The following is a 72,089-nucleotide window of genomic DNA, read 5'->3' on the forward strand; positions in this document are numbered from 1 at the left end:
GGAACTCAAATTCCAGGGCAGATCCCAGCACTCCCACTGGCAGCCTCTGAGTCTGACAGATCTTAGCAGCAGAGAGGGATCTGCCCATTCAGCTGTCTTAGCTGATCCAGGGTGTATCAGTCCTCATTTACAAACATCACAATTTGTAAGCTGCCTGCCAATAGTACCACAAATGTGTTCTCCCATGGGAATTTCAATAATGAATACATTATAGAATTTAAAGGTAAATTTATATTGACATTTAGAATCATTTCAAAGGCTGCCCAGCCCAGGCTGAGCTGTGTGAACAGCTCCTGTTCTATTATCACCCTGCAAATTGTTTTAAATCCAGGAGTAAAATATGCAATATCAAAGTATTGACATTTAGAGAAGATAAGGTCTGCTCAAACTTATAGGACACAATTTTTGTAACAAACAAACAAAAATCAGGGATACAAAATACATCTAGAAGCAGCCAGAAGCTTAGCATACAGAATAAAGAAAAGAACTTGGGAAAGGCTTTCCTCAGGCAAGCGTTCTCCAATGCTATTTGACTTCTCTGACATTTTTATGACCATATCTGACATGAGGGAGAGGATAAGCCTGTGTGAGTCCAAATGAAAAATTAGAACAGAATCTTAGGTTCAGTTTTAAAATTGTTTCTCCTTTTTGCAGCTGAAACAAGTCACAGAGGGTGTAAAAAAGCAGCTTACGAGAGATCTCTGGTTTATGATTCTTTGCTGGAGCTTTTCTGTGCCTGGAATCAAACAGGAAAGTCTCCTTTGCTCCCATATTACACTGCAGCTCACACGCTTGGGACTCATTTTCTCCTGGCCCATCTGTCAATCAGACATTGCTGTGCACGACTACAGGACACATTTAGCCACCAACTACACAGTCTCTCCTGCTTATTCCACATTGTTTTGCTTTCTCTGATTCTATAATTTCCTGAATTCAGGTAAGTGTAAGAACCTAACCACAGGCTAACCTGTATGCTGCTCATTTAAGCATCTGCAGAAATGGTCCAGCATTTATTGTCAATGTGAGCTCTTGTCCCCATGCACATAACAAGTTTTCCAGATGCTCCTGCCTGCCTGGCTGTAGCACTGCTCAGTGATTATTCAAACTCTAGCTGACTTTAGGAACAGGTAGGTGAGTCAGCTATCTTTGATAACAGACAAGCAATGATAGACATCTCTTTTATGTGATTGAATGATTTCCTCAGTCCCAGTGAGAGCTGGGGGTGAGCATGCTGCTTCATGTCTAGCTCAGCCTTTGTCCAGTCAGTACCTGTGTCCTACCCCCGAAGGTGGAAGTGTGTTTATTTTAGACATAGCAGAATAAAGGGAGAGAAGCAGAGGGTAATCATACTCCTTTCATCTCACCTTCCCTAGATGGCAATGAAGTGTTTTCTAGAAGACCCAGTGCATTCCAGTTGCTTTGTTTTCATCCTCTTTGTGGCAAAGTTCAGTTTTGCCTCTATCACTGGAGAGACCTTGAGTCACACTGCAGGGAGTCTGCTGTCTGTTGCTTGCTCGTAACCACCATGTAACAGTCTCTGCGTAACACACTGGCCAACTTTCCCAGAGTTCAGTAAAGACAAAGCTTATTAGATCACAAAAGCACAGAATATATCCAGTCCAACCTTCTAGCCAGCGCTGAAGGGTCAACAGTAAACCACGGCTGTAAGAACCAGGTCCACATACTGTTTGAACACACCTAGGGATGGTGACTCCACCACTGCCCTGGGCAGATCATTCCAATGTTTGATAACCCTTTCAGTGAAGTAGTATTTCCTAATATCCAGCCTAAACCTCCCCTGGTGCAGCTTGCAACCATTTTCTGTAGCCTTGTAGCTTGTTATCAAGGAGAAGAGGCTGGGCCTCTCCCTGCCTCCCCCTTCAGGCAGTTGTAGAGAGCAGTAAAGTCTCCCCTCAGCCTCCCCTAGACTGACAACCCCAGCTCCCTCAGACATTCCTCACAGGCCGTATTCTCCAGGTCCTTCATGAGCCTCATTGCCCTTCTCTGGACATGGCTCCAACACCTCAATGTCCTTCCTATAGTGGGGGGCCCAGAACTGAACACAATACTCAAGGTGCATCCTCACCAGTGCTGAGTACAGGGGGATGATTGCTCCCTGTTCTTGATGGCCACGGTGTTTCTAATACAAGTCAGGATGCCATTGGCTTTCTTGGCCACTTGGGCACACTGCTGACTTCTATTCAGCTGACTATCAACCAATATTCCCAATATTCCCTCTCCAAGTTGCAGATCTCCAACCATCCATCCATCCCCAAGTTTACCATGAGGTTGTTGTGACCCTAGTGCAAGACCTGGCAGTTGGCCTTGAACTTCATACAATTAGCCTCAGCCCACTGATCTAACATGTCCAGATCCCACTGTAAAGCTTCCTTACCCTTTAGCAGATTGACACAGCTACCCAGCTTGGTGTCATCTGCAAACTTACTGAGGGTCCTACCCTAGTCAAATATAACATTAAGAATAAAACACAAAGTAAATGTAATACAGACTTTTAAAATCATAATCCTGTCAAAGGCAGTGAGATTCAGCAGATGTCTAGCACACCCTGGGATGTTCTGTTTTATGGTCTACAGATTCCCTTCACAGGCTTATACATCCAGCTTTTGAGCATTGCAGCTCTGAGAGGCATATCTCCTGAGATCTTTTGAATTTGCCCCAAGAAATGGCTGATAATGAAATACCTCATTGCTTAGATACCTCATACCTAAGTTCCTTCATTCCCATTCCCACAGTCACAAACTTTGCCATTGCCTGTGACTACTATGTAGATGTTACACATCCCGTGGAAAAGAAGTAGCATATTAGTTATATATATCCTTAAGACTTTGGCTTTTGAAGTTAGAAATACTACTTTTAATTGTTTGATAACAGATCAATGCAAATCAGTTGCCAGAAAGTCAATACCCAGATATGTAATCCTCTATCACAGATAACACACGGAACAAATTGGACCTAATAATTCTGCTGGACAAAGATAGAAGAAAAGCAAAGACTCAGTTTATGATTGCAGAGAATAGTCTCATGGGGAAATAATAGAAAAAATATTATTTAGAATAGAATAAAATAGGAATAGGAATAGGAATAGGAATAGGAATAGAATTAACCAGGTTGGAAAAGACCCTCAAGATCATCGTGTCCAACCTATCATCCAACACTATCTAATCAACTAAACCATGGTAACAAGTGCCACATCCAATCCCCTCCTGTAGACCTCCAGGGATGGTGACTCCACCATCTCCCTGGGCATCACATTCCAATGGCAAATCACTCTTTCTATGCAGAACTTCTTCCTGACATTCAGCCTAAACCTCCCCTGGCACAGCTTGAGACTATGTCCTCTTGTTCTGGTGCTGGTTGCCTGGGAGAAGAGACCAACCCCCTCCTGGCTACAACCTCCCTTCAGGTAGTAGTAGACAGCAATAGGTCTCCCCTGAGCCTCCTCTTCTCCAGGCTAAGCAACCCCAGCTCCCTCAGCCTCTCCTCACAGGGCTTGTGCATCAGCATTTTAGTTCTTATGCATAATTAAACTAGTCACTCTTGTTGTTCTTGTAGTGTCTACCATAAATCATTGATAAGCAATTGCAATATAAAACAACTTTTTGAAAGTATTAAGCTAACATAAAACTATTCATTTGTGACATTAAATGAATATTTATCCAAGTACTACAACACATTACTGTGCCCTCTAGCTATGTATAACATTTTGATGCCTCTGAGAGATTATTCTGTCCTGACAAACTTCAAAATAGCTTAAGAATAAAAATTACACATTTTTGTGCGTCTCATGAGAAATGATCTCATCAAAAGCTCCAGTTACAATCAGACTGTTCACACATAACTTGGGAAACAGTTCTCTTTTTGGCTAGCCACACCACTGGGGTTTCTGATTTTTTGAAGGCCTTTGTCAGGGTACCTGGTTTTTAAGGTCTTTTGGGTGCTTGGTTGCATGGTTTAGTTGATTAGGTGGTGTTGGATGATGGGTTGGACTTGATGATCTTGAAGGTCTCTTCCAACCTGGTCTATTCTATTCTATTCTATTCTATTCTATTCTATTCTATTCTATTCTATTCTATTCTATCCTCAGCTATCTCAGTGAGAAGGCATAACTCTTGTATGTGATTTCACTATTCCCATCAAGCTGCTAATCTGAACTTATTTTTTTTCCAACTGATTTCATAGAATCACAAAAGCAATAAGGTAAAGGAAAAGACCTTTGAGTTCATCAAGTCCAACCTGTCACCCAACACCTCCTGACTACTAAACCATGGCACCAGGTGCCACGTCCAATCCCTTTTTGAACACCTCCAGGGACAGTGACTCCACCACCACCTTGGGCAGCACATTCCAATGGCTAACAAGTCTTTCTGGGAAGAACTTTCTCCTCACCTCGAAGCTAAACCTCCCCTGGTGCATCTTGAGACTGTGTCCTCTAATATTTGTCCATGTTTGGACACATCCCTCCATCCCCCTGAAAGGTTCCTTTAAGTTGTATTGCCCTGACATTTTGCCTCTTCTGACTAGCTAGCAGCCACCACTGTCTTGTTGAGTCATCATCTGATGGACAAGTGGTGGAGTTGCAACCTTCAGTTCTCAACTGAATAACTATTTATACATTCCTAATTGGGTTTAAATTGTTACTCTACCAGTGTATGGGCAATATTCTTATGCCCATGCAGTAGAATCTGCATATCAATAATGATAAACAGTTATTAATAACTTTTGAATACTACTAAACATTTTCATATATTCATAAATCAGAATTAATAACCCTCTTCATTACGTCCACACAACACAAACCCACACACTTTTCTTATTACAATATCAGGTCCTGCCTCACAATGATACTGCAAAGAGTTTTAATGAGCCAAAGCAGACAAATAACCCTACTATGACTCTCCTGTTCAAAAAAGAGTGGACATGATCTCTGAAGAACCTGGATGAGTGTACTCCTGCCTGAGAAGAGGGTTATACAGTAGGTTGAGCCCATCTAACTGGAGGCACCCTCCCCATGCCTGTAGCTAGCACATGGCAGCACGAGATCTAAAGGCTATGTAGGAGGACAGAACAATCTGGGAAGTAAAATGGGGATTTTTCTATCAGGAAAATTAGAAGGGACTTTAGATAGGAGAAGAGGAAAGTGGACTAGGAGAAAAAAAAAAAAGGATAAGTAGAAAAGGGGAATGATCTAAGTGGGGGAAAACATACAGAGACTCACATTGTGGGAATTCAATCACACTACAGAAAAATGTGAATCCATTGCACGAGAGGCTTTGCAGACACTGAAAGAGGGACTCAGACTCAGTCCCCATACAGAAAAATTAAACTGAAAGGGGTAAAAAACATGAACAGGAGGCAGAGAGTGCTGGAAGAGTGTTCTGTATTGTACAGTATTTGTGATCTGGCTTTGGATGTAATCAGCGTTACAAGAGACCTTAGTCTGCAGAAGATAAAAATACCTGGCCAAGAAGTTGTAGATTAAGCAGGAGAGCATGGTAAAGCAGAGGCCATATACACTAAGCACAACTGAATTATCTTTTAGTTCATACATACACTGGCATTTAATGAAGTTATGATATTGTTTAGCCTTTGGCATACTGCCTGCTGTATAAACATTACTGGCAGAGATATTCTGTAATTCTATTACAGACTTATTCATTCAAATGGAATAGCAGGCAGAAGACAGCTAGAGATTTCAACTGAAACCCACCAATCACTTAGACAAACACAGCATGCCAGTGTGGAAGAGTCCAACATCAACATCTCCGCTCACAGGAGCCACCCAAGGTCTATGCCCATTTCTTCAGTGCATTAGCATTCAAACAGCCAAGTGTGTCTTCTGTTAGCACAGTAACTCATGATCATTCCCCATGCAGAAGAACAGCATTGTCTGAGTCTGAAGGAGCTGCTGTTGGATTATTAGGTTTGTCATTGGTGGGATTCAATTATTCCTGCATCATTTGTGTAAGAGTAATGCAAAGAGGCTCCAGCTCAGACCAGGCCTCCATTTTACGAAGTACTGGGAGACAGTTTCTTGCTCCAAAGGAGCTTGCAGGTTCAGCTGATGATACGCAGACAGAGGGGAAACAGAGGCATCAAGAAGTGATTTTATTATGGTTTCACTGAAATACAGCCAACAGGCAGAGATAAATTCTAACTGACACTTTTCTATTAGGGAGTATCCAATTAAAACATAACCCCATGGCCTTGACTAAAATAGAAACAAGGCCATTGCAGACCTGTAACATAAAGTCATATACAAAATTACAAGAAAATGTATGTTAGAGAGACAGAAATGTTGAAAGATGGAGGAAAGGAGAAAAACATTTTACCACAAGAATTGGAAGATTCCTTAATTCCTACCTCACAGCTGCGACATTGTCCTGTACCATTTCTAATTGAAAGTGCACGCTTGATTTTTATTAAGGAAAATAAAAGAGGCAGACTGGAGTCTTACTTTAGAATCTATAAACCTTACAACAATGGTCTTCATCATAAAAATCACACTAGAAGCTGATCTACATAGAATCAGGTTTTAGCTTCCCTTGTACTTACCTTAAGAAGGAAAGCTGCTTCTTCCAAAGTCTTGTTTTATGCCACCTCAAGTGCTGGACAAGTTTGTCATTCTTGGTCTGCCTTGACTTTCTTACCAATTTTCCATGGCTAATCAGAGCTCTCAGAGACTCCAGGATGGAAGCCCTATGTACTGTAATCAATGGACATCTGACTCAGCATCCTGTGGTTGAAATAACACTCCTTAGATCCAGGGAATCATCTCAAGCAGGTGGATAAAAGCTAACAGCACATTGTACAACCAGCTGAGACACAGGTTGACAATACTGTGTCCAGTTCTGGGCCCCTCAGTTTAGGAAAGATGTTGAGTTGCTGGAATATGTCCAGAGAAAGGCTACATAACTGGCGAGGGGTTTCGAGCACAAGCCCTGTGAGGAGAGGCTGAGGGCGCTGGGGTTGCTTAGCCTGGAGAAGAGAAGGCTCAGAGACCTTATGCTCGGGGTCTCTTCTCCCAGGCAACCAGCACCAGAACAAGAGGACACAGTCTCAAGCTGTGCCAGGGGAGGTTTAGGCTGGATGTTAGGAAGAAGTTCTTCACACAGAGAGTTGTTGGCCATTGGAACGGGCTGCCCAGGGAGGTGGTGGAGCCTTCCATAGCTTTGGAAGGCTATGGAGATTTGCCTTTGTTCAAATTATAGAAGGCTATGTTGAGTCTTTGACTCAGAAAAGAATGTAAACATCCTGTAACTGAAGGAGAGAAATTAGGCAGAATTTGGTTGGATGTGTTAAAATGTTGTTGTGTTATTTTGACCTGTGGTATGCCTTAGTTGCACACATGCCAGTAGAAAATAACCAATTAAGATGTGACACATGTGCCTTCTGATATACTATATAACTTTGCTGTATAACGTAATAAACATCTTCACCTGCTTACTTTTTGTCCTGGAAGCTGTGCTCAGGGTGAATAGAACAACTATTCAACAACTATTACAACACATGCTTTGTACTGTTATATGCAATTTGTAAATAGCATTTCCATTTAAACTTTCTAATCCTCTCCAACCCTTTGTGTGAGGATTTTCCTTTTCCTCCTTTTGGAAGAGGTAAAAGAGCAATCTTGTCTCGCTCATTAAACTATGACAATTACTCTTTTTCACATTGTGAATTCATGTATTTCTAATAGAAGCTTCCAACAGATTAAAAACCCAAAAAGTATGCTTTAATCTCCTCCTCCTGTTTGTTCAAGGCACTGATTTTAATTTCCCCACTGCACGTCTTAATTGTCTCTTGCATCACACAAATGTATTTGTACCATGTGTGTTACTTGCTCTTAAAGCTCTTTCCTTCCAGTTCCCAGTTACTGAGTGTGATGGGTTAACGTCCATCCTGAAAGCAGGGCCGACGGTGGGGAGGGCTTATAAGAGCATTGCTCTCCCTGCAGGGGGTTTTCCCCCTGGGGAACAAAATTACCCTCCCTGCCCAGCATGGCTATAAAAAGAAGGATACCGCAGCCATTAGCTCCCTTGGCCCTGCCTTTTGCCTGGACGAGGACTGCCGCTGGTTCCCCTGCTTCTCTGCCACGTGGTCCTCCCTGCTGCACCCCATGCCTTTGCAAAGGACTGGGTTTGTATTTCATATTTCTTTTTTCACATTCATCCTTGTTCCTTACCCTTGTGAACCCTGCCTGTTATTGTTACATGTATATATACACACACACATATACTTTTTAAAGAAAATTCTTTACCTCTCTACTTCCAAGCTGAATCCAAATTATTTCTTGGTGGATTTGCTCCTTTCCTTTCTTTTTCTCTCCATTGGGAAAGAGGAGGGGGGCGTGGGGAAGGAATTCTCAACCTGGCCCCCATCTGGGCTCTTAAGGCCCAAACCACCACACTGAGTTAATAAAGGTAGGTCTGGTTTCTCTTCATTTCAAAGATCATTATGGATATATGATATATATATGTGATATATATATATGATATATATATATCATATATATATATATGATATATATCTCATATATATCTCATATATATATATGAGAGATATATATATATATGATATACCCATAAAATTGTGTACAGGCATGCATGTGTGTTTCTATGCTTCATAGCTGTAGCAACTCTCAGATACATCCACCAGTGATGAACACACTGTAGACTGAGAATGAATTAAAACACATTGTATGGCTGAAACATTTGCACTAACACATGGACATTTCACTGCAACTGCATTTTTGTTTCCTTTTTAAAGGCCTGTTTACACAAACTCAACAACTCAAGCAATGCTGCACTCAAACTTCTGTCATGTCCAAAAAAAAAAAAGGCAACAGAAAAAACCCAAACCAACCCCACAAATTCCATCTTACCACATTGTTTCAGAAGTCCTCACATTGACTTTTGTGACCAAATCTGATGCATTTTAAAATTCCTGGCACACACAAGGCTTCCTCAGTGTTTCAGAAGCCCTTTATTCTCAGACAAATTATTGCCTTCATCTACCATTACTTTCTTCCCTCTATTAATCTTCTGATCTCAGAAGATAAACTTATTTTCTGACTACTGAAAGCCATTTACATGACCAACGCTACATAAGCTTTCTGGGCAGCATACCCACGCCAACTGAAAAGAGAAAGCTTCTTCTGCAATGAGCAGTTTGCTGCTCAATCTTTTGATCTTGAAAGGTGACCGGGAGATAATGATTTCTGCAAGCAGGAGCTTCATGACTGCCCCAGTTTAAATGCAAATAAATATTGTGCTGTGCTTTAGTAAAAAAAAAAACATTCTAAATTAGTAAGGTCAACCATCTAAAGATCCTAACAAGCAATTAGGCAGAAACAATGGTATCAGAAAGCTTAGTCTTTTTGCAATATGCTGTTTTCACTCACAGGAGAATTTTAATTATGGTATAAGCAAGCACACAACTGAAGGGCATTTACCCACACAATTGTACTACACAAAACTATTCCAATGCATTTTCCTAATGCTGTACAGATTGCTAATTAGTTGTAGATCATGTTAACTCGTCACAAGATTAACAAAATGTTTTTATGTAGGTAGCAAACACTGCTTGCTATCACTCTATCCAGTAGGCAATGTTTGAACTTTATACAAGCTGGGAAATTCAGTTTCACTTACAAAGGCCAGTCACCTCACTGAATAAGTAGTTTACTGTACCTTTCACAAAAGCCCTCCATGAGCATGAGCACATTGTGCAACCAGCTGAGACACAGATTGACAATACTGTGTCCAGTTCTAGGCCCCTCAGTTCAGGAAAGATGTTGACTTGCTGGAATGTGTCCAGAGTAGGGCAACAAAGCTGGGGAGAGGTCTCGACCACAAACCCTATGGAGGAGGGGTTCAGGGAGCTGGGGTTGCTTAGCCTGGAGAAGAGGAGGCTCAGGGGAGACCTTATTGCTGTCTACAACTATCTGAAGGGAGGTTGTAGCCAGGTGGGGGTTGGTCTCTTCTCCCAGGCAACCAGCACCAGAACAAGAGGACACAGTCTCAAGCTGCACCAGGGGAGGTTTAGGCTGGATGTTAGGAAGAAGTTCTTCACAGAGTGATTGACCATAGGAATGGGCTGCCCAGGGAGGTGGTGGAGTCACCATCCCTGGAGGTGTTTAGGAAGAGACTGGATGGGGTGCTTGGTGCCATGGTTTAGTTGATTAGATGGTGTTGGATGATGGGTTGGATTCAAAGATCTCGAACATCTCTTCCAACCTGGTTTATTATTCTATTCTATTCTATTCTATTCTATTCTATTCTATTCTATTCTATTCTATTCTATTCTATTCTATTCTATTCTATTCTCACTCAGTGACAAATTACAGAAAATGATGCTGCTAAACCTGAGAAAATACAGCATGCTGACTTCAAGGCAAAATATTTCCTAGACAGTATTTTCAGACTTTAACCTGTGTGCTGTTTCATATGCAAAGTCAAAGTAATTTTAAGAGGCAGCCATTTAAACATTTCAAACACCACTCTACAATGAAGAGTAATGCAGTGTGTATATATATATGTGTTCCTGTGCATAAATACACAAGGCATTTATAAAGTTGCCCTGGAATATTTTTAACACATTTCATATACAATATGTATTATGCAATCAGATATTAAACCTACAATCACATTTATAATGATAATTTATATCGTGGTTAGGGTTTTTTGCACATTCCTTCTGTACTGGTATCTTAGTTTAAAGGAGTGGACAGAAATAATTTTGCTCCCAGAAGAAATAAAATAAAGATGCTCCCATTGAATTTGAGAGAAATACAGAGTTATGCTCACAAAAATATACAGGAAAATACAGAATACATGAATCCTTAACACCTAATACATAGACAGGATATATGAACCCCCCAAAAAATCTTCCCCCAACCAGACTAAATCATAACTTGTTTTTTCTCCCCCTGCTTCCTTTGCCTTAACAGGTCAAAATTGCACAGTAAAAATTGGTCAGGCCTTCAGCAGCACCCTGTCAAGCTCTTGCTTTGATTCATGTATTTTTATGAAAACACCTGAGACACATCATCCAACTCCAGCCTCTGCCATCCCTTAGCACTGCTGCACTGATGGAAACGGCTACAAACACATCCTGCCTTTGGCAGCCAACTGCTCCTGCAGGCACAGAAGCTCCTGGATGCACAAGGGCATGTCTGAGCAGGAGAATGGGCAAGTGGTTAAGCAATATGTGAACTCAGGGGTAGGGCAAGCTCTTGCTTTCTGCTTCTGGTCAGAGATTCTGACAAAATGGATGTGACTGGCTACTCGATTGCACTTCAGCCTATTTCAAGATTAATGGAAAGCAATTTTTTAGGACACCGAACCAAGGCTGGAAATACTAAACTACTGTGGCAAGAGAAGATAGCTGGAAAACCTCAAGAGGAACTTTGACAATGTGTGATATGGATACTATTATTTAACCTTGAAGGGAAAAAACAAACAAGCCCCAAACCCACAAATTAAAGGATTGAAATCATTTCAGCTGCTTTGAGACCTTATAGCAAAGCAGAACCAAGAATTTCTCTTTGGAGTTGAAATCCAGCATTAACAGACTTTCAGCTTGTTTTTTATATTTATTTTCCTTTGTTATTTGCAGTGCAGTGTTGAATTCTTAACATATAACTACTTTACTAGGGGAAAAAATGCACCATGTTTTGGTAATGATGCCAAAACATTTTCTTTTGTTGTCTCAGGGACAATATGCCAGCAGAAATCTTCGGCACACTGCGACTAGCCCATTACAAGCTGTTGCAGCAGAAATTGTGTCAGGCAGGAGTGTTAGAGGGCTTGTGCTACTGAGGGCACAACAGAAACCATACAGGCACACGCAGAAACAGGATGGAATTAATGCATCAGCTTTACAAAAAAGGCAAATTTGCCAACAGCAATCACACTGAGCTAAGCCCTCAAATCCTAACACAATCAAAATCTCAGTGCCCTTGTGGAATACCTGACTGCATTTGAATGTCTGAATAAATTAATGGGGTAATAATAAAATCCTAAGCAAGACATTTATGCTTCTCCAACTTAATTATCAAACCCTGAGAGTATGAAACTTGAAATACCACCCCCAACTCCTTTAGAGCTTTGTTATTCATAGGAACATTGCCATTTACCAAACCTCCATCACTCTTTCCAAGTTCTGGAATTGTATATTGGTCTGGCGTTGCAGCTCGCTCATGCTGGGAACCTTGGTGCTAGCTTTCAGCCCCAAGCCTGCACAGAATATTCAATAGGCACCTCTAAATCCCTAGGACATTCCTGAAAAGCAGTCTAGCAAACCTTTTAAGTATACAACACACAGCATTTCTAAGCCTGGAACTTAAAAAAGCACCCTTGCCTCCAGTAGGACCTATGCCATTTTTTTTCAGAATAGAATAGAATAGAATAGAATAGAATAGACCAGGTTGGAAGAGACCTTCAAGATCATCGTGTCCAACCTATCATCCAACACCACCTAATCAACTAAACCATGCAACCAAGCACCCTATCAAGTCTCCTCCTGAACACCTCCAGTGATGGTGACTCCACCACCTCCCCAGGCAGCCCATTCCAATGGACAGTCACTCTCTCTGTGTAGAACTTCCTCCTAACCTCCAGCCTAAACCTCCCCTGACGCAGCCTGAGACTGTGTCCTCTTGTTCTGGTGGTCGCCTGGCAGAAGAGACCAACCTCTGCCTGTCTACAACCTCCCTTAAGGTAGTTGTAGACAGCAATAAGGTCACCCCTGAGTCTCCTCTTCTCCAGGCTAAGCAACCCCAGCTACCTCAGTCTCTCCTCATAGGGCTTGTGTTCCAAGCCCCTCCCCAGCTTTGTTGTCCTTCTCTGGAGACGCTCCAGTAAGTCAACATCTTTCCTAAACTGAGGGGCCCAGAACTGGACACAGGACTCAAGGTGTGGCCTAACCAGTGCAGTGTACAGGGGCAGAATGACCTCCCTGCTCCTGCTGGCCATACTGTTCCTGATGCAGGCCAGGATGCCATTGGCCCTCCTGGCTGCCTGGGCACACTGCAGGCTCATGTTCATCCTACCATCAACCAGCACCCCCAGGTCCCTCTCTGCCTGGCCGCTCTGCAGCCACTCTGACCCCAGCCTGTAACTCTGCATGGGGTTGCTGTGGCCAATGTGCAGAACCCGGCACTTGGATGTGTTAAATCTCATGCCGTTGGACTCTGCCCATCTGCCCAGCCTGTCGAGGTCCCTCTGCAGAGCCTCTCTACCCTCCAGCAGATCAACTCCTGCCCCCAGCTTGGTGTTGTCCGCAAATTCACTGATGGACTCAATGCCCTCATCCAGATCATCAATAAAGATGTTAAAGAGCATGGGGCCCAGCACTGATCCCTGGGGCACACCACTACTGACCTCATGAGGTTGTCTTGTGCCCACCCCTCCAGCCTGTCAAGGTCCCTCTGCATGGATCCATTCCCTCCAGCGTGTCTGCTGCACCACACAGCTTGGTGTCATCAGCAAACTTGGTGAGGGTGCACTCAATGCCACTGTCTACGTCAGCGACAAAGATATCCCATGTCTGGATCCAAAAAATAATGAGATTTTAAAAAAGAGCCATAAATAAGACAACACAAAAATCAGAGCACAATCCCAAAATAACTTTTTATTTCAATGAAGAAATTAAACCAGGCAGAAACTGGAATCATACATTGCCTCTGATCATAAAACGCAGCATGTACAGCAGAAGAAAATAACATATCACAAAAAGTGACTTCTTGAGAAAACAAACAAACAAACAAAGACAAACCCCACCACCAGCCAAAGAAACAAACAACCAAAAAACCCCAAACCAAATCACCAACACCCAAAAAAACACCAACCCCAGCCCCAACCTACAAACCAAACAAAAAAAAACCACCCCCCCAAAAAAAACCCCCAACAAACAACCCAACCTCACCCAACCCCACAACCAAGCCCCACAACATTTTAGATGTTGGCTCTCTTGAGAAAAATAGTAATAATCATAAAAAAATCAGATTTGATTTCCCTGCTTACATTTGCTACACAGTATAGAGCAATCCAAATATCAATATTCTGGAAGAAAATCAAGAGCAACTTAGCATGCCCAGCCACCTGCAGAACTAGGCAGCAGTGAAGGAGGGAAGTCTGAATCACTGTTTTAGGTTATATTCATTCAGCCCAAGCAGTGCTTTTCTTCTTTGTAAAATGTAGCACTACCCTCCTGTACAGCTGCAGCAAAGAGTTTACGCTTCCTTGAATAGCTATCTTTTCCTTCCAATTTTAATTTTCTTTGAAGATCATGGCTTCACAGTAATGTCTTTGGTAAAGATGATTGTTTAAAGGCAAGCTGTTGCCTGAATGTTTCCATGAACATGAGCCAGCAGTGTGTCAAGGTGGCCAAGAAAGCCAATGGCATCCCGGTCTGCATCAAGAACAGTGTGGCCAGCAGGAGCAGGGAAGTTGTTGTGCCCCTGTACTCTGCACTGGTTAGGCCACACCTGGAGTCCTGTGTCCAGTTCTGGGCCCCTCAGTTTAAGAAGGACATTGAGACTCTTGAACGTGTCCAGAGAAGGGCAACAAAGCTGGTGAGGGGTTTGGAGCACAAGCCCTATGAGGAGAGGCTGAGGGAGCTGGGGTTGCTTAGCCTGGAGAAGAGGAGGCTCAGGGGAGACCTTATTGCTCTCTACAACTACCTGAAGGGAGGTTGTAGACAGGAGGGAGTTGGTCTCTTCTCCCAGGCAACCAGCACCAGAACAAGAGGACACAGTCTCAAACTGTACCAGGGGAGGTTTAGGCTGGATGTTAAGAAGAAGTTCTTCACAGAGAGAGTTGTTAGGCATTGGAATGGGCTGCCCAGGGAGGTGGTGAAGTCACCATCACTGGAGGTGTTTAGGAAGAGACTGGATGGGGTGCTTGGTGCCATGGTTAGTTGGTTAGATAGTGCTGGATGATAGGTTGGGCTCGATGATCTCAAAGGTCTCATCCAACCTGGTTAGTTCTGTTCTATTCTAAAACACATGGCCTTCTCTGTATGCAATAAGGGATGGCTTCAATGGTTACACTACACAGACTCTCCTTTGGTGAGAATATAGGGTGCAGCCAAGTTGGACTGAAACACAAATTCACTGAAGATCTGTTTATATGTAGGACACAAATGAACTCTTTTTAGGTGTAAACAAATCTCCTGTTCAGCATGATTCACTCTGCTCAGTATGTTTCCTTATGTATAAACAGACCATAATGTATCTATGACTTCTTGAAAGGAAAGTGAGAGGTGATGGTAAAGATCAGGGTTTGTTTTGGGAAGGAGTATGAAACATTCCACAGGTGCACTCAAGCTCTAAAGCAAATTCAAATTCCTGCAGATCTGCAAGACAATAAAATAGAATCTGTCTTTAGATATTGTGTGAGTATTTGGAAAAATGTAAATAGGGTCTCTTTTTGCTTTGTTTTGTTTCCTCTCCCTGCCCCTGACATGCCTTTCTGTCTAGGAGAGTACAGATGAAATGCAAGTCTAGGAAGTCTGAACTGCTGTTTAGCTCCTATCTTTTTGTATGTTTTTCCCCTCAGCAACAAAGCTGCTAAAATTCAAATCCCAAGTTACAGAGAGGAAGCTTTAACTCACACAGATTGTAAACAAAAAGACGATGCTACAGGCTTGGGGGACAGCGGCTAGAAAGCTGCCCATAAGAAAAGGGGTGCTGACAGTCACACAGAATCACCAAGGTTGGAAGAGACCTCAAGGATCATCAAGTCCAAGCTGCCATCACAGACCTCATGACTAAACCATGGCAGCAATGCACACATGTGGTCAATAAGGCCAACAGCATCCTGGTCTGTGGCCAGCAGGAGTAGACAAGAGATCATGTCCCTGTACTTGGCCCTGGTGAGGCTGCCCCTCAAATACTGCATTCAGTTTTGGGCCCCTCACTACAAAAAGGACATTGAGGTGCTGGAGCACATCCAGACAAGGGCAGTGAAGCTGGTAAGGGGTCTCTGGAGAACAAATCTTATGGGGGAACTGGGAATGTTTAGTCTGGAAAAGAGGAAGCTGATGGGAGACTTCATTGCTCTCTACAACTACCTGAAAGGAGGCAGTATTGAGGTTGGTCTTTACTCCCTAATACCATGACAGAACGAGAGGAAATGGCCTCAAATTGTACCAGGTTAACTCCCTGCCACAACTAAGTTTTGCACAGATATAGTTCCAAGACTATTAAGATTCAGCCTGCCATTACACAAAATACTGTACAAACACTTACATCATTTAGCAACAGCAAAAGGATTTTGACCAATTATTCCAGCTCCATTCATCCATCTGAAAATAAAACTATCATCCTTGTAGGAGAAAAGGCAGTTTCATAATTTAAACTTCAGCACAAGTGAAGTATGGAAACAGATTTTTACACATTAAACACTTGTTGATTAATCAACAGTATTATTGTAGCACTGCTCCCTGTTCCTAGTATGGGCAATTATTAAAAGTGCAGGAACCACAAGTGTGGAGGAGCAAAAAAAGCAAGAGTCCAGCTTAGAGACTGTTCACTGAGAGTTCCTTCAGTGAGGAAACATGCAACTTCCTTAAGATATTGATAAAGAATGTCAATTTAAAAAGGGTGAAGATCAGATTGTTAAACAAGGAAAAACATGGTTCAATTTACACACTTACTCCCACACTCTGAATTGCATACAGTAACAGCATAAAAATTTTGACAATTTCCTTATAAGCATTTTGATCTTAACTGTGACTTCTGTTTCATTGGACTCTCCTGCTTAGAAGAAAAATTATCCCAGTATGTAGGATCCTCAGGTGCAATTGGAATGCCAGATGCAACTAAGTCTTCAAAAGTCAGTACTGTAAACTGTGGTTGGTTAGGCTCCATGGAACATACCTAGGGAAAACACATACTAGTATTACATGAATCAATAAATCAGTTTTCCTCCTGTCGTATATTCTGTCTGCTCTGAGCTACATATTGCTTACTGAAGAACAAAGTAAATCTCCCAGTTGACACCAGTATAGACTGTCCCCAGTTTAGACTATACAATAACCAACAGAAGTATGTACAGAAAAAACAAACAAAGCAAAACAAAACAAACAAACCAACCCCCACCAAAACAAGAAGTTTATCTTTGGTATTCAGTTAAGAAAACTGGAAGAATCAGTGCCAGAGAATGCTGCAGATACCCCAGAATGAGTGGTTAATCCCAGAGAAAGGCAAGTAAAAAGAAATTTTAAAACAGTGTAATAAAACCCACCACTAAACTGTAATTTATTCTCCAGCAGACATGATTATCTGAAATGATAGTGTGAGGATTTATTACTCTAGAAGCGTGCCTATTCATACTCTTTTTAACACCAGTGATCGTGGAAGTTGTGCTTCCCTCAGGCTCATGCTATTTAAGGACAAAAGTGATCACAATCAACCTACAATTCCCTAGTTTAATCCAGATTAAGTGCAGCCTGGGATATGGGAAATTAGAGTGTCCTGGTCTCTGCATTAGTTGCACCACTTCCAGAAAAGAAAAAAGAAAAAACCACACTTCTAAGAAGAGGTTTGGGTTGTTCAGCATGCTGCTGTGCAAGCTGCTACGTGCTATCTGCAAGGGTAATACTTCCCAAAGAGCAGCACAAAAACTACAGTTGCATGAATCGAACAGGAATGTGACGGACTCCTCCTACACATGGCATTTACACAAGCAACACATTCTTTACCTGTAGTATTTGATGGAATTCAGCAGGGCTGCACTGGGTTACTCTGCATCAGACAAACTGGCACGTTTTTGATGTAGGTAAAGGTACTGTTAACTTACTGGGAGCCATTACTAATGTCTGGTAACCACAGAATATCTGAGATCAGAAGGAAGCCCTGGAGGTCATCTAGTCTCACCGCTCTGCTCTAGCAAGGCCACCCAGAGCCAGCTGCCCAGGAACAGCTTACCTTGACCTGTTCTCTCTTGAATCCTAATTCATAAACTCTCAGCTGGTTCCTCATCTATCCCAAGGCAAACTTGATGCAGTCCAGCAGCTGACTCATATAAACTCCCATTCTGTACCCTCCCAGGATATCTTCCCCAAAGAATCTGTACCCTTTGATCAAAACACTCCAGTTATGGAAGCCAGTCCTCCATGTCTCCATGATCCCAACAAAATTGTAGCCTTGCAACTGGACACAGACCTCCAACTCCTTGTGTTTATTCCCCATATTGCATGCAGTAGTGTAACAGGCACTTCAGAAAGGTGTCCAGAGTGTTGAGACCCTTGAGACCATTTGGGGAATTTGTCCATAACAATGCCTTGTGGGTATCTGCTTGCTTAAATGCAAGTACTGGAGGTGACACTACCTAATGCCCATCTTACTGGGTTTTTTTAATCCCTTCCTATAACCTTAATGAATGTAGGTCAGTAAACAGGTAAAAGAGCAAAAATGTCTATTCTCTGCTTCAGTCTTGGAGCAGCAATATTGGAATAAATGGAGAGACAACAAAAGATTGTAAGAGCACAGCAAAGTCGTCCAATGCAGACTGGAAGTACCAGTTAATTGAGCTGCCTGTTACTTTATGTTCTCACACAAGTGACATGGTATTGAGACATTCCTGTTCATCTGGCCTTTTGGGGTTGAGGTAAAGCTCCAGGAACTGTGCCTGGAGCCATGCAAGCAACATCACAGGTGCATGCCAAATATGAACTGAGCCTGGGAGCTGAGTGGATTGTTAATAGACCTAGTCTGAACTTCAGCACGTGCTTACCTGAAGGCAAGCGAGCTCTGACTGAATTCACCACAAGTTCTGAGAAAGGTAGCAAGTGACAGACAGAAAGATTTTACAGACTGTACAGGAATTATAAAGAATTATAAACTCTGCCACCTTTTTTTGAGACCTAGATGTAGGTTAAGAGTGCAGACAAATGTTCTGTCCCTTCAAGCCTACAGCTCCCACTAGCAGGCATTTTAAGATCCTTGACAGTAGTGAATTTACACTGTAAAGAACTGTAAAGTACTGTAAAGAAATAATTGGTTCTTGCTGTGAATTGCAAGTCCCTGCTATCAGGTTGTGAAGCAAGCTCACTGAAAGTAGGTTTTCTGCAAACAGGACATAAAACAAATTACTTCTGTGACAGAGAGGGAAGAGAAGCAAGCACTGACATCCCAAAGCAATTGCATAATGTCTACATACTCAATTTTTTCAAACCAAGAATACCTTTTCCTCTCAATACCCCTAGCAGTATATAGAATCCTTTCTTACAGCTCTGCTTGAAAGAGAAGGCCCTTTTCATTTCCTCCACACTACAGTCAGAAAGTCCTGAAAAGGCACACCACAATAGTACAGACATTTTGTTTCCATATTGGGGAGTCAGATTGCTCACCTGTCCTACTTAAAATGACCTTTTTTTAGTGAACCGAGCTAATGAAATTTAGGTCATCAAATTTAGTCAGTGGGCAAGTATTCCTTTGAGACTCTCGATTCCAAGGCTTTCATCTTAACTCTTGATGCCATGCCTATTCTTTCTATGGTAATTTTAAGGTAAGTGACAATGATGGAGAAGGCAAATACTTAAAAACCCTGTGCTTTTTCTAGTGTAACTAGGTAATTGCCTTTGGAAATAATAGCAGCCTTCCTTTTCACCTCAGACTGACATTTATCAGTACTACTGTAGGATGAATGATATGCAGCCTCAATAGGAACTTAACTGTGTCCTGTCAAACTGAATGCACGTATTTTCTTAAGAGTATTTGAGCACTGATTTACTACAGTAAATCCTCAAGAATACCTCTTTTTCCAATCTAATTCTTAGTTAAAAGCTCTGCTTCCCCATGTAATCCATTTACTCATGACCATGATAGATGTGTGCACGACCTATCTGCATCCTTTCATCCATTCATATACTAGTTATCTCTTGTTAGAGCTCCTGGCAGAATTTTTGTATCTGAATAACTGGAAATAACTAATACATTTTTTTCTGAGCAACCAAACCACCACAGACAAACCTGGCAGTTTGCTACACTTTCCTCTGCTGATTGATATTATTTTGGCTACAACTTGCCAGTCTGCTTCAGATTTGACAGTAATTTGCTATTTGAAAACGCTGCTTATTTTCATGAGCCAGGTGTTTGTTAAATTACACAGAAAGCCCCCAAAAGCTTTTAAATAGCTTTGTTGCTTCTCTCAAGAGAGGTAATGCATTCAACAAGTCCAAGTGCCGGGTGCTGCACTTTGGCCATGGCAACCCCATGCAGAGCTACAGGCTGGGGTTGGAGTGGCTGGAGAGCTCCCAAACAGAGAGGGACCTGGGAATACTGATTGACAGCTGCCTAAACATGAGCCAGCAGTGTGCCCAGGTGGCCAAGAAGGCCGACAGCATCCTGGCTTGCATTAGGAATAGTGTGGTCAGCAGGAGCAGGGAAGTCATTCTGCCCCTGTACTCTGCATTGCTTATGCCACACCTTGAGTACTGTGTCCAGTTCTGGGCCCCTCAGTTTAGGAAGCACATCGAGACACTTGAATGTGTCCAGAGAAGGGCAACAAGGCTGGTGAGAGGCCTTGAGCACAAGCCCTATGAGGAGAGGCTGAGGGAGCTGGGATTGTTTAGCCTGGAGAAGAGGAGGCTCAGGGCGACCTCATTGCTCTCTACAACTACCTGAAAGGTGGTTGTAGCCAGGAAGGCGTTGGTCTCTTCTCTCTAGCAACCAGCACCAGAACAAGGGGACACAGTCTCAAGCTGCACCAGGGGAAGTTTAGGCTCAAGGTGAGGAGGAAGTTCTTCACCGAGAGAGTCATTTGTCATTGGAATGTGCTGCCCAGGGAGGTGGTGGAGTCACTGTCCCTGGAGGTGTTCAAGAGGGGATTAGACGTGGCACTTGGTGCCATGGTCTAGTCATGAGGTCTGTGGTGACAGGTTGGACTCAATGATCTTTGATGTCTCTTCCAACCTTGGTGATACTGTGAATGCATGGAATGAAGTCTAAAACTGCTGTTCTTCCCACATGTTGGTGGTTGTTGCTTATCTTGTCACAGTGGTGTTTGGATCTGCTCTGGAACACACACACTGACAGTTCATCATTAAAATTAACTTGGTGAGGTGTCCTACTAGTTTAGCAGTCCAGTCTGGTTCACTGTCTCCACTTCCCTTTATGGAAACCACCTTTCCCAATTGTGTACTAGGCAGCTGTGACAATCATCACTTAATCTTCTCTCAAATGAACACACTGAACACTCTAACACATTCCAGATTTGAGAGGATCTGTGGGCATCCTTTAAATTATTTCTCCTTTCCAGACCTTTCCTGATGTAGGCACAACACAACTAGAGGTAACAGCTGAGTGAAAATTTCTCCTTGGCCCTACATCTGAGATGACAGAGTTGTAGCTACACTATCAAAGTTTATGTTGAAGTGATTAGTATCAAGATAAGAAAATGTTTCAGAATTTCTTACATGAGAGTGCTTCTGTCCAAATCCCTCCTGCTTCCCAAGAGCCACTGCAACATGATGATGGTCATCTAGTCGGGTTTCCTAGTAAAGATGAGAAACGGCAATGTAAATGTATTCTCTTCGGTGCTTCCATCAAAGACTTCATAAACATTTAGGATATGGTCCAGAAAACCAGCAGAACATTACTTACAATAATTTAAAATAGGGGCATCCAAGAAGCAATAGTACTTTTTAGTGGTTTTGTTGAAGAGTTCAAGGATGTAGATACATTAGAAACACAGCGGGGATTAACTGACTACTACAGGCTACCATCACCTCATTCATTTGCAGATAGAATAGAACAGAACAGAACTACCACACCTACTAAAACTGACAAGATAGTGTTGTAGTGATTAAGTCTCAATAATTTGCAAGAAGGCTAAACAAAGATTGAGCCTAAATGAATGTTCCAATGAAGCAAAGGCAAGTTTCTTGCATGTCTCCATTGCCACAGACAGCAGCCAGTCAGCACACTGTGACTCCAAATTGACAAAACCATTTCAAGCAGTTTGCATGTCAAGAAGAAACAACCCAAAGAAGATGAAGGCATCTCCCCCATTAGAAACATTTAATATGACCAATCACTAATGGAATTAGTAATTCACTAGTCCCATTCTTGACCAACCAGCTCTTGATGAAGCTCTTGATGAAGAGCTTTAAAATCACTGTTCAGACACTGTTCAGAAGTCAAGTCTTATACTTCAGTGAACTTCCTACATAGCATAGGATGAATTTCACATAGCACAAGCAATATACTCCAGGAAAAAAAATAAATACATTAGAAGTCATTATAATGAATCTCTCTCTGAGGTGTTTTTGCAAACATCAGAAACACTTTTAAATGCTGCAGATCTGTATCCTAAATTTTGATTGACATAAATTTGCAATGTGGGTATACAGCATGAAGGGGTGAATTTGCAATTCAAAAAATAATTAAAGGTGCAATGAAGCCTTAGATTGTTGACACTGTTTAGCATTACTGACAAAAAACCACATTTGAATATTTTAGCACTGAAAAAATTACATTTGAATATTTCTTACCTCAAATGTCCACTCTTCTTCTTTATCTCCATCCAGAAGCATTTTGGTTTCCTTGTACACCTTCCCTACTTCCAGTTGCAATGGGGACACATTAAATTCAATTCTTTGCAAATTAAAACCAATTCCAACCCCAACAGCCTTTAAGAAGCTCTCCTTCAAGGCCTAAAACACAGAATAAGTACATTTTATTCACATTAGCCGTTTTCAAATTGTTCTATAAATATTACTTCTGAGCAGACACTGTAGATCAAATAAATTTAAGACTTGTAGTACTATAAATGTGAAGGCAGACTGATAAAATTACCAAGAGAAAAAGTTATGAGGGTTGTTAATACCTATCTTAAATTTGTGGCAGTACAATGAACATACAACTGGAATTTCTGAGTGGCACATATGGATAGGGACGCTTGACTTTGTTCTGGTTACGTGTTTAAAACCAGTCATACCCCAGGTGGCCAAGAAGACCAACGGCATCCTGGCCTGCATCAGAAATAGTGTGGCCAGCAGGAGCAGGGAAGTTTTTGTGCCCCTGTATTCAGCACTGGTTAGGCCACACCTTGAGTACTGTGTCCAGTTCTGGGCCCCTCAATTTAAAGAAGGATATGGAAATGTGTCCAGAGAAGGGCAACAAAGCTGGGGAGAAGTCTTGAGCACAAGCCCTATGAGGAGAGGCTGAGGGAGCTGGGGTTGTTTAACCTGGAGAAGAGGAAGCTTGGGGGAGACCTTACTGCTCTCTACAACTACCTGAAAGGAGGTTGTAGGCAGGTGGGGGTTGGTCTCTTCTCCCAGGAAACCAGCACCAGAACAAGAGGACACAGTCTCAAGCTGTGCCAGGGGAAGTTTAGGCTTGAGGTGAGGAGAAAGTTCTTCACAGAAAGAGTGATTGGCCATTGGAATGTGCTGCCCAGGGAGGTGGTAGAGTCACCATCCCTGGAGGTGTTCAAAAAAGGATTGGACGTGGCACTTGAAGCCATGGTTTAGTTAGTCATGAGGTGTTGGGTGATAGGTTGGACTTGATGATCTCTGAGGTCTTTTCCAACCATATTAATTGTATGATTCTATGATACATCTTTCTAGCAATGTGAGCCGACATGAAAAAAAATCCCCAAACAACTGAACACAAACAAAACTCAAATATGAATCTCATTAAAATATCACCTCCACATCAACATCTAAGTATAAAAAAGTATCTAATTTGACCATCATGAAAATAATAACAAAAGAGGTAAAAAGAGCACATGTAGGTTCTAGCACTGCAGTCTTCAAATAATGAAAGAAATAATAATGTATTACCCAGTGTCGATGAAACATATCCAGCTGCATCCATTCGTTCCCCACAGACTTGATGACACCCCACTCTGTTTCAGTGAACTGTCTCTTCATGATGCGAAAGAAATTTGGGATTGAGCTACTACCTATAAATTAGAAAGATATATTTACAGAGATTTCAATAGAGTTGTAACAAGAAAATGGATTTCCTCATGGCATCGCTTCAGCAAAAAACGCACGAGAAACAAAAGGTATGAAGCGACTCTGCAATCTTGTGATAGTTTCAGGCTGTGCCTTTCAGGAAAGGAAAAGCAAAGATTGTTCTAAATGAATTTCATTGGTCAGATGCGAGATGTACCATAGCAATATCTCACATTCTTCTCTCATTCCATTCTCTTCCTTCCGGCTGCTGGCATGTCTGCTTTGCAAAGGAGGAGTTATCTAAGGACCTTGAGATAAGCATTGCTAACTTTCTAGTGACACTTTTGAACTAACTGAAATTTCCCTAACATCTCTCCTTTTCTCTTTTAATAATAATAATCATCATCATCACCATCATCAACCAGGTTGGAAGAGACCTTCAAGATCATTACATCCAACCTATCAACCAACCCAACCCACCTAAACAACTAAACCATGGCACCAAGCACCCCATCAAGTCTCCTCCTGAACACCTCCAATGATGGTGACTCCACCACCTCCCCAGGCAGCCCATTCCAATGGGCAATCACTCTCTCTGTATAGAACTTCTTCCTAACATCCAGCCTAAACCTCCCCTGGCACTGCCTGAGACTGTGTCCTCTTGTTCTGGTGCTGGCTGCCCGGGAGATGAGACCAAAATTTCTTCTAACCAGAAGGAAAAGGGAGGGAGAAGTTGGGGGGAAGCGGGGCAGTGTCGTGCTGCCCAAGAAGGATTTCTGCACTGTCTTCTCTTTGTAAATGCCTGTATAATATTGTAAATACTGTACACTCTGTACATATTCATTGCATTCCATTATTGCTTGTAAAATAGACCTTTCCATTTTGCTCCCAGACTGAGTTCAGCCAAGCTTCTGTTGATGTGGTTGGGTTAAACCATCACAAATCTGAATGTATATTAGCCTTGAAGCAGTCATGTTGCTGATTGTTCAGAACATAGTGTGAAAAACTCTCATTCCCACAGAAGAATAACTGCATTAAAATTGTGCAAGTCATATAGAAAGAATCATTGGCCATTGGAATGGGCTGTCCAGGGAGGTGGTGGAGTCACCATCGCTGGAGGTGTTTAGGAAGAGACTGAAGGGGGTGCTCAGTGCCATGGTTTAGTTGATTAGTATTGGATGATAGGTTAGACTCGATGATCTCAAAGGGCTCTTCCAACCTGGCCTGGTCTGGTCTATTCTACTCTATTCTAAACATGTATTTTTAGCATTCTCTAAAAAGGAAAGTATTTAACCAGTGCTGATTTTACAGTTAAAGAAACCAACCAACCAACACCAAAAACCCACAAAAACCCCACCATATGTATAGCTATCCATATATGTATGTACATATATACACACCCTATTACAAAAGTAGCTGTCCTGGTTTTGCTGGGACAGAATCCCATGCCAGCCATGGGATGTTGGCTATTAGCACTTTCATGTCAGCCAGGGCAGCATACCTGAGTTGACTCCCAGGCGTACCCCCATATAGCAAATGTAATGCTTGTTATAAAGGAGGAAGTTTGCAGAGGGACAGGGGCTCCTCCTTCTCTATTCTATCCCTGGAGGAGCTTACACATCATTCTGCTCCTGAGGCCTCCCTCACTTTAATTGAGACCACTGTACATTCACTGCACTGAGTGCAACTTTTGTACTTTATATTGGTGTCAGTTTTGCTGTTTCATTAAATTAGTTTTCTTTTCAACCCAGGGTATCCTCTCTTATTCCTAAAGCCCCCATCTCAGCTGGGAAGAGTCAATGGGTAATAGAGCATCTGTTATAGTTTAGCCTCACATACAAGCTAAATGTAGACAGCAGCATATACAGTTTTTGACATTTGACAGCTTGACCTAGTAACATTTATAAAACAGCATGCTCTTTGTCAGAATTCATCAAGTTATTCTGCCTCCTGCTCTTGGATGCTGGGATACAAAAGTAATGCTTTAAGCCCATGTGAAAATACAATCTCCCTAATTTATCGCATACATGGTAAATCTTCTGGATTTATTCTGTAAGAAAAATGAGGGTAGGGAGAGGCCCATAGTCACGCTAAGAAAGGTGTCAAGGAGACAAAAAACCCACAAGGAGTAAGTCTCCAGATCCTTAGATTACTTTTAAGCCTCCTCTAAAAATAAGCACAGCTGCTCAGCACTGCAGCAGCTCTTCAGGGGCTACACTGCTTTCCCCTACTCATCTAAATTTACTTTGCAGAAGACTAAAGACTGTGTTGTTATATTGATCAATAGCATTTCTATAATACACTGGAAACTATGGACCTCATTACATGCTTGGCTAATCACCCACAGTCTGTATCATTAATCAGCATACCATGCAATCTGCCCAATAGGGCTCACAGCTGGCTAAACAGACAATGGCAGAAAGCAATCCATTTTCTTGTAGGGATAATAAAAATGGGCATAGAGACAACTCCACATACAGAGAATTTTTCATAAAGTTATTCAATGCTCTTATAAGAAAGAAAATATTAGTTGCATTTAATCCAAATCCCCTCCCAATACCATGCCCCTGGAGGTGTTCAAAAAGGGACTGGACGTGGCAATTGGTGCCATGGTTTAGTAGTCATGAGGTCTTGGGTGACAGGTTGGACTTGATGATCTCTGAGGTCTTTTCCAACCTTATTGGTTCTATGATTCTATGCTACTCCTAAGAGCTCATCTCTAATAACTGCTTAACAAATACACAGATTCTAACCATAGCTTTGTCCCTGATTCTGTGAGTGACAAGCAAGGAACTTTCCTTCTCTAAACTAATGCTCCCCATCTTAAATTAGAGAGAAGAGTATTAACCCATTGCTATAAAGCAGTTGTCTGCTATCTAAGCACTATATAAAAACAGGAACTGGAAGTGCTAACAATTGAACTGAACAAACTAAAGCACAAATTCAGGTTTTCTGACAATGTCCAGATCATGCTGCAAACTGTAAATTTGACATGCACATTACACAAGACACAGCACTGACTTTTCAGACATGGCCTCAATTAATTTTCAGACTGAAGTGAAGAAAACATCTTAAGACAGAAATTTTATTGACAGATGCAGTAGTCAGCTAATGGAGTGACCCAGAACAATCTAAGGACAGAACAAACTGCACAAAAAAAACCCCCACTAACAAACAAAAACCCACCACAATGTACATTTTGATGAATTACCAAGGCAAATGAAATACCCATCTACCTAGAAAATCTAACTTCCCTGAAGCAGGGCCTTATTAAGTAAAGTTTTTCACCCTTCTTCTGGGTAACTTATTGCAGTGTTCTACTGTTCTCATGGTATAGAATTCTTCTGTTGAGACAGAATTACTCCTGAAGAATAAAATAGAATAGAATTAACCAGGTTGGAAAAGGCCTTGAGATCATCGAGCCCAACCTATCATCCAACACTATCTAATCAACTAAACCATGGCAACAGGCACCCCATCCAGTCTCTTCCTAAACACCTCCACTGATGGTGACTCCACCATCTCTCTGGGCAGCCCATTGCAATGGCAAATCACTCTTTCTATGAAGAACTACTTCCTAACATCCAGCCTAAACAACCAAACCTGCTGCATTTGTCCTGGTCCTGTGCACCCTCATGAAGACAGCCACCTACATCTTCTCTACAGTGCCCTAGGAGGATGATTAAGAGACTGGGACATCTGTATTATGAGGAAAGGCTGAGACCTGGGGCTGTTTAGTCTAGAAAAGAGAAGACTGAGATCTTATTAGTGTTTGCAAATGTCTGAAGGTTGGGTGTCAAGAAGAAGGTAAAAGTCTCTTTTCAGTGGTGTCCTATGATAGGACAAGAGGCGATGGATAAGGGGCAACGGATACAAACCAGAACAAAGGAAGTTCCACCTCAACATAATGAAAAGCTTCTTTACAATAAGGGTAATAGAGCGCTTGAACAGGCTGTCCAGAGAGGTCGTATAGTTTCCTTCTCTGGAGACTTTCAAGACCTGTCTGGATGTGTTTCTGTGCAACCTTCCTTAGGTGATCCTGCTTTGGCAGGGGAGCTGGACTCAATCCTCAGAGCTCCTTTCCAGCCTTACCATTCCATGATTCCCCTCCTCAGAACATTCCCTTCTTCAGGTTAAACAAACCCAGTCCTGCCAACATTTCTACACAGGTAATCTCCCCCACCTGCTAATCACCTTGCTGGTCCTTTACTAAACCCTCTACAGTGTTCCCATCTCTCATCCCCTGGCTCATGAGAAGGGAACCAAACTGGAAGCAGCAGAAAGTTCTATTTTTAATGATACCTTTTTTGTTTCTCAGAAGGCAAAACAAAACAACAACAAAGCCTGAAACATAGTTACCACCATGTACAAAAAAATTCCTTTCAAAGAATGGGAACAAATCCCATACAGCAATTACTTGGTTGAAAATTTGCCTTTCTAAATTACCTCCCATTTGCCAACTTGTTTCAGGAATAAACTTATCAACAATTGTACAAACACTTGGACTTATTTCTGTGACCATTTCCATTCATTAGTAATCCAAGTTGTAGTTTACAAAATAATTCAATTTCATTAAAAAAAATACAACAAAATGCTTTCATGACAATTATTCCATTATGTTTCCAAAATAGCTGTTAGCTCCAATGTTTACAATTTTGAATTAGACACAGTATAGTCTACAGATAATCATTTCAGCCACTGGGAAAGACAGAGTACCAGAGTCCTTCACTGAACAACTGAGCTTCCTGTTCTGCTGGTAATTTTTGAAGTATTTTTCCTCCTGTGTTTATTGCCTATAGGGCAAAGTGCTAAATATTTTTGTTAATCTCAAAGCCTACACTGTAAAATAGAAGCAAAGAAAGAAATAAAATGCTTCAATATTTTATGAAGCCACAATGTTTTCTGCAAGGAAAATACAAAGATCACGTAACAGAATACAAAAAAGAGAAGAGAAGAGAAGAGAAGGGAAGAGAAGAGGAAGAGAAGAGGAAGAGAAGAGGAAGAGAAGAGAAGAGAAGAGAAGAGAAGAGAAGAGAAGAGAAGAGAAGAGAAGAGAAGAGAAGAGAAGAGAAGAGAAGAGAAGAGAAGAGAAGAGAAGAGAAGAGAAGAGAAGAGAAGAGAAGAGAAGAGAAGAGAAGAGAACGAGACGAGAAGAGAACGAGACAAGACGAGGTTGGAAAAGACCTTTGAGATCATCAAGTCCAACCTATCAACCAACACCATCTAATCAACTAAACCATGGCACTAAGTGCCACATCCAGTGACTCCACCACCTCCCTGGGCAGCCCATTCCAATGGCCAATCCTCCTTCTGTGAAGAATTTCTTCCTAACATCCAGCCTAAACCTCCCCTGGCATAGCTTGAGACTGTGTCCTCTTGTTCTGGTGCTGGTTGCCTGGGAGAAGAGACCAACCCCCACCTGGCTATAACCTCCCTTCAGGTAGCTGTAGAGAGCAATAAGGTGTCCTCTGAGCCTCCTCTTCTGCAGGCTAAGCAACCCCAGCTCCCTCAGCCTCTCCTCCTAGGGCTTGTGCTCCAAACCCCTCCCCAGCTTTGTGGCCCTTAAATGCCCTGGAATGCAGGTTGGAAATGTAATAGGCAATAAAGGAAAGACAAAGAAGTATTTATAAGGGTTATCAACAAGAAATACTAAATCATTCTTAAAAGTATATTTAAAAGTTTCAGAATATATCCCCTCAGACTTGCAAAGTATTCATTACAAAAATGACATTATAAACATTCTCATAAATGTAGTCACATTTTGGCTTTACCTTCAGACTTTTACAACCTATCAATGTGAATTTAGTATCTCCACTGTGCACTGGCTGCTCTTTCTCTGCAAGATGAAACTAATTTTCTAAGAGAAATGTGGCTGCAGTGTGCATGTATGTATTTATGCAGATGAAATTCAAGTACACAGATACTCTAAAATCCTGAATGCATGCAAACTTTAGTACTTTTCCAAGAGTAAATTCTAAGAAATGGCAAGAAAATTTTCTAAAAGAGACCTAGGAACTGGAGAAGCATGGTAAAAATGAATCAACAGTAAAAAGTTGAGGAAAAGAAAACATTCTCTGAATGAACAAATGCCTTCACTGCAAGGCATTCATATCATACAAGTTATTTCCAGAAATATTGTGTCTTAATATCACCAAGAATTAATAATAAGGGCAGACCTCACTAAGACTTATCCAATTGTACTACCATTTGTTATTTAAGTTCCAGCAGTAAGGAAAGAAAAGATTCCCTTAAGATCTGCTCATTCAGGTTGTAGAAAACTGCACACTTTCTGTGCTTCTAAACATCCATATGTGAACAATCTCAAGAGCAGATGCTACACAGCTGGGTTTGCACAGTACTGAGCCTTTGCTCATACAAACCAGCGCTCTTCCCTGCATTCTGAGTTATTAAAAAACACCACTTACAAACCTTGAGCCAAAAAGTTACCTGGGGATACAACTATGCTGAAAAATTTAATTGAAATACTCAAAACTGCATTTCAAATTTTTCTTTCTTGTAAATCCTATTTGCAGCTTCTGAAGAACTGGAATTTAGAGTCCAATAAATCCAATGTACTCATGGTAATTTTGCCCATTTCAGTGGCAAAGTGAGATTCCTGTAACAGACAATGTGTGCACTTCAGAAGAAAATATTTATATATGTAAATTATTTGAATTGGTGAGCATCAGGAAACTGCACAATACTCATTGGTCAAGCATCTGACTAGGTGGGGTGGTCATCACTGAAATGGAATAAACTCAATGATGTGATTTTTAAATATATAAAGGAGAGAAGATGTGTTCTCATTAACAGGAAAATATGTATATCCCCATCCAACTACTAAAACACCTTGGAAGACTAGTCTTTCACATATTGCTGGTTTTCTTTAAGAGAATAAAAAACTGTGATAGAAGCAGATCTATGAAAAGACTGGATAAAAGGTTTCACAAAAAAAGAGAAAAATGCTGATTTAGAGTCTGGGAAATTGAGAAAATGCATTTCAGCACAAAGGAGAACTGAAACAATGACATGAAAAGCACTAACATGACAAGGGGATGGAAGGGTAGGGATGAGATTTTTTTTTCACAATTAAACATGAAACCAAACTTGCCTGAGCAGAGGGGATGAACAAAAACAAGCTTCACTGTGAGTCAGTTTTCTTGCTTTGAAATTTATCTTATTAGCTACTGCAAGTATTCCATTAAAAACATAACAATGTAACAATTACCTTCTATACTAGTAGCTTTAAAATATTATTTTTACCATAGAAGCACAATCATTAAAATGTTATTAAGGTGCTTTTTCTTTTCAGAAATTCCTTTCTGTTCAGTCCTCAACCAAATAACTGCACCATAAGCCTTATGCAAACCTAAGTTAGCAGCTTTAAATTGTGAATGTGGTAATTCCTCACAACAAACTTTAAAACTATTTCCAGTGTTTTGTATAGACACTGCTTACTCCAGTTCTGGGCCCCTCAATTTAAGGAGGACGTTGAGACTCTTAAACATGTCCAGAGAAGGGCAAGGAGGCTGGGGAGAGGCCTCGAGCACAAGCCCTATGAGGAGAGGCTGAGGGAGCTGGGATTGTTTAGCCTGGAGAAGTGGAGGTTCAGGGGAGACCTTATTGCTGTCTACAACTACCTGAAGAGCGGTTGTAGCCAGGAGGGGGTTGGTCTCTTCTCCCAGGCAACCAGCACCAGAACAAGAGGACACAATCTCAAGCTGCGCCAGGGGAAATTTAGGCTTGAGGTGAGGAGAAAGAGTTGTTAGCCATTGGAATGTGCTGCCCAGGGAGGTGGTGGAGTGACCATCCCTGGAGGTGTTTAAGAGGGGATTGGACGTGGCACTTGGTGCCATGGTCTAGCAGTCACGAGGTGTTGGGTGACAGGTTGGACTTGATGATCTTTGAGGTCTCTTCCAACCTTATTGATTCTATGATTCTATGAAAACACCAGATCTCTCAAAAAAAAAAGTTATTACATTTTATGAAATAACGTCCTAGAGGAGGGTCTTTCTACACATGCAGAAAGATTATACTGATTGAAACCTTTGACAATTAAACCTTTGCTTAAAAAAATACTCTGAAGAAAACACACTATCTCCTATTTCCAGAAAACTGATAATCAAAAAACTGCTGCTGTGAGGACAGTCACTCAATGTCAAAACTGATTTTCACACTTACAACAACCCCATTTCTGTGTATACACTGCCCTTCTTCTTTTCCCCCCCTTCCTCCCTATCAATACACAAATCAACTTCTCCACATTTCCAGACCAGCCATTGCAAAGCCATCTTCTATCCAGCCATCAGGCTATAGAAGGAAAGACACAAGATGTATTGCAGCATGGCAAAAACTGAATATGGCTCAGAACTGCAAAGCTGGTAACTTCAGTGGTCCATTCCCCATAACAGCTGTATCTACTCTTGTAGATTCCATCTCCAAGTGTTTGCTATGTTTTCAGTTAGTTTTGTGCTAGGATAAAAGGCAAGAAAACAGCAACTTACAGAAGCAGCCAAAGTCTCCTGATCATAAACTTTCCTGAACACCTGACATTACAATAGCAACCTGTCACTTTTCCTGAGGAAACAGAAAAACAGTTGCCTTGTTAAAAATCAAAATTTTGCTCAGAAAGGAAACATGTCAGGGCAATCTAGCTGAGGTGGTTGTTTTGGTTTGGTTCTTTTGTTATTGAGGGGACACATTAAATATTTGAGATACATTTATACTATTTCTTATGTCAGTCTAAAAATTCTACAAATCTATCTCTAAAAACATCATGTACCAACCTTGAAACTATTACGAGCTCCAAACTGTCATTTTTGCACAGACAACATCCAAACGCGTTTTGTGACAGGACAGAAGAGACTGCTCCTATTTTCTAACTTTTGCAACAAATCCAAGTATTTGCAGAGCTGAAGCTAATGAAAATGGGCAATGTAGGAAAGAAACAACCCAAAAAAGCAAATTCTTAATACCTACATAGCAATCACTTAACCTTGTTCTTCCTCCTGTCTTATCTTTCTGATAGACATGCTTAATTTGGAGAGCCAAAGCTAACTGCTAAGTGTGGACTCAAATGTACTTTCAGCTCTGTTACAATAAATAAGTACCTAAATAACTAAATAATTTCTCTTTAGCCCCTCACTTTGAATGCATAATTTCATTTCCCAAAAGACCAATTTAGGAATAGAATAGAATAGAATAGAATAGAATAGAATAGAATAGAATAGAATAGAATAGAATAGAATAGAATAGGACTAGACCAGGTTGGAAGAGACCTTCAAGATCATCACATCCAACCCATCATTCAACACCACCTGATCAACTAACCCATGGCACCAAGCACCCTATCAATTCTCCTCCTGAACACCTCCAATGATGGTGACTCTACCACCTCCCTGGGCAGCCCATATAGATTGAGATTATTGTAAATTCAGTGTCCAGAAAGCTATCTAACAAAACCAAACCCATCACACAACTCAAAATCAGAGAAATATTCTTATAGTTTCTCTTTGTTTCACCTCTTACTATCCCTAAAAGCCCCTGGCTTTATGGTTTTTTTCTTTCTTAACTGCCAATTTATCCCTCAATTTAAACATATCTGTTGTCTACAAGTTCATTTTACTGTCAGTTTCTATTTGAATCCAAATGTGTTTATGTTTTCTGATTAAAAAAATCGTAAGTGATTATTTCATAGAATCATAGAATCAGTAAGGTTGGAAGAGACCTCAAGGATCATCAAGTCCAACCTGTCACCCAAGACCTCATGACTACTAAACCACTGCACCAAGTGCCATGTCCAATCCCCTCTTGAACACCTCCAGGGATGGTGATTCCACCACCTCCCTGGGCAGCACATTTGAATGGCTAACATCTCTCCCTGTGAAGAACGTTCTCCCCCCAGGGAAGTTTTCACTGAAGAAATTCGAATTTCTCTCTCAAAAAGCAATTTTCTTTATATCAATATCAAATTTTCCTTTCACAGTTTATCAGACATTGGTGCTTAATCAATTACCAAAATGTTCAAGGTTGGTTGTTGTGGTTTTTTGTACAAACATGTGATTCAAGGTTAAAACAGTGTTTCAAATGTGACTAAACAAAGCTGAGTAATGAAAGCTGCTACATAACATGTATTCTGTAAGAGTATGCTTAAGATGACTCCTCACATTTTCAAACAGAGGAACAAAAACTCATTGATCTTTACTCAGTGTAAGGGCATATGACCACTAAGATTTGTTAGTTCAACTAGGATATTAGTTATCTTTTTGGATGTTGCTTTACATCTAAAAATGATGTGTTTTCATATTTATAAATTATGATTTCTTTAATTAGAAGTAACATTTAACCTAAACCACTTTGTTAATTACTTCATCACAAACAGCACGTTTATGTATCTATAGCTGTGCCATTAGCTAGTAATTTTGCAATTATGTCTTGTTGTTAAATATTGGATGCTGATTGCTGCTATGAGATTAACTGAAATACCATAAAAAACATAAACAAATCAAACTTTGCTTAAGGTGAAGTCAAGGCACAGGAAGGCCAGAAGCACTTCAGAGAACAATCTGTTTCAGCATTTTCACTCTCCATCAAGAAATCCTTACTGCAATGCCTGAAAAGCAGCAATTAAAAGGGCATTACAAGTTGAAAAATATGAACACAGCTGCGGCATAAAATATATGCCAAATATCTTAAACCATGATGTGTGTGTGCCTAGCTCTCAAATGGCTAGCAAAAGAAATGGCAAAAAGTTTATGACCAGCACGAGAAGGAGTCTTCTTCCACTAGCTGGACTGAAGCCTGGTATTTAGTTTCTTAGCATGGGAATTAAGATACCCTGATTCACGTGTGACATAGCTCTGTTTTGAAGATCTCCATCATCTCTATCATGTCAATAATGAAATAATGAGTGTAAGAATAGAAAAATTAATTAAGTTCTGTTTGCAGTTCTCTGCCTCAGAGGAACAGTTTCAACAACCAGGTGTTTGAACATAACAGCCCAGTTTCTTTAAAAAAGGATTTCAGGAAGTATTTTTAGATCAAATCACTTACACGTAAAATTTACACACAAAAAAGTTATCATCTTGTGTCTTTTTAATAACCAAACCTAGCATCAAGCTGCGAGACTAATGAAAAAAACCACCCCTGATTTTATTGCACGTGAAACACTCATTTCTGGAATTACATTTACATTGGATGTCTACAATCTCACTTTAATGCAATAGGTAAGAAAGACTGCGGGCTGATTATGAAAGGTCAAGATGAATTGTTCATTCAGGTTTGCAATTCCATCTAAACTGAAAAATTGCATTACTGCAATGCAATTCACTTGCACAGCAGGAAAACTCTTAAACCTAAGATCTAAACATTTTTTTTAATGCTCAAAGCAACCTGCATTAAGCAACAATCATTGGAACACAAGCCCTATGAGGAGAGGCTGAGGGAGCTGGGGTTGCTTAGCCTGGAGAAGAGGAGACTCAGGGGAGACCTTATTGCTCTCTACAACTACCTGAAGGGAGGTTGTAGACAGGTGGATGTTGGTCTCTTCATCCAGGCAGCCAGCACCAGAACAAGAGGACACAGTCTCAGGCTGCGCCAGGGGAGGTTTAGGCTGGATGTTATGAAGAAGTTCTATATAGAGAAAGTGATTGCCTATTGGAATGGGCTGCCTGGGGCAGGTGGTGGAGTCACCATCATTGGATGTGTTCAGGAGGAGACTTGATGGGGTGCTTGGTGCCATGGTTTAGTTGTTCAGGTGGGTTGGATTGGTTGATGGGTTGGACATGATGATCTTGAAGGTCTCTTCCAACCTGGTTTATTCTATCCTATTCTATTCTAAAATGTTCTATTTCACAAAGTTTAAGCAACTGGTGAATCACCACTTGTTGCAAAATTTCTTCTCCATATGTTTAATAATCAAATACATTACAACAAGCAGGGTTTCTCCACAGGAGTTCGTAGTACTGTGGGAATCCTTCTGATTTTGAGTCACCATCCCTGGAGGTGTTGAAGAGCAGACTGGACGTGGCACTTGGTGCCATGGTTTAGCAGTCATGAGGTGTTGGGTGACAGGCTGGACTTCATCTTTCAGGTCTTTTCCAACCTTATCAGCTCTATGATTCTAATTTCAGATGTATTACCTCTCTTGGCAAATAATATCCTCAATTAATTCCATTAATAGGCTTATAGTACAGTGTGCATTTTCCTGACTGACTCAAGAGTTCAACTGATCAATAAGAGAAGAAAAAAAAAACAATTTACCTTGGTAAATCTTCAAACTCCAATAAAGTAAATTGAGACCCTGATTTAAACCTACAATGACAACCTGCCAGACAATTAAAAGGCAACAGCACACAATAGCTGAAGAGGACATTTCCCTTTTCTACCAGCTCTATGTTACTTAGTTCAGTATGCGACTACTGGAAAAATGGTGAACTGCTGCATACCTGTGGAACTTTTGTAGAACTGCCTCTATTTGCACTGGTAATAATAGCTTCTGCCTTCACCTTCAAAGAAAGCTGTATCTTGAAGGGATTTAATTTTTCAGGTTTTAATAATGCATCAAGAGTACTATGGCAAGAGGCAGCTTCCTATCGCTCGTAAGTAAAACAGAAACACATAGCACAGATCAGTAAGTGACACAAAATGCTTATGTGCACCAGGTCTCCTTGTTATACACTGCCACACAATTTGACACTGCATTTCTCAAAAGCTGCAGCAGCATAATATTCTTGTATATTTGTATGGCATTTCTTGTTCACTGGCCAAACAATAAAGGAATACAAGAGTTAGAATATTGGAGGCCTCAGTCAAGATTCCGTTGGATAACATCACAAGATGAAGTACTTTGTATTTAAACAAGTATTTGGAAAAAACCCCACACCTACAGTAATATACTTTGTACACAGGGAACTCTTTGTCCTTGCAGCTGTTTCAGAGAAAAACATTTCTAGTGGCTTCACTCTCACAAAGACTATGTTCTCAGCAAATGCAGAGCAAGAGCACCACTCAGTGGAACTATCAGATAAAACAGTGCTGGTAAAAGTCAAAATATTCATATCACAGCAGTAAAAACATTTCCAGGTAACTCTACCAAGAGAAAAAGTTTCTCAGAAAAAATTTAGGTGAAAAGGCTGCTAGCTTTAGTTCATATTACAGTGGCTACAATTTAAAAGTCTATCCCCAATATTGCTTATTTGCTGGCTCACTTTCCCACACAGTTACTGCATTTTCATTACTACCTTATTTATTTTTCCAACAATACAAATTATAATTCCAAAAAAGGAAGACATATGGCCCCCAAGCCACCCCCTCCTTTAAATTTGGAGCCTGAGATTTTTTTAATTTAATTCACAAACATGTATATAAAGTTACATAATTCAGAAAACAATTGCATTATCAGCTGCTGACACACAACACATTTCTTTATGCATAATAATGACAAGAATTGAAGTTTCTCTTTTTATCAAAAGAGAGAAAAGCTGCATCCAAGCTTAATTACTTCAGCACAGACTATGCTAGCTGTGGCACTTCAGATCTTCAGGAAGGAAAACCAGAAAATTTGTAGAGATGCATTTTGTACTCCTCTATATATACTGTGAAGCTTGACACCATGAATTCAGATTGCAGATAGGGTGAAGAGCCCTAATAGCACCCTTTTCTGCTAATATACCCTAGATCTCTGACAAGAGGAAGAGACAGATGAAGGACCCATGTTCAGGAATCCTAGCAAGATTGCTCCACAGTGGTTACCCAAGATGCATAGTTCTTTAGTACCACTTTATTACAAAATCATCAACTGAATTCCATTACTTAGGCTTTGGAACCATGAACATCTCCAAAATAACCACCATTTTTGTCTTTATGGGCAAACCCCCTGAAGCCTGTTTGTATCAGATTTCAAGGTGTTATTTAGTCTCACTCATTCACATTCACAAATTAAACCTACACAAACAGCGAGTGCTGCGGCCCAGGGGAATGTGGCAAAATCCACTTTGTGGTGAGAGGTCATGCATCAACAATTCTAGGACACATTGGCAGGAGGAGCACCTCTCACTACTGAAGAAGTTAAGTGAATGCTGTATCTAAATTCTCCTCCTAATTAACTAAAAAATGGAGTTTGGTTTCATCACTCTTCCTGCATTTCTGCTGGGATTAAACTCCTGAAACCAAACCCTCCTCTGAGCGTCAGTTTCATGGTGTTATTTGGAAATCCTAGGATAAGCAATCAAAAAGCTACATGACAGAAGAAGAATAGAAACCAAAATATCACCACTAGGAAGAACTCCAGATAATTTTTTCCTATATTTAGACTGCTAAAAATCAACATAACTAAGAGTAAGTGACAATATATACTGACAGCTACATCACTTATGACAGCACTGACTAGGCACACTGAATGAAAAATACCCAAAAGTCTTGAATTGTTCTGATGCTGCCTGTGAAATGAGCACTAGATCAACAGACATTGATTTATCCATTATTTCAGTGATATACCACGAGGAGAAGAAGTGAGTAAGTAAGTAAAAAACTGAAGAGAAAGAAGTGATGAGATATTTTTTAATAAAGCCAGCTTTTTCCTAGTGACTGGAAAAGAACTAACAATATATTCCCTTACAAAGTTGGATATATTCTGTTCCAGAATGTAGTAGTAATATAAATAGAGGTTTCTAAACCTAAATGCAAAATTAAGCCTCTACTTTTCACAACTGTTTCCTGCTTTCAGAAGGAGAGTTGAACACTGTATCCAGGTCTGGGCCCCTCAGTTTAAGAAGGACATTGAGACACTTGAATGTGTCCAGAGAAGGGCAACAAGGCTGGGGAGAGGCCTTGAGCACAAGCCCTATGAGGAGAGGCTGAGGGAGCTGGGATTGTTTAGCCTGGAGAAGAGATGGATCAGGGGTGACCTCATTGCCCTCTACAACTACCTGAAAGGTGGTTGTAGACAGGAAGGGGTTGGTCTCTTCTCCCAGGCAACCAGCACCAGAACAAGGGGACACAGTCTCAAGCTGTGCCAGGGGAGGTTTAGACTCAAAGTGAGGAGAAAGTTCTTCACTGAGCGAGTCATTCATCATTGGAATGTGCTGCCCAGGGAGGTGGTGGAGGCACCGTCCCTGGAGGTGTTCAAGAGGAGATTGGACGTGGCACTTGGTGCCATGGTCTAGTCATGAGGTCTGTCGAGACAGGTTGGACTTGATGATCCTTGGGGTCTCTTCCAACCTTAGTGATACTGTGATACTGTGAAATTTCATAAGACTTGTCAGCTTTAAAAGATCAGCTATATTTCCAGCTGTGTAAAATGACAAAGGATGCAAGACATCCCTATCTCCATATATGTCAGCTGTGAGTAACTTGCAATTTTCCATTTCACAAGAAAATGATAAAATGTAAATAGTGAAATTAAAAATGTTCATGTATTTAACTGCTGAAACAGAAAAACTGCTTAAAACGAGTATCACAGAGCAAGGCCTGTAGCACAGCCGATCAAAACGGTTCTAAGAGTACTGGGTCTGGGGGTTATTTTTCTTTCACAGCAGCCTTTAGAGCACTGTTTTAGATCTATGCCTAAACAGTGTTGATACTACACCAATATCAGCACTGTTCACACAGCATAAAGGTCTTCTCTGTCTCTCTGCCCCCCCCCGGAAATAGAACAAGGGTGTGTGAGACATTGGGAGGGCCTGTAGGCTGGGAGAGGTATGATAAAAGCACTATCTTCTATCTTGACAGAAGTCCCTTCAGGGACTACCATGAGGGTACTGGAACACTGCAACAGGTTGCCCAGGGAGGTAGCTGAGGTCCCATTGGAGGCTCAGGGGAGATCTTATTGCTGTCTACTACTATCTGAAGGGAAGCTGTAGCCAGGTGGGGGTTGGTCACTTCTACCAGGCAACCAGCACCAGAACAAGAAGACACAGTTTCAAGCTGTGCCAGGGGAGGTTCAGGCTGCATGTTAGGAAGAAGTTCTTCACAGAAAGAGTGATTGGCCATTGGAATGGGCTGCCCAGGGAGGTGGTGGAGTCACCATTACTGCAGGTGTTTAGGAAGAGACTTGATGGGGTGCTTAGTGCCATTGTTTAGTTGATTAGACAGTGTTGGATGATAGGTTGGACTCGATCTCAAAGGTCTTTTCCAACCTGGTTAATTCTATTGCATTCTATATTCAAGGTCAGGCTCGACAGGGCTGTGGGCAACCTCATCTAGTTGTGCACATTCCTGCATACTGCAGAGTGGGTTGGATTAGATGACCTTTGGAGGTCCCTATGGTTCCATGTACCTGTTCTTATGTAGCCCTCCCCACGGGCCACAAGTCCCATCATGAAATATAAAACTGCTCTGGTGTGGGGTTCTCCATGGACTGGACAGTGGCCTCATATGCTGACCACCATCTTTAGAGTTAGGGTCTGGAGTAGATGCAAGTGTATGAAAGAAAACTGCACTTTAGATTGCAACAAAGTTTCTGATCATCTTAGCTAAACATGACAATCCAAAACCATGCACTTATAATAAATCATTAAAAAGGTGGAAAGTCATCAAGAATAAAGTTATCCCATCGGTGTTTATTTGAATCTTTACCAATTATTTTGTATCACAAATGCTGGACAAAATGAAGATTGTGAAGAGGTACTAAGAACTTGGCTATTACTTGTTGTGTCTGGTTAAACTGCTGAGGAACTTTCTCAAAACCAAAAATTCCAGTAATTCCTAAATCCCAGTAAGTTTCTCCTTTAACCCAGTCACACACTGAGGAACATTTATGAACAAAATGAACTGCACAAAAACATATTTAAAAATACACTTTGCTAGAATTCTTACTTATAATTTGGGTTCTAAAGTTCACTAAGACAGTCGTGCCAGTGCAGTATTTCATACAAATAAATAGGCCAACAACTAAGGTTTTTAAAGCTTAGGGTTTCACCAGAGACACCTCAGATGTTCCCCCCTTACAGTCCCTTCTCACTGAGGATTACTGCACACTCAGTGAATCTCTGATGCCACCTTGCTACAGTATTGGCCTGGTGCTGACACATGCAACATCCAGGCTTAAGTGATGAAGGAGTAATGCTTACGGTCTATGAAGTTCTCACGAGGATGGATCCCACTGTCCCCAGCTGAAAAGTTGCCCTTGATTCTACCTAGCAGGCAGCAAACCCTCAAGAAATATATCTGCAGGTGCCATTTCTGACAATATCATAGTAGAATCCATGACCTTATTTCTCCAGGGTTTTGCCTTTCTAAACTGGAACTATACCCATGTATGGCACAACAGCAAAATCAAATTAAACAATGAGGACTGCAGTTAACAATTAAAAAAAAAGGCAAGTACACAATACATTCACATACTCCCTCCTAAGTACACTTAATTTTGAAGACATAGATTGGTTCTTTGGAAAACATTAATATGTTCAGCACTTAGTACACCACAAAATCATCACACTGCATTACCTGGTAAAGCAGTCTTCATAATATCAATGCCAACTTGAAGCTCAGGCTCAGCAGCAAGAACTGCATAATCTCCTTGATGAGAGACGTTGAAGTTGTAATTAGGATAGATACTGACTATATCATTTGCTAGGAAAGGTTTTCCTTTGGATGTCCTTTGCAAGCTTATTTCATTCCAAGGTATGCACAACTTTTCTGCAATTAATTTCCGCATCAGTAGGCGGCCAGCCTATGAAATAAAACAGAAGTGATTCATCGATTACTATGTGCAAGGTATCTGTGGTTGCTAGCACTTGCCTAAAAAAATAGAATAGAATAGAATAGAATAGAATAGAATAGAATAGAATAGAATAGAATAGAATAGAAAATAGGAATTAACCAGGTTGGAAAAGACCTTTCTAGGTTTATTGTTGCCAATATAAAGGAAAAGCTTATTTTAGCCAAACCTCTCCCTTTTACAAAGGTCTCTGTCAAGCAAATTTAAGCAAGAGTTCACCAAAGCATACTGTATGTTTGTTATAGCTATTTGCATGAAGACCAAATAAAAAGCAGTCTCATGCTGGAAGAATCACATAGCTCTTTCTCTTTTACTTGTGGTACTTTATTGCACACCTTTTGCACCACATAGAGCAGTAAAACTGTCTCAAGAGCTCAGTATATTTATTCAGTCACTTAGGCATCAAATGAAACAGTGAACAACTAAAGAGATGAGTAATTTCTTACAGATTCATTAGTATTACTACCACAGTGTTATGTGAGATTTGAAAGCATTAAAAACAGAATGACACACAACAGCTTTGTTTTCTTACATCTACTACTGTCTTCATGCATAATCTCCTAATACACATTGATTTTTGTCTCCTAAATGGACAACACCTGCGAAGCCTTTCAAAGCAAACGCTGCTAGCAGACTGCCAACGTCTTTTTCCTCCAAAGCGAAAATGTAAATAGAGCTGGCAATAAATACTTTGAAATGCCCCTGATGTGCCTGTGCGTGGCGTATTTTCCTAAACGGAGAACGAAATCTGGGCAATAGAGAATGTATACAGAGACGATCGCGTCCCCACGGGAAGCAGCGTGTCCCAGGTCCGCGAGTGGTGCCAGAGGCAGCTCCTCGGCAGAGCGGCCTCCACCCGCGGCACCGCGGAGAGGCAGGGCCCCTCCCGCAACGCCCACACTCGTCCGCAACGGCGGAGGAGACAGAGGGCTCCAGGCAAGGCGGTCGTTTGAGTCCCTCTAGACTCTGGGGGAGGGGAAGCCTCCGCTGCCGTGCCCGCCCCCCGTCAGCATGTACCAGGGCAGCTTTGGCATCGTGGGCAAAAACAAAGCGGCCGATGCGTTCCTTCTCCTCAGGCTGCACCAACCGCGCCGCTAGCAACCACTCTTGGCGGCAGGGACGCCAGGCGGCACAGGGGAAGGCCCAGCGCACGCTCCCCATCGGCCCAGCGACACGCTGCAGGACCCACACGCGTCCACCGCCTCCGCCCTGCCGCAACCCAGCAGCACAACCCGTGCGTGCGCCTATTGGTAAGTAGGCGGGAAAGATGCACTGTGGAGGCACAGTGACCAGTCAGGTATCAGAACGCCATGTGATTGACAAAGGAATGCGCCAGGTACTGACTTATCAGGGGAAGGGCGGTGCCTGCGGCTGAGCTACACCCGTGGTGTCGTCAGAGGGCCGACAGAGGAACCCGCTCGGGAGGATAGGCGGGCTTTCGTCTGGATTGACGGCCGCTAGAACCACTCAGAGTGCAAGAAGTAGGAGAATGACACCGGAAGGAGCCAATATGCTGGCGTTGCTGCTGCAGAGGGTGGGCCAGACTGGTCGGTGAGCTGCTGGTGTTGGCTGCAGGTGGGTGCGCGCTGTTCGGAGGGAGCGCTAAGGTGGGGAGTAGCTCTTTGTTGGTTGCGGAAAGGCAGCAGCGCTGGAGCCTGCCACATCCCGCGGCCGGGCCCTGCGGTCGCCCTGTGAGAGGAGGGGAAGCCCGTTAGCCTTATCCTGCCGGTCTCTTGGAATTAGTCCTCCCTTAGAATGAACGGAGCCGGCACACGGCGCACGCGCGAACCGTCTGGGCATGCTCAGTAGCGGTGCTGCCGGCGCTGCCCTCCCTCTGGCGGGCGGAGCGAGGGGCGGAGGCCGGCGTTTTTGAGGCTGGTGCCTGTACCGCTACCGCTATCGGTCGGCTTCGGGGTTGTATTGCGTTGGTGAGGTTAGGGGGTGGCTGATAATTCTAGCAATGGCAAAAGGAACGTAGTTTCCCTGTAACGTCTGTCTGCTTTCAGCTTTCAGCTTTGTTTGAGACGGGACCGGGTGTATCCGGTTGAGAACAATGTCCTTTGTGGGGTTTTTCGCTATCAATTAATAGCAGGTGGTAACCCCTGGCCCCCCGTTGCCATTAGTACATCCCTGCTCCAGCTGAGCCGTCCCGCTGTCTGGTGGAGCTTACACATGCCGGTAGCTGTAGCAGCGAGGGTGTCCCCTGCCTGCCCTGGGCTTGCTGCTTTTCGCTGACTAGAAAAGGGGAGACAATTGTTCACACGCCAGATGGAAAGTACTGCCTCACCCTAGTTTGTTTCTAGCCTCTAAAGAATATACCCAAACGAAAGCTTTTTATGTCCTGTGCTCATTGTTCTCGTAAGAACTGTGAGGGTTGTCAGGACTGTGTTCCATTGTACCCTCAGTTAGAGGCCATCTGTTTGTTTACCCTCTGGTTTCAGAGTTGGGCCGTGGCTGAAAATTTAGGTTCTGTTTGAAAATCTACTACCCACTTTTCCATTGCTTGTCTTTAGAAATATTTATGCTTTTTAGCTGTTGAATATTGTGCTGTTGCACAAACAATGCAGAAATAGTGAAAATAAAATCATTTCATGCATTTCTTAGAATCTTTCTTCTTTTGGCGGGGGTGGTGTTGTTTTGATTTGGTTTTGGTTTGTTTGGTGGTGGCTGTTGTTTGGATTTTGTTTGTTTGGCTATTGTTTAGCATTCCCAGCTCCCTGTTAATGTGAAAAAGTGCTGTCTACACAGCCTAGATGAACTGCTGTCTTCCTGCCTAAAATCAGTCATAGCTGAGCATAGGTCTTTGAAAAGTATTTTAAACACAGAAGTTAACATTGTGGAAAAAGAGACAAAGTTAACTGACAGCAGTGTAGGATTTAATATAGTAAAAAACCAAAACCAAACAACAACCAAGAAAATGCCATTCAACAATATCATGTGCACTGTATTTTGAAGAGAAAATTGTGGTCATATCAATACTTAGTTACTGATAATATGTACATATGATAATATGTACATATGTAATATGTTATAATGGAATTTAGATCTTCATTAATTCAAAAGAAACCTCAGATTTGATGAATAGGTTTGACTTGTCCCTGCTTTCTACTTTGAGAGCTTTAAACATGTAGCATTTTCTTCACTAGTAGATTTATTGGTTGAAAAAAAACCCAACAGAACAAACACAACACAAAAAACCCCCAATAAATACCATGGGTAAGTGCAAACTGCAATTCAAGATGCACTGTATAATATGTAATGTAATTATGAACATGTTCAGTGTAGACCCACATTTTTTGAATGAGTAAAACATGCTAATAATTTGTGATATTTTATAAGTATGCTCAATATTTTCAGGTATGCTTTGAAAACCACATTTTAGACAGAAACAGAAAGGATAGACTACAGAATTCAGTAAAAGCAGGGATTTCTGATGTGCAGTTGTTACTGGGTTTGACAGAATTAGAAGTACAGTGTGGCATAGTACTACCTTTTTTTTCTTTCCTGAAAATGGAAATTGCAGTTCTTGAACATTTTTACCTAAGAAAATAACTTCCAAAGGTGCTTGGTGAATTTGAGAAACTTAGGATAAAATCCAGTCAGTCTAAGTTCTTCTGAGTGATTATTTTCTTTGATGGATCAATGTGTTTGTGAGAGGCTGTGCAATTAAAGATCACTGCTTAGAAGAAAGGGTATCCTCCAATTTTGGAATGTCCCCAGGAATCAGTGCAGTTTCACTGCTTCCTCCTGGTACCATGCTGGGTTTTTTTCTGCACTAGGGTTTTGGGCTTTTTTAAGTCACTTCTAAAGCACCCAAAGCTTTAAAGCCTGTGTCGCCTTTCCTTCTTAGAATACCGTCTCAATGTGTATTATTAATAAATGCCACTTTTGTGGATTGAATGTCTCAGAATGTCACACATACCTTTTTTATTGTCTAAAAATGATTGACTGAATATTAATTTTCTTTGAAGTTCAGTTATTTATTAAAAGGCTAGGAGACTCGGTTGCATTGAAATTTCCAGACAGGAACGTGAAATTCTGTTACTGTCTGTTTTCTATCTCAGACAGTCAATGACAGTCAAAAAACTAATACAGTGTAAAAGTACAGAACTTTGTACTTATTATTTACAATTTAGTTTCAATCACTCTTGTGATTTTGGTCAGCAATGTCACCAAATCCTTCAGATACCTGTTCCGTGCTTAGGTGCTGTTAAATTAGATGTGTAGTGGGGAGTGATGTCTTTAAAATTTGTTAGCAAAGTACTGATTGCTATCTAGTAAGACATGCTATCCAAGTTGGGAGAAGGCTAAGTGACAAAGGTAATGTTCTCTTCAAGGTAAATTTGTTTCTCATATGATATCTGTGAAGAAGCATTAAGAAATAATTGGTGTGGATTGTTTTAAATTGATGAGAGAGCTCTGTAGCACAGCTATATTATACTTTGAGATAAAGCAGATAGTTTTACAATTGTTTGTAAATAGTGAAGTACCAAACAAAGGTTTGAGTTGAGACTGGTTTTGCCAGCTGTGTTGGTAGGAAAGGAGAATATTATTTGTACTGTCTGAATGTTGTCATGCCTCATATACGATTGGTGTCCCTTGTGCTGGGAACAGTCTTGGGCTTCAGTCATATTTATTGTTGGGCAGACATGGCCCTAACTTCCTTTTTCTGGCAAGCTACTAACATGTATGCTTGATATTTTCACAAAATAACATCTCCATGGCTATTATAGTCATTTTTATATAATTTTCTCTTACTATTATAAATTAATCAAAGCATTTTGGTGTAAATCTTCTCCAGAGTCATTCAGAACCCTGTGTCCTCATCTGGGGACACATCTGCTCCATTCTTACTACACAGGCCCTTGACTTCCCTTGTTCAATGAGCTTTCTTCTGTTACTCAGAATTAGAATTAATGGCACATCTTATACCATTCTTAACTTCATTAGCACATTTAAACTTCTGCAATGATTTTATCCTTCAGTTGGAGCATCTAAGGCTATTTTGACTTTTGTTTTAGCAAAATCTTTTCAGCATGTTTATGAATACTTTATACTAATAATAGTACTAATGTGTGTGTGTATCTCATATTTTGACCATGGGCCTATCAGACTTCTCAGTATAGTTACCTGGAATCTGGGTCAATGAGCTCATTCTGTTCTAGGCTGCTCCAACCATCCTTCCATCTTGGGAAAAGGGACAGTGTTAACACAGAGGAATCTTGTGAACAGTAGATCTAATGACCTCAGTGGGCTTCATGGAATCATAGAATGGTTTAGGTTGGAAGGGACCTCCAAAGGTCATCTAGTCCAGCCCCTCTGCAGTGATCAGGGGCATCCTTCATCGGATCAGGTTGCTCAGAGCCTTGTTGAGCCTGACATTGAATATCTCCCAAGGATGGGGCCTCAACTACCTCCCTGGGCAACCTGTTCCAGTGTTCCACCACCTTCATGATAAAGAACTTGTTCCTAACATCCAATCTCTTCTCTAGTTTGAAGCCATTGCCCCTCATCCTATCACCACAGGCCTTTGTAAACAGTCCCTCTCCATCCTTTCTGTAGGCCCCCTTCAGGTCCTGGAAGGCTGCTATTAGGTCTCCCTGGACCCTTCCCCAGGCTAAGCAACCCCAGCTGTTCCACACAGGAGAGATGTTCCAGTCCCCTGATCATCTTTGTGGCCCTCCTCTGGACTCACTCCATCAGGTCCATGTTGAGGGCTCCAGGCCTGGATGCAGTACTCCAGGTGAGGTCTCACCAGAGCAGAGTAAAGTGGCATAATCACCTCTCTGTATCTGCTGGCCACACATTTTTTGATGCAACCCAGGATGTGATTTGCCTTCTGGGCTGCAAGCTTACACTGCTTGTTCATGTCCAGCTTCTCATCGATCAGCACCCCCAAGTCCTCGTCTGCAGGGCTGCTTTCTAACACCTTGTACCTCAGTCTGTATTGATAGTGAGGATTGTTCCAGCCTAGGTGCCAGACACTGCACTTGCTCTTGTTGAACCTCATGAGGTTCACCTGGACCCATCTCTCCAGCTTCTCCAGGTCCCTCTGGATGACATCCCGTCCCTCTGGTGTATTGACAGCACGACTCAGCTTGGTGTCATCTGCAAACTTGCTGATGGGATGCTCAGTCCCACTGTTTATATCATTACGACTGACCATAAAAATGTTTTTATCCTCAGACCAAAATTAGCGTACCATACTCGGCCTCCCATCCAACTGCTAGCTGCTTTGTGACTGTTCATCAGCATGCCAGTCTTTGCCACTTAACTGTCAGGTGTGCAGAATGCCTTGCCCCTCAACTGAACATTTGTACAGATGGCTTTGAGAGATATATGTATCTTCCTAAGCATGTATTATGTGGCATTGACCTTAGTAACTTAGAGGTCTATCAAACTTCACTGTAATGGCCAGCAGGCCACTTGTGCAATGTGACTTCCATGCAGACAAACAGGGCAAATGTTTAAGGGCATTTTGGTTTGGAGGGTTTCTTCTTCTTGTTGTTTTGTTTTTATAAAACCAGGCTAATAGCTAACTAGGCATTTGTCAGTCTAAATGTGAAAAGGTTCAATGTGTGAGCAGAGAAGTTTTATCAAGTGGTAGTTTGAATTTGGTCACATCAGAGAACACATACGACCTCACTACAGGCAATACCCACTCATGTATGCCAGTACCTGGGGTCTGATGGATTATGTTACAGGAGATGCTGGAAGACTGTTGTGCAACAAGTACCTGGTGGGTCAGATGATGGAAGAGGGCTTGAGTATATAGCCTTTGTCTGCCATGGTAAGAAGCTTAATGGCACACAGCCATATGTTAAGAAACAGAGGTAGGAGAGAGCTCTGATGAACCGTCAGCTGGGGTTTGGTTCTTGGGAATCTGCATAAAGACAGACTTCGTAGTTGGAATCTTGTGGGAGTAAAAAGAGCAAAACCATGGAGGCTTGCTGTCCAGATTTCCTGAACTCTAGATTCACCCAGTGCATCTGCACCCACTGTGCTTCCTATCTTTTTGTCGGTAACTTGATCAAATATTTATAAATGTAACTATTGATTAATTCATATAGCTTTGTAGAATAATGCATGAAATAATTCCAAATGCTAGCTGCCCTTGTTTAACATAGTAAGTTTTAGCTGAATTGTAATTTTGGACAGCTCTGAAATCATCAACAAATCCAGTGAAGTGGTAAATTAGTACCCAAATTATCAAATAAAGCAGGAATTGGCTGCAAGGGAGATAGGAATTAGAATTTTATAATATTTATTTTTCTAATGGAGTGCAGGGTGAATTAGGGTAAGCCATAATACAGTTTTCATTAGTATCATCTTTAATGATGGACAAAACCATCAGAGGTACACTGCTGAAATATGTTTTTAATAAAAAATAAGGAGACACTGCTGTTGTAGATCAGGGTGCACTGGATGAACTGCAAATTGCAGTAGTGAGACACTGATGAGATCTTAACCATAATGCTGTATGACAAATCTGACATCGGTGAAAGAAATACGAGAACAGATTGGAATGGATAAAGAGAAAACTGCAAGAAATAGTAAGGGAAACAGAAAATCAGTCTTGTAAGTGGGCCTTGGAAAGTTTGACAATTGTTTGCTCTAATAAACTGAGAGAGGCTATCAACAGTCTTGATAATTGTAAGAGTGAATGAATATAAATCAAATGACAATTCTGACAGAAGAGCAAATAGATGTAATTATTAATACATTGATTTGTAATGACAAGAAGGTTTGCCAGCCTTGGGACCAATATGCCAGGATAGTCTTTCTGTGGAAACAGTGGTGGTAAAAGAAAGCTTTCTGAAACACAGAGTGGTTTTATGCAAGTGATTATATGATGGCTGCCTAAAATAGCAGAGATTGGCTTGATGACATTTGATGTTCCTGTGTTAATTGTACAAAGATTAATATTAGGTAAATTAGTAATTTTACCTACAGAAAGCAAGCTGTAGCTTGGAGCTTGCTATCGAAATTACATGTATAAAGATAAAATTATTGCTTCCAGAATTTTGTGAAAAGGTTTACATTTCCTTTAAAAGAAGTATTGCTTTACATGATGCCAAATAAACCTTGAAATTCACTTACTTTTAAGAAAAAGTTTCATTCAAATATGGGAAACTAATTCTGCTGAAACAACTCTGCTTTTGCAAATTCAGTCTTTTGAGGAACAGGCTTTAATTCAGAAGAAAAGGGTATTCTAGAGACTTCTAACATAGAAAAGATCTTTATGATTTATGGAAGTCAGGGTTTATGAGGCCATACATTATCAGAATAAATGGTGGTCTTGTTCTTCTGTATTTTCCTAGTTCCTCAGGCTTAGAATGGAAAGAGTGAATACGTGAAATTGTCTGGCCATGAGAAGGAGAAGATGCCTGCTCCAAGGGTGCCAGTGCTGGCAGCAAGATCAATGGATCTCTTCTATTCCAGGAGACATGGAGGTCTATTTGTGGTTGGAGCTACCTGACTAGATAAAGTATAGATCAGTCTGCTATGAAAATACCTCTCATGAAGAAGACTGCCTGATGGCTTAGTTTGCTCTGAATGTTTCACATTATCAGATAAGCCTTTTTGTGAAATTAAAACCCAAACCCAATGTTTTTCTGGTTTCTGTATTTGGCTTGGAATTTGTTACTCCCTTCTTTGTCAATTCAGGTGGGCCATTATCTGTTGCTAATTTTAATTGGAATTGTGAAAGCAAAAGCCTGCAATAGAAATAAAAGTAGAATATTTCCTTAGCCTTTAAAATAGGCAAGCTTGATCCAAATTTGCAGTAAGGGCAACTTATGCTTCTGGAGTTGTATAAATAACTCTGTAAATAGGTGTAAAAAAAGTATACTCATTTTCAAAGTTTCTTTATGCTGGCAAAATGGAGTAAAATACATTGTACAAAAATTGTAGAAGCCAACTTACTATACAATTGGTGCACTTCAGTACAGGGACTTTCACCAGAAAAATTTGACTGCTGAGAGAGAGATTTGCACTGTCTTAAATAGGTTCTGAAGCCAGTTAATTTGTGCCACTGTAAGTGAAGATCACAGTGTGCATCATAGGCTGTAAGCTTCCTAGCAAGATTAGACATACAAGGTAAAATCAGTATCAGTTGCCTAACTACTCAAAGCTGCACTGTTACCAAACTGTCTCTAAATGACCCAATTTGGTAAGCCATAGAAATCCTGTGATTAGGTCAGGCTGTTGGTGGTTGTTTTTGTAGTCTGTTATTTCAGTCCAGAGTGCCTAATGGATATTGACTTAGAAAGCAGTCTGGTAGCCTGGGAATCCCTTCCACTGTAAGCTCTAGAAAGACCATTGGTCTGCTTTGGGTTTGGAGCTTCACAGCATACAGATGAGCCTTTTGGAATCTAAAAATAACTTTTTCTTCTTGATCTTCATCTTACATGAAATTACAGAATTTTGGCGGGGTGGGGGTTTGAGGGTATGCCTAGGACTAGTTTTTCTCTTAAATGACCATTAAACACCCTCTTTGGTGTGTTTTCTGTGGACTTCATTGAAAAGAATTCTTTCAGGTGGGTACTCTTCATAGAGTTGTTCTTTCATATAGATCAGATTCAAAAGATGTAATCTACTTTTGCCAAGTAGAAGTGTTGTTATCCACTCAGTGTACAAGTCACAACACAAATGTATAACTGCACAGACTTAAATTCAATGCTGGGGTATTTAGTTTGTTTGTTTTGTGGTACATTCTGGTTTGGGGGTGTGTGTGTCTGTGTTTTGTTTTCAAATAGTAAACCTGTAGAATCAATGACTTATTTTTCCTTTTCAGTTTCAGGAATAGGTTGAAGAAACTATGGCAAACCAACGGGATTACATTAGCAGACCGATTTGCAATGGAATTTCTGTTCCTGAAAATAAAATCAATTCCCTAGTGGCTGAAGGTCATGGACAACAAATTCTGAAAGTGCTACAAAAGTTCAGAGAACAAAATATATTTTTTGACTTTAAAATTCTTGTGAAAGATGAAATAATTCCCTGTCATCGTTGTGTGCTGGCAGCGTGCAGTGATTTTTTCAGGTAAACCTAATTCTGGCATGAGTTTGCAGGAAATGAATTGTAAGTTCTCTAGGATGGAGGGAGGAAATATAGTTACCAAAAAAAAAAGAGTAAATAATCACAACATACACATCTGCAGAGTTCTGTGCAAAGCATTCAAATGTCATATTAAAGGGGATAGAATAGAATAGAATAGAATTAGAATAGATTAGAATAGAAAATGGAATAAAGAGCCAAACCAAAACTACAGTGTTAGATGTCTAACCATATATATCTCCTTGTTCTTCCAAACTGATATGAGGACTTTATGAATTAGAGATTCAGACAGCAGACTGTACTCTGAAATACAAATGTCAAACCGTAAGCGCATGGTTCTGCTGTTAGGTAGAATTGACACAAGTTTGGTATCTTTAAGACTTACCTGTTGCCTGTCTCTGTACTTAAAGGTCTGTTTGACTTTATATCATAGAATCAATAAGGTTGGAAAAGACCTCAAAGATCATCAAGTCCAACCTGTCACCCAACACCTCATGACTACTAAACCATGGCACCTAGTGCCACATCCAATCCCTTTTTGAACACCTCCAGGGACAGTGACTAACCACCTCCCTGGGCAGCCCATTCCAATGGCAAACAACTCTCTCTGTGAAGAACTTTCTCCTCACCTTGAGCTAAACTTTCCCTGGCACAGCTTGAGACTGTGTTCCTCTTGTTCTGGTGCTGGTTGCCTGGGAGAAGAGACCAACCCCCACCTGGCTACAACTTCCCTTCGGGTAGTTGTAGACAGCAATAAGGTCTCCCCTGAGCCTCTTCTGCAAGCTAAACAATCCCAGCTCCCTCAGCCTCTCCTCACAGGGCTTATGTTCGAGGCCTCTCCCCAGCCTCGTTGCCCTCTGGACACGTTCAAGAGTCTCAATGTCCTTCTTAAATTGTGGGGCCCAGAACTGCAACAGTCTGTGTACTTTGACACATTTATATTGGGAAACATAACAAGCTGGTTACAAATACATCATGCACTGAGCAGCTGTGGATGAATTGCATGGTTGTGGAATAGTGCTGGATTTTGTTTGTCTAAAATGTCAGTACAGTCTTCAGAGGTATTCAAACATTTTTTCTGAACTACAGCCTTTCAACATGAGGTGGATCTGTGATCTTCCTTCTGGGACTTAGAGCTATGCATTCTTAACAGACAGACCATTCACATACAAGATATTAATTTATGCAGAACCATGTCAACCTTTTTATTAGTAAGGCTCAAACTTGCAATTCCATGATGAAAGTCTGTTTCCAAACACACTCCTTACTAAAACATAACACTAAGATGCTCTAACAGTGAACAGAATGCTCCTGAAAATGAGTTAATGGCCTCAGTTCAGTTGGCCATTCATAGATTAGAAGTATTACTTTCAAATAGCCTGGAGCATCCCATGATTTGTGGGAGTCTGCCATATATGACAGAGGATATAGGCTAGATGTGTTGTTAGGACTACTGCAAAAAGAAGAAATGTCAGTGAAATAAGCTATTTCCTCTCTGCAGCAGCAGATTGGTTTTTTTCTGACACAAAGAACTACTTGCACTTCAGGTGCTTACTGCTTGACAGCACAGAGGTGCTCTGATAGAAAGGAGTATTAGGATGATACAGCTTCCAGTGGAAATTTTTTGAACTGATGTGAAGCACATGGTAACATAGGTGTCCTTTTCACTACCTATATAGCTCTTCAGGTTAAAATTTGGCAGGAGAGACCTCCCCCTGCAACAGCCATCCAATTCCTAATCTATCTTGGAGTGCAAGGCCCATTTATTACCTTCAGGAAATAGAAAGTATCTAGGTATATTAGAGACATTTTAAAATTAAGCACCCTTTGTCTTCCTTGGCTTTTGGACTTTTCTTTGGTTTGGTTTCCTTGTGTGAATTCAAGATTCAGCAACATTCTGCTCCTTACTTGTTAGCTCAATTGCTCTCCTTCTCCTAGTATTGGTTGCCATTTTATGTTATGATTTAGAGATTAGCTCTTGGGTTCATAAGGAAACGAAAAATCATCATTTATTATGCAAAAATTTCTTTGAGACATAAATGTCATATTGTAATTTTATGTTCTTGTTCAGGAGGTCAGACAAGTTCCTGCTTTACCTGATATTCAATTCCCAAAGAGTATGTTATACACAGTGGTTTAAATTTTTCTCTTGGCTTCATGAAAGTATGGAATTTTCACATGCTATACAGATACTGTGTAGCTGAACTATGATATTATGCTCTTCTTTAAATAGGAATTATCTGTGGTGCATTTATAATCCAGGTTATATATTTAATATTTGATGATTTATCTGAATCTTTCACCACCATCATCTGTTGTCAAATTCAGCAGCTGTTGCTATCACAGCCTGATGCTTGGGCTCTTCAAGGGTAGGGCAAGTGATGTTGCAGCACTGTTCTGTTGCCAGAATTTGCCAGCTTGAAAAATGTTTATTATTTTGCCATATTAGACTGTGCTAAATAGTTAAATGTTAGTATATATTTAGTAGTAGTCAAAGTTATAGTAGAATTTGCACAACTCTACTGATCAACAGTTTGTTCCATAATTTCAACCATCATCTTCGTATTCAGTCACAATGTACCTTCTGCACAAGTTTCATTGGGTCATATAATCCTACATAAAACCTTCCTTTTTTTTCCCCCCCACTGACATCTGCCTGTACCTATACATCTATCTGTCAATTCTAAAGCAAGAATTAATCTTCTTCATGGTTCTTCTCCTCTTCCATCCCTACTATTAGAAGTGGGGAATGCAGCCATCATCCATCCTGCCATTTGCTCAGCCTGGAATTCAGAAGGCCTATTTTTGTTTAATTCTCTGTGTTCATCCATGGTGCATGACCTAAAATCTGTGGGTTTTTTACTAAGTATTTTTTTTAACAGCTTTCCTTTCTCAAGCTGTTGAAACTGATGCTGTCCCAAACGATTTCACACTTTCATACTGAGAACTATAGAATTCATCACTCTCTCTGAAAATCCATACAAAGCACAGGTGCTGCTATCATTTTTATGAGCTGTCACTTTGAATGTATTCTTCTCGCCACTCCTTTTTTCTTCAACCATATCAAGCAAATGCATTGTTCTTGCTTATGAGAACCCTCCACATTTCAGACCTATACAGCCTACCCACATTATTACATGCCCCGATTGTCGCCCTCCTCTCACATCAGTGTTCTCTGCTGTTTGCTAGATCTTTAATTTGTGTGTGTATCTTCTATATTTTATTCACAGAGCCATGTTTGAAGTTAATATGAAAGAACGAGATGATGGCAATGTTACTATTAGTAATCTGTCACCAAAAGCGGTGAAAGCTTTCCTTGATTATGCTTACACAGGAAAAACAGAGATAACGAATGACAATGTGGAAATGCTCTTCCAGCTGTCATCATTTCTTCAAGTGTCACTCCTTTCCAAAGCTTGCAGTGACTTTCTAATAAAAAGTATTGATCTTGTGAATTGCTTACAGTTGCTTTCTCTGTCAGAAAGTTACGGTTCTGTCCGCTTGTTTGACCATGCGCTCGATTTTGTGCAGCACCACTTCTCCTTGCTGCTCAGATCAAGTGATTTTTTGGAGATGAATTTTGAGATACTACAAAAATGCCTGGAGTCTGACGAACTAAATGTCCCTGAGGAAGAGTCAGTGTTGAAAGCTGTCCTTCAGTGGACCAAGCACAGTTTAGAAACACGACAGAAATATCTGCCTAATTTGATGAAGAAAGTGAGACTACACCAGTTACCTGAAAAGACTTTGCAGGACTTTCTGCATTCTGAAGAACTGTTACTTAAGAGTGCTAACTGCTCAGTAATAATCAATGATGCAGTCAAGAGTGTGCAAGACTTCAGTGGGCTGTTTCCAGATGCACGTCCCTCAACAACAGAAAAATACATATTTGTTCATAAAACTGACGAAGATGGAGAAAACAGACATACATTCTGCTACAACATCAAAACAGATACATGGAGAGAACTACCACACACACACATGATTGATCTTCCGGGGTCAAGTTTATCTAGCTATGGAGAAAAAATATTTATCACTGGAGGATGTAAAGGGAACTGTTACAGAACCGTCAGGCTTCATATTGCTGAACCATTTCATGATGCCACTGACCAAACCTGGTGCTACTGTCCAGTGAGCAATGAATTCTCCATAGTATCTGCTATGAAGAAACCAAGGACAATGCACACGTCTGTTGTAACCTTAAATCAGCTGTTTGTAATAGGTGGAAAGACCAGAGGAGCTCAAGAAACCCGAAGTCTTTTGGATGTAGAATCCTATAATCCTTTCTCCAAAGACTGGAAATCTGTAAGTCAATTACCAAGAGGTATCTACTATCCAGAAGCAAGTGCATGTCAGAATATCATTTATGTCCTTGGCTCAGAAGTAGAGATTACTGATGCCTTTAATCCATCTCTTGACTGTTTCTTTAAGTACAATGCTATGACTGATCAGTGGTCTGAGCTTGTAGCAGAATTTGGGCAGTTTTTCCACGCAACTCTAATCAAAGCTGTTCCAGTGAACTGTACATTGTACATATGTGATCTCTCCACATACAAGGTCTACAGTTTCTGCCCAGAAACCTGTGTTTGGAAAGGGGAAGGATCTTTTGAATGTGCTGGCTTTAATGCAGGGGCAGTTGGCACAGAAGACAAGATTTATATACTGGGTGGTGATTATGCTCCAGAAGAAATCACAGATGAAGTTCAAGTCTACCATAGTAGTAGGTCTGAGTGGGAAGAAGTTTCACCAATGCCAAGAGCCTTAACTGAGTTTTACTGTCAGGTCATTCAGTTTAATAAATATAGGGACCCCTGGTCATCTGTACTGACAATTTGCTCTGGAGAATTTTGAAACTCCTGAGTCAAAAGAATCTATTCAAATGCACAACTTTTAGAACAGATTTGTAGGTATTAATTTATAGATGGGGAAGTATGTACTCTTTTGTTTAAATCTTCAGTTTAGATTGTATGCTAAAGAACTGCTTTTGGAAGAGTCCATTACATTGTCATTCATGCCAGTCACTATAGAAAGTATCACTTAATTTTATATGCAAGTTTTATCTGTAATTATCTGGTTAATCTGCAAAATTATTACCTTTCAAACAAACACATAGCACTGAGGAATTCATTGTGTAATATATGCCATTATTTCTGTAATAGTCACAGTTGTCCCAGTAGGTCAGTTGCTGAGTGAGAAAACTGACTGTGATACCATTTTCCCTATGCAGCTGAAGTTTAAAAGGAATCTACATTAGTGTCATTTTATTTAGGCTTTTTATATCCATAAACCTTTAAGAGGAGTTCATTGTCAGCTTTATCTTATTCGACCTTAGCAAGGGCAACAGCCAAAGTGACCTTCACAGCATTAAACCCAGGTATCTAACTTGAAGAGACTGATAATTCCTATCATCTTACTTTGGCTCTTCAGTTTTACCAGATTTTCTCCATCCTTGTGCCTTAGTAGTAGCTGAACTTTCTGTTTTCATCCCATTAAGTGTGGCAAGATAAACGTTGATAACCTATTGCAGGGTGGGCAATCATCAGGGTGGATGATTCATGTGGTATCTGCTTCAGTCATGCTGTTAACTAAAGGAAAAAACACTTCAGGATGTTTTCTAACAGAAGTCTTCCATCTCTGAAGTCTCCAGTGCTACCTACTAAGCAGCCGCTAGGTTGCTTACAACAGCAAGCTGTAAAATAAACGTTAGTCATAACTTTGGTTAGCTATGGGAAATGTTTGTATCTCATCATACCTCAAACACAAAGTTGCAAAAACAAATCCCCATGTTTAGAGTCAAAGTAAATACTATTTTCTGAGGTGAAATAATCCCTTTTTATAACTTCTGTAGTAGTTTAAATGAGTAAAAGACATTAGCTTGTACTTTATGGCAGTTTTAAGTGATAAGATAGTACATGGTAAATGTTACACAATATACTGCTTGATAAACAAGTAGTCATCTACTATAATGTTAAAATTGTAATGGACTTGCAGTATTAATATTAGTCTAGGCATAAATTGTGAAGTAAATCTGATCTTCATGCATACAAAGTAGGACCTGTGTGTGACAGAAGGACACCGAAATCATTTAGGTTTCATAACTTCGGTTGCAGTCTTGCACAGCCTGGAAATTTCCTTTCTTACCAAATTTTTGAATAAGATACTGAGAGGCTTAAATTGCATATAAGTATCATATAAGCAGTAAGCTTGTATTCTGTTCAGAATGGTTCTGAACATCAAATCACATTTTTTCCAAGCAGTTTGAAAAATGTACAAAATGTAGTGAGACATCTAAAATATCTCTTATACGGCTTGAGATGACCGTGGTAAGTTCATTATCACATCAAATCACATCTTTTCCAAGCAGTTTGAAAATGAACAAAATTTAGTGAGACACCTAAAATATCTTTCATAAGGCTTGAGATGACCATGGTAAGTTCATTATCACATCACTAACGCATGTACTTTCTGCAAAGCTCAAGCTCAGTATTAAGGGTTAAAGCTCAATATTGCCAAGCAACGTACTTCTGTTTTAAGCAGTGAAAATAGGAAGTTACAATTCTGTGACCAGCTCTGTAAGTCATTAGCAGATGCCTTTATAAATTTAGATAGCATTAACCATAAATATTTTCATAAGGATGCAAATGACAATTACACACATTTGGAGAAAATAGTAAGTGGAACTTTCCCACTGAGTAATTTATTTGTATTAAATTTGTGTCAGGTCTCTAGAAGTAAATAGCTTGTTGTTACAGCATTTCAAGCAACTTCCACATTTATTTTGCCCTTTTTTATAATGAGTGTCCCAATCGTAACTACACTTAGCTAGGTAACCTTTACAATCACTATACTGAAATGCAAACATTTTTATACTGGAATACAACTACTTTTTGTTAGTGCAAAGCAAATGTATTAAATAGTTTAGGAAAGATGGAGAAAACTGTTCCTGCTTACTGAAACACTAGAAGAAAATTATATAGGTGGACAGTAGTTTTAGCATTAATAAAGCTACTCAAGGTAGCATAGAAACATCATTAACCATTAATTATTGCAACTTTATCAAAGTACAAGGCTGAATTCTCCTTTGCTATTGTTTTTGTGTTGTTTTCATACCTGAGTAATACAAGTATGAAATGTAGGCAATGAGAAAAGTCACATGCCCATAGTACATGGGTATAAATAGCTATGCAAATTGGAAGAGAATAGAGAATTGCGAGGGGCTTTTTAATTGCGACTGTCATGTCCAAATTGCTGGGTCACATAAACAGCAAGTGAGTCAGTCAGTAATTCAGGTGATGCTCTTTCCTATAATTGTTTCCTTACAGCAGAATTTTTTTTGGCAGCCTTTCACCCAGTCACTTGCTACATGCATACGCCTCTGGCATACGACACCAGACGGAGTAATGACGTATGTGGTAAATTACTTAGTATATATAGTGAACACTGAATGAAGCATAATTTGGAGCACAGACATGCTTCTTTACAATTGTATGCTACATTTGCACAGGAATTAATGTCAGTTCCAGCTCTGACAAATCATGGATTTCAAATGGAGGTGAGCTCTCTTACACAGTGACCGGGAAATAATGTAGTAGCACTTACAGGAAAGTTGCAGTGAAATAGTTAATTTTCTTCAGTTATGTAGCTAAGCCTGTACTACAAATCTCAGAATAAAAAAAAGCTACTTTATCTTCCAATAGAATAGAATAGAGTAGAATAGAATAGAATAGAATAAAACCAGGTTGGAAGAGACCTTCAAGATCATTGCGTCCAACCCATCATCCAACACCACACTCCACATACAGAGCATTAAACCTTATAGAACTGAGTGCAGAAGAAACTCACGGTTAAACCCGAGGCTTTGTGACAGAATTAAAGACCTGTGTTCCTAGTCTTGTGATTAATCACTAATATTGTAAGAAATCTCAGCAAAGGCAACTACACTACTCGGAAGAACGTGGATTACTTGCATGAGCAACTACTGTAGGTCTCAATTAAATAGATTTTTCAGTCTGCTTTATGCAGCTGTTATGCAATTTTAAAGTAGGCACAAAATTACTGCTCAGAGGTTTTTTTACATCTTTTCTGACTTTTCAAAGCTCACAGTACTTTATGAAAGAGTACCTTCCTCTAAAATAGTCAAGCACCAGATTAATGATTACCTGTATTCTCACTGAAGTATAGTAAATGCTTAAAACAAATTGCATGTAAAACTATAATCTACTATTTGCACTTAAACAATGTAACCAAAACATTTCTAATAGTATTCTAGTCGATGTCACACAACACAACATAAGCATGCCCAGTATAATATACATGAAGATAATAAATAGTGTATGTGGGATTTTAATATCCAGTAATGATTATATTGGATAACCTTAATTTTTAAAGAATGCTATAAAAACATTATGGCACTTTGGTAATGTCATCATACTGGTTTGTTTGTTACAATAAATATCGATTATTCAGGTGTTTATATTGATTATGTTTGCACAGACCTGATGATTATTATTTATGTACTGATGAATTTATTTTCTATATTCTGAATACATTTAATGTAAGTTTATTGCTGTTACAAATTCATTATAGTCACAAAATGGAGTAGATTTACTGGGTCAGAGTTAATTCTGGTACTACTCCATGAAAAAAAAGCTGTATACCTACTCTGATAGTAAGGTACAGGATATAGAATGTGCTGTCTGCAGTAAGTAACGTGGAGTCTCACTTTAGTCGCTTCTGTTTGTAGCTGACCAACAGGAGGCAGCACTAGATCTATTTTCATTAAACCAGCCTGAAACCAGGGATATATTCGACAATATTTATAGCTGAATATTATGCTCGATTTACTTTCTTTTTCTCCCTTCTAACATCTAATAAAACACAGAGATCAGTAACAAATATTTTGCTGCTGCCTGGGTTCTGCTGATATGTGGGAAGTATGCTACTACGTGTTTGCTGAGATGTTAATTCTCCTGTGAAATAAAAGCACCATGCAACTGAATCATTTTCAGGTCTGATTTTTGTTTTCTTTTCAGTGACTTTGAACATACAGAGAATCTACGGTGTTTCTCATGAGGGTAACTACTTTTTGTTTCTTTTTTCAAGTGGAGAGCATTTTGAATGTTAAAGCTATAATCAAGAATGCAGTTAGCATGCATGAAACCTTCAGTGGAGGGGTGGTGGGGGGTGTTAAATTGTCCTTGGAGCTCGTATTTGTATATCCTTTATATATCAATTTGCTGCTAAATTTGATTTAGCCTGCTGAAAAGTTTTTAAGTTTACCATTGTAAGGAGCTCATTTAAATTGGTATCTTTTTTATTGGATCCATCTAGCTCAGATTGAAATATAGGGGATTTAAACCATTTGTGTATTGCAGATCATTAGGTGTTTATGAAATGTGCTTCCATACTACTTAGAAAGGGCTTTAAATCAACATATAAGCTATTTGGTCTAAAAGGTTGCAGAAGTGGCATTAATACAAAGTGAAGGAGCACTGTGTGTTCCTTAGGTGATCTTCAAAGCTCTGTATAGATAAAGTAGCAGCAATAAAAATTAACCATCCAACTTCTGCCACACAGCTAGCAAAAGCCAGCTGGAGACATGTACAAAGCATTCCAAGTGTTCAAAATGTTAAAAGCTTACACTGAGCGACTGACCAACTTTGAGAGCCATAGTTGTGTAACCCTGTTCGTAATCAGAAGAACATTGCCTGTGTATGTTCTGCAGATCCAAGGAGTTCACCATGAATTGGCACAGTCCATATCTGAAGCTATGATGGGGCTGTACCCATTGTCATGAAAAGCAAGGAAGCAGAGTCTGGATTTAATGAATAAAATACACATAAATTATGCGAATTCAAGATAAATTCAAGACACTTCACAGGAATGAAGGAGGTCCAAGGATTTTTTTGTTAGGAGGGTGGTGTATCCCAAGATTTTTCACCTGTTATCACTAGCCTCTCTTAAGAGTGGAAAAACAGCAGGGGGAGAAAATAAAGCTATTTAGAATTACGCACACAGCTACCCCAGGAAATCATACAATTCCTAGTTAAAATTAGTCTAATGGACACTAATCATATTTAGTGGTTTTGTGCTTCCCAATAAAAGAAGGATGCTCAATGAGGTATGATTAGCACTAATTATTTTTGCAGACTGGCAGAGGTTCAAACTGTTAATGACTTTCACTCTCTATCAATTTTCCACCTACTTGCACCTGAATCTAGTTGGAACTAGCTTGCAAGACCTTCAGGGCACACTTGCATCACATTTCTCAGCAGTGTCAAAATACTGGTAATAGTGTAAAGCAAAGCCTGATTCATACTTAGGCCTTAGAAAGACGTATCCCTCCCTGCATATTGCCAGCAATGTGGCATAATTTTGCTACCCTAGTCCTAACTATTTTCCCTTTTAAATTGTGCAGTACACAACAGGCAAGAACAGAAGCAAAATAATTATCAACTGTAAGAAAGCTGATAAATGCACAACCTTTTCATGTTGAATTTCTGTAAATATATTCAGGAATATTCAATAAATATATTCAGGAAGTTCACTGACAAAATTGTTGACCAAAAGTGGAAAATATGATTTTAAAGGAAATTAGAAGGTATGTGTCCAGTGAAAATGCTGAAGTGCTAATACCAAATCTAGCTCAGGACTTGCATTTGATTGAGCAAGTGATTGTTAATAAACATGAAAGATAATACATGAGTTTAGGCAGAATAGGCAGGTAGCAAACTTCGGGATGGTGGTGTTGGGGAAATTAATTATCTACCTGCAAGCAGTGCTTTAAGCCTGCTCAAAGGTTATGTTACCAAGGCAACAGGATGTAACACAAAGAGCAAATGCCAGACACTTCATGTATGACTGAGAAAACAAAAAAAAGAAGGGCTCAAGAACAGAGACCTCCACAGAAGCGTTTTTGCACGTCTGTTCAATTACATTAATGACAAAGTGGCAAAAGATAATGTTTTTTAAATATCTATTATCTCCACAAATGTAATTTCACTATTTTAATCACAAAACAATAGTACACTCAAACAAGGCAGTTGAGGAAGAAATATACATTGCTGTGCGATATTGTTAGCTCTGCCACTAAAAGCTTAGTGGCCACCCCGACTCCGGCTGCCGCTTTCTGACTGCTTCTACCCGGCCGTAGAGGCTCACGGGGCAAACGCGACCTCTGCCTGGGCCCTGCGTTCATGGCACACCGGGCAGCCGAGCTTCCCTCTCCCTCACAGACTGCCGCAGAGAGGCACCATCCCCAGTCAGATTACAGTGCCGTACCACTCCGTCAGGCAGAGCGGGCAGGGCACAGACACCAGAACCACCCTGTCTGGCTCTTCCATGACCCGGCAAGATCCCCGCCACCGGAAGCTCATTGAGAGGAGAGGCAGGCTTTGGAAAGCGTTAGCCAATCACGGGCAGGCATCGGGAAGACAAGCAGGATCTGTAACCAATGCTGTCTGGGAGTTGGTGTACGGCGGCAGTCCCTCTGGGAGAGGAGTTGCCGCGCTCGAAACCAATGTGGGGGATTCTGGCCCGTCTGGAACGTCAGGGTGGTGAGAAGGTGGGGCTAGGGGAAGTGTTGGACGTGGACTGCCAATAGGCGTGCGGGAGGGACTGATAGGCACGCAGTTTGCCCAATGGGAGGGCGCTGGTTGTTAAAGGGCCGGCGACCCGGAGAGGCGAGTTGGGCGTAGGTGAGTAGTTCGTGCGGCTCCCCGGGGAACTGGTGGGGTATGGGAGTGGAGCGGGGCTAGCTGTTGCAGATATGAGGCAACAGCTCCTCCCGTGAGGCTGTTGCCCATGCTGGGTGTAAGCAGCCCCCGTCCCCTTTGTAGGGAGAGAGTGGTGGGGCTTCGCCGCCCTCGTCCCCTGAGAGCGGTGGCGCGGTTGTTCGCCGTCGTTCTCGGTGGCCTCGCTGCGAGGTCTTCCTCCTCATCCCACTAGAAGAGCCGGGTCCTGCCGGCCCTCGCCGGCCCGCCTGTGGGTCACTTGCTGAGGGAGCCCTTGCCCTGCGGCCCGGGCACCCACCTGTACCCCGTAGATCAGCGCGGGGTTGGGCCCGCTGCCGCGGACGAGGCGCAGCTGCTTCTGGGGAGCAGGCCCGGTGGTCCTCAGGCCCGTGCCGGCCGGGGCAGTCAGACGTACCCCCACCTTTCTTTGTTGCCTTCCGCGGCCTCCCCGCAGGGCTTCGTGCGCCTCCTGGCGGGACCCAGCCGGCCCCACTGGCCGGCGGCGAGGTCGCTGGCTGAGCCCTGGGAGCCTTCATCCTTCCAAAAAGCGCTCCCTGCTCGGCCGGGAGGTGTTCTGCGGTTCATGGCCATTGCTGCTTGAGAGGAAGGAGAACCTTTCACCGATGAATCCGTATATTCAACGACCCGAATCCACAGCTGTTACCCATCTTCGGCATCTCTCCTCTCTACTTTTTAAATGACCCTTTCAAGTGTTGCTGGTTCCTTATAGTGCTTGTCTTTTCACATGTTTAACCTGCAAGCTCCTGTCCATTGGTGACCTTGGTGCTCCTGTAGTAAATCTGCGCATAGTACAAAAGTCTTAAATTGTGGCAAGCTGAGGTAGTTTAAAGGATATTTTATTAAATCTTGTAGATTTAAAAAATATTTTCTATTGCCAGCATGCTCACATGCTGAGTATGAAACAGTGTTACTTGATAGGGAAAACTTTGCAAGTGAACCAGTCAATAGAACAGAGGAGATGAAGAATGATGTCTACACTGTTAGGTGCATTATCCCCAAATAGAGAGGTTTTGTGTAATGTGCTGACATGTATGTTTTCACCAAGTTTAGGAGAATAATGGGGGGGAAATGAATTAGTAACTTAAGAATTCTGTATAGCTGGGGTCAGTTGTTTAAGGATTAAGTCCATTAGTCAGTAGCAATCAAATATATAATCCGCAAGCCATTTGCTTCAGGTGGACAGAAAGTGTGTACTAGGTTAATAGTAAGCAAACAACAGCTTGACATTCTAAGTACAGTAAATTGAATTGTTTGCCTGCTAGATTTAAAGCCTCTTAAGCCAATCTAAAGTTGTAGGTAACATGGTCCAAAGTTCAAAATAAATCCTAAATTGGACCATTACCAAACAGTCTGTGAACCACTTTTTATTCTCAATTTCTGCTTTCAGTTTGAGGGTTTTTTCCCCTGGTTATATGGTCTAGGATACATTCATCTCACTACATTAGTCCCCTGGTTTTGCCTACTAAAATTTTACACTTTCTGTACAGAGTTGCACAGAGTCTTAACAGGTTTATTATTCTCTCCAGCATCAGGCAAAGGACCTGAGAGTAGAGGGCTGGATGAACTTGGAGCTAGCCATCACATCTGACAGAGTTTGTAGTGTTCACCGTGGGCATGTAGTGACTTATTCCTAAGTCTGTGTCCTCTTAAAACATCTCTAATGCACAGTGTTTGTTTGAAAAATTAATCTCTGACATTCAGCAGAGTTATTCTAGTTCTTTTTTGTTGTTGTACTTGTCAGAAAAGCCCCTAAAACTTCAGGTTTTCATACTAATGTCATTGGGGGGGGGTTGGGTGGAAATAATGCCTCATTTTAAATGTTTCTCAAAAATTTCTAGTCCTCTAAACAATTTTTGGATTTGAAGTAGTGATACAACAAATTTAGCTCCTTTTGGAAGTACTTTAGCATTCAAACTGAAATGTGTATGTCAAATTTCAGCCTTAAGCAAATTCTGAGTAGCAAAACTCATAAGAGTTGAAGGAAAATAGTTTGTTGTTTTCATTAATGGAAGTATCAACAGTTTGTGAGTTTGGATATATGAATGAATTTGTCATTCATATGAGATTAGAGAAGGTATCTTTAGCAACTTTATAGTCAGAGTTTAACAAGATGGTTACTTTTTAATTGAAAGGACAACCAGTTCAAAACATGCATTCCCTATATGATGACTTTGGAATCCAGTTCATTAAATGAAAGTATACCTTGGAGATTTATGTTGTTTGTTCTTTTTCTCTTAGGAAGCCTGACAAATAAGAAAATACTGCAAAGTGAAGAGAAAATTCACAAGAATTGAGTTCTGCTTTCATTGGCCTTTAAATCTTGTTTGTGTTAATAACCGAGTAGTGTCAGATCATCTCTGTGTCTGCTGTGGTGAAATTATTAGGTTAAAGCTGGAAAAAATGAAACAGTTAAAAAGAAAAAGAAAAAGCAATTTTAGTGTTCAGGAAACTCAAACTCTTCTTAAGGAAATCAGGAAAAGGAGAGAAGTACTCTTTTCAAAGCAACTTAATACAACAATTAATGAGATGAAACGGAAAGCTTGGGAGGAAATAGCAGAGTGTGTAAACGCAGTAGGTGAAGGAGAGCAAAGGACAGGGACGGAGGTGAAAAGGCGATACCTTGACTGGAGAGCACTCATGAAGAGAAAACGTCTGAATGCAAACATCAAAGTCGTAGGTGCTGGGTTCCATCTTCCTTCATCCAATTTAGATGACTCTCTCAATGAAGACATGGATGAGAAAATGGGGTTTGCAATTGAATCTAGTTTTGAATGGCAAAATATCACTGACTTTAGAGAAGCTGGTGGATCTTTGACAGAAGTCAAAGTAGAAGAGGAAGAGGAGGATCCTCAGAATTTTGAAGTGAGTGGTTGACATGTATTAGCTACATGCAATATGTCCTTTGTCTCATTTCAGCATAAGGCTTTTTGTTTTTATCTTTATAACATCTGTTTCTGATTTTTCTGAATGTGTGAATTAAAGAAACTGTAGAAAGAAACATGTTTCAAAGAGATGAGATTCAAATCTAGCAGCTTGGAATTGTGTGCAAGGTCTTTGGGTGTTCATTATCAAAGTGAATTTCTTAAACTTCGAATATGTTTTTGCATGTGTTTTCCATTTGTATGTGCCATAAATAAGAATTAGTTCAGTTGGTAGAATGGAAAATACGCTGCTGAAGGAAACTGGTTATTTTAATACTTAGGCAAGATGGGTGGATGAACAGGGGAGAGAAATTCACCTCCTTAAGTTACAGTACCTGCAGGTAGATAAAGTAGAATACAGAAACAGAATACTGTTTGTATTTCATAAAACAAACCCACAGGACATGGAGGTATTGGAATAAGTCAAGCAGCCATTCCTTTCTGTCAGAATTGTAATGTGTTTGACAAGCTGCTGTGGATCCTGTAGACACTGTGTTGCTCCTAGTAGTACTATGTCTGTCCTAAGGTAGGCAGCTAACAGGAATGAAGTCAAATGTTTGGATAGTTTTGTTGTGCCTGTACATAAATATAGTCCTCATTCCAAAAATGAGTATTTAAACAGTTTTGGTTTGAGGTGTGGGGATTTTTTGGATGGGGAGGGAATAAGCTCCTGTCTTGGCTCAACTGAGATGTGTGATAGGGAAAAAAAATCAGCATAAACTGTTAAATGGTAGTAAGACTGCTGTCTGATAACTGCTGAGGCACAGTGTGTCTGTTCTGATGCTAGAAGACTGGCAGTGCGCTCATTACTTTAAGACTTTCTGAACTTGTATGTTCCTCAGTTTGCCTTACTTTTGCAGCATGCTTTGTAGGAAAACGTTATCCATTCTGTACTATGAATTTGTGGCATATGAGGGCTGTAATGCTACACAAGTGGTCCTATACTACCTAGTCATCTGCATCATAAATAGCTTTACAACAAATGTGATGATAATAGAAAATTGGTTAAACAATTCATGTCTATTGACCCACAATACAGTTTTAAGGGTTAGGAGCCTGTGAAAAATGTCAGTGTTACATGTTTTTGAGAAACTGAATCCTCCAGTTAGTGAAAGCTGGGTTAACTGACATACCATGTAACCTGTAGATCCAACTGCTCTGATAACTGCTCACAACAAATTCCTAGTGGCTTACATAAATGTCACTCACCTATATGAAAAATAAGAGCAATGTATGTTATGTTAGCTCAAATTTTCTATCAGTGGTTCTGAACGCTCTGTAATATCTATCATGCAGTGTTTTCTGTCTGTTCTTGCATGTCCACTGACAAGCTGACTTTTCCATTCTTCATGATCAGATAACTTACACAGGCAGAGAAGCACACTTTATTTGTAAAGGTAGAAAGCAGTCTTTTGATCAGGCATGGTTATTTCACAGCCTGAGATAGGCAGTTCTGAGTAGCTTTTATGACAAAAAGCCCCAGTACGTTCTTCTCAGTGGAGTTGTGTGTTACAAATTTATTCTGGCATAAAGACTGGTATGTAATTCATGTCTGTCACATTCCCGTCTGCAGTTTCCTATTGAGGAAGAAGAAGAAATTTTGTCATCGGTTTTGCCAGATTCAAAGAAGGAAAACGACCTACCAGACTTCCCTCACATTGAAGAGTTTGGAAATCTGAGCTCTGCTCAAGCTAGGCTAGCCTATGAAGATTCTCACTTGCTTATAAATCTGGAGAAGCAAAAGGTGGAGCTGGAGAAGCAGCGGCTGGACATCGAAGCTGAAAGGTTGCAGGTAGAGAAGGAGCGGCTGCAAATCGAAAAGGAACGGTTGCGGCACGTCGACTTGGAGCGCGAGAGACTGCAGATTGAGAAGGAGCGGCTGCAGATTGAGTGGGAGAAACTCCGGCTAGAGACTCTGCATGCCGAGAAACCTGCTGTGGAAAATGACCTCACCCAAACAGAAAAACCCATCATGCAGCCTCTGGATCTAGAAACTGAGAAGTTAAAACTTGAAAAGGAACGTTTGCAGTTAGAGAAGGAGAGGCTGCAGTTCCTGAAGTTTGAGTCAGAGAAGCTGCAGATCGAGAAGGAACGCTTGCAAGTGGAGAAGGAGCGCCTTCGAATTCAGAGGGAGGGTCACTTGCAGTGAGCTTCGTGACCGAAGTGTCAGCATTAGTGTTTTGATGTTTGTAAAATAGAGGTAGTTCTTTTCTTAATGCTGAAACTGTCCTAGAGGCTTAACATTCTTCTGTTCAGAGTAGAATGTTGATGTTAAAACTAAAAGAGGAAAAAAAACCAAGGAAAAAAAAAATGGTGCTCAGTATGTCAGTGTGCCTACTTAAATGATCTTGTGTGAAATTCCTTTTCAGTGTATCAGAACTAAGTGTTATGTTCTCTTGTCTTCAGTATTGTGTTGTATTAGTTTGGTGTCCTCCTCTCATAGACACATTGAGAAGAATCAAGGCTGAAGCTTGTGCTTTCTTCACTGTACTAACAGTAAAGAATTAGAATAAATCAACATATGTTGTGAGGGCATGGTGCTAATGTTAGCCCACACAGTAAAGAAGTATAAATTAGACAGAACACAGTAACACAGAGTCATGAGGTGACTCACTACATTTAATTTCTCTCTTTGTTTTTTTTTTTTTCCCACTCCCACAATTGGGAAAAGAGTTCAAGAATTATCTGAAAGTTGAAGTACATACTTTAAGTTAAATTCACTCCAGTTTTGTTTACCATTGTTCCATTGCTTGAACGGAAGGGGGAGTGCAGAACACAGTGCATTTCCTTTTGCATGAAGTATTCATGCTGTAGATAAAGTTACACATCAGTCATACCTACTATAAGCTGAACTGTTGGTTGCACCAGGTCAGCAATGATGCTATTTGGAATATAGCACCTGTCTTATTGTAGCATAGGGACTTGCCAAACATGCTGTCTGATGAGTCTGTGATGACCCCTTGAAATAAATTGCTAGACCTGGTTTGTTCCTTGAAAGAGAGTAGCTGGTGATGGGAGTCTCTGGTGTGGAGACACAACAGGCTGAGCACAAAGTAGCACTGATCTTGAACACCCTTGAGATTACTTCTGCCTGCCCAGCACTGAGGTCATGTGAGGCAGCCAGAAGAGACTTCTATGGCTGACACCATATAGTATGTTTTAAAGAGTCAAACAGAAATTATCAGTGCTGAAGACTGTCAGTATTTTTCATAAGCAATGTGTTAGTGTAAAATAATTTTTAAAACCCAAGAAACAAAAAAGCTTTCTATTATTTCCTGTGTGTTTAAATCCCAACTGAGCCAGACTTCACATTTCTTGTATTTCTGCAAGTAACTCTCTTCTGTTCACTCCATTTGATACTTAGGACTGTGAGAATATGGAGTCTGAATATGTGTTGAGTGACTTACATGGATTCTTGTGCAAGTAAATATATTTATACCACTACAGGATTACTTTTATTCACAAAGAAAATGTTATTTTTTTATTGCCAAAACAAGTGTGCTTCTACAGTGGAAATAAATTTGACTACTACAATCCAAAATGCTTTTGAGACTCTGTGTCTTCACAGTGAAACAGGGCTACATGTGGAATCTGGGTACTCAGCACTGCAGCACCCTAAAGTTACTGGTGCCTGTGTAGTTAATCAGAAGAGGAACGTCAGAGTGGAACTTAAACTAACCAGCACTTGCTTTAGAAAGGAAAAAAAGGAAGGAGGCAAACCAGATGGATAGAAATGCCCCAGAGGGTAGGGCTTCTGAAATTCTTCTTCCTGACTGTGGTGGATTGACCCTGGCTGGATAATCAGGTGCCTGCTGTTCTGTCACTATCCTCTCCAGCCAGACAGGGGAGGGCAAATGGAATGAAAGCCTGCTGGCTCAAGGTAAAGACAAGGAGAGATAACTCAGCAATTACTGTACAGGCAAACCAGGCTTGACTCAGGAAAATTAATTTAGTTTAATGCCAATCAAAATCAAGTAGGATAATGAGAAATAAAGCCAAGTCTTGAAACCAGCCTCCTCCTACCCCTCCCTTCTTCCCAGGCTCAGTTTTATTCCTGATATTCTCTACTTTCTCCCCGACAGCAGGGACAGTGAATGGGGGCGGTGGTCAGTTCATCACACATCTCTACCATTCCTTCCTCAGTGGGAGGACGCTTGACACTCTTCCCCTGCTTCAGCATGGGGTCCCTCCCACAGGAGCCAGTTCTCCACACATTTTTCCAGCATGAGGCCTTCCCACGGGCTACATTTCCTCAGAAGCTGCTCCTGTGTGGGTCTTTTCTATGGAGTGCTGTTCTTCAGGAACAAACTGCTCCATTGTGGGCCCCTACGTGGTCACAAGTCCTGCCTGCAAACCTGCTCCACTGTGGTTTTCTTTCTCCATAGGCCCACAGTTCATGCCAGGAGCCTGCTCCAGTGTGGGCTTCCCATGGGGTCATAATCTTCTTTGGGTGGTCAGCTGCTCTGGCACAGGGCCCTTGAAAAGCTGCAGGTAAACATCTCCTTCACTGTAGACTCCAATGAGTTGCAGGGTCACAGCTAGTCTCACCATGGTCTCTTCACCATGGGCTGCAGAGAAATCTGCTTCAGTGCCTGGAACACCTCGCTGACTGGTGTTGACAGAGTTGTTTCTCTCATATTCTCTTCTCCCTGGCTACAGTTATGGTTCTACAGGTTTGGGGTTTTTCCTCTCTTCAATATGCTATCCCAGAGGTTGATATCATCACTGATAGACTTGGCCTTGTCCAGAGGTGAGTCTATCTTGCAGCTGTCTGGTATTGGCTCTGTCAGATTCAGGGGAAGCTTGCCACAGATGGCATCTCTGTAGCACCCCTCCACTAGCAAAACTTTGCCATGCAAACCAAATGCACTGAAATAAAGTGACAATTTTTCATCTCCTTCATACATATCAAGTGAATTGATACTAAAAATAGCTTCAGAACAAGAAGGGATGGTCTCAAGCTGCACCAGGGGAGGTTTAGGCTGGATGTTAGGAAGAAGGTCTTCACAGAAAGAGTGATTGCCCATTAGAATGGGCTGCCCAGGGAGGTGGTGGAGTCACCATCCCTGGAGGTGTTTAGGAAGAGACTGGATGGGATGCTTGGTGCCATGATTTAGTTGATTAGATGCTGTTGGATGATAGGTTGGACTCAATGATCTCAAAGGTCCTTTCCAACCTGGTTAATTCTATTCTATTCTAGGCTACCTGGGGAGGTGGTGGAGTCACCATCACTGGGGGTGTTTAGGAAGAGACTGGATGGGATGCTTGGTGCCATGGTTTAGTTAATTAGATGGTGTTGGATGTGATGATCGCAAAGGTCTTTTCCAACCTGGTTAATTCTATTCTATTCTATTCTATTCTATTCTAGAGATTTAGAGAAATTTGTTATCTTTCACTTTTAAAACAGTGTGTAGAGCATTTACTGAGGAGGATAACTTTGGTTTCATGATTTCTGTATCCTGACGTGACCAACCTTCCAGAAAACTACTAACTGCCAAATGAGGTGAAGTAGGATAAAGGGGCAACATAGCTGGATGTGGAAGAGGTAGGCATCAGGAGGCCCCAAGCCAGGACAGAGAACCTTCCTAGGGCTTTGCCTGCAAGAGGTGCTTGGCTGGGAAGGAGCAAGTATGGAGTCTGGCTCCTGTTTCAACTCTGCTGCTTGATACCAGCACCTCTGTCTTCATTTTTTTTTTCCATTTGGATGAC

At 41.0% G+C, this 72,089-nt stretch overlaps 3 protein-coding genes across 4 annotated transcripts; 2 read left to right on the forward strand and 1 right to left on the reverse strand.

Annotated features, from left to right (window-relative positions):
• Nucleotides 1-16,119: 16,119 nt before the first annotated feature.
• AASDHPPT (aminoadipate-semialdehyde dehydrogenase-phosphopantetheinyl transferase) lies at nt 16,120-42,864 on the reverse strand. The gene is made up of 6 exons (XM_009905669.2): nt 42,665-42,864; nt 41,374-41,599; nt 23,812-23,933; nt 22,519-22,680; nt 21,442-21,519; nt 16,120-16,900 (listed from the first exon to the last, which is right to left on the reverse strand). The coding sequence occupies exons 1-6, from the start codon at nt 42,806-42,808 to the stop codon at nt 16,730-16,732; spliced, it is 903 nt and encodes a 300-aa protein (XP_009903971.2). The 5' UTR covers nt 42,809-42,864; the 3' UTR covers nt 16,120-16,729.
• Nucleotides 42,865-43,104: 240 nt separating this feature from the next.
• Nucleotides 43,105-57,236, forward strand: KBTBD3 (kelch repeat and BTB domain containing 3). Of its 2 annotated transcripts, none has more exons than XM_009905661.2 (3): nt 43,105-43,222; nt 51,444-51,691; nt 54,937-57,236. In XM_009905661.2, exons 2-3 carry the CDS (start codon nt 51,468-51,470, stop codon nt 56,555-56,557), a joined length of 1,845 nt encoding a protein of 614 aa, XP_009903963.1. In that variant the 5' UTR covers nt 43,105-43,222; nt 51,444-51,467; the 3' UTR covers nt 56,558-57,236. The 2 variants fall into 2 exon arrangements, with proteins under 2 accessions (XP_009903963.1, XP_009903965.1); XM_009905663.2 differs by lacking the exon at nt 43,105-43,222 and adding an exon at nt 49,989-50,314.
• Nucleotides 57,237-65,708: 8,472 nt separating this feature from the next.
• On the forward strand, nt 65,709-69,905 carry MSANTD4 (Myb/SANT DNA binding domain containing 4 with coiled-coils). The gene is made up of 2 exons (XM_009905664.2): nt 65,709-66,321; nt 67,954-69,905. Exons 1-2 carry the CDS (start codon nt 65,860-65,862, stop codon nt 68,527-68,529), a joined length of 1,038 nt encoding a protein of 345 aa, XP_009903966.1. The 5' UTR covers nt 65,709-65,859; the 3' UTR covers nt 68,530-69,905.
• Nucleotides 69,906-72,089: the final 2,184 nt, after the last annotated feature.

The sequence above is a fragment of the Dryobates pubescens genome, chromosome 10 (genome assembly GCF_014839835.1).
Source record: "Dryobates pubescens isolate bDryPub1 chromosome 10, bDryPub1.pri, whole genome shotgun sequence".
In the NCBI taxonomy this organism is placed as follows: Eukaryota; Metazoa; Chordata; class Aves; order Piciformes; family Picidae; genus Dryobates; species Dryobates pubescens.

Excerpts from the sequence above, each read along its gene's own strand:
- AASDHPPT (XM_009905669.2), bottom strand. The coding sequence starts at position 42,808 with ATGGGGAGCGTGCGCTGGGCCTTCCCCTGTGCCGCCTGGCGTCCCTGC. Across the intron at positions 22,681-23,811 it reads ATATGTTTCATCGACACTGG|GCCTTGAAGGAGAGCTTCTT; the intron begins GTAATACATTAT and ends TCTGTGTTTTAG. Across the intron at positions 21,520-22,518 it reads AAGAAGAGTGGACATTTGAG|GAAACCCGACTAGATGACCA; the intron begins GTAAGAAATATT and ends CATCTTTACTAG.
- KBTBD3 (XM_009905661.2), top strand. The coding sequence starts at position 51,468 with ATGGCAAACCAACGGGATTACATTAGCAGACCGATTTGCAATGGAATT. Across the intron at positions 51,692-54,936 it reads GCGTGCAGTGATTTTTTCAG|AGCCATGTTTGAAGTTAATA; the intron begins GTAAACCTAATT and ends TTTTATTCACAG.
- MSANTD4 (XM_009905664.2), top strand. The coding sequence starts at position 65,860 with ATGAAACAGTTAAAAAGAAAAAGAAAAAGCAATTTTAGTGTTCAGGAA. Across the intron at positions 66,322-67,953 it reads AGGATCCTCAGAATTTTGAA|TTTCCTATTGAGGAAGAAGA; the intron begins GTGAGTGGTTGA and ends TCCCGTCTGCAG.